The sequence below is a fragment of the Colletotrichum chrysophilum genome (assembly GCF_026319265.1).
Source record: "Colletotrichum chrysophilum strain AFK26 chromosome Unknown scaffold_27, whole genome shotgun sequence".
In the NCBI taxonomy this organism is placed as follows: Eukaryota; Fungi; Ascomycota; class Sordariomycetes; order Glomerellales; family Glomerellaceae; genus Colletotrichum; species Colletotrichum chrysophilum.
Window position 1 is genome coordinate 302,114 of NW_026517314.1, and position 67,262 is coordinate 369,375.

At 52.9% G+C, this 67,262-nt stretch overlaps 18 protein-coding genes across 18 annotated transcripts in view; 10 read left to right on the forward strand and 8 right to left on the reverse strand.

Moving 5' to 3' along the window:
- Nucleotides 1-1,565: 1,565 nt before the first annotated feature.
- COL26b_004488 (uncharacterized protein) lies at nucleotides 1,566-2,903 on the reverse strand (the record flags this gene model as incomplete). Its single annotated transcript, XM_053177363.1, has 2 exons — nucleotides 1,566-1,818; nucleotides 1,876-2,903. 2 exons carry the CDS (start codon nucleotides 2,901-2,903, stop codon nucleotides 1,566-1,568), a joined length of 1,281 nt encoding a protein of 426 aa, XP_053038722.1.
- Nucleotides 2,904-9,561: 6,658 nt separating this feature from the next.
- COL26b_004489 (uncharacterized protein) lies at nucleotides 9,562-11,363 on the reverse strand (the record flags this gene model as incomplete). Its single annotated transcript, XM_053177364.1, has 3 exons — nucleotides 9,562-9,686; nucleotides 9,738-11,093; nucleotides 11,183-11,363. 3 exons carry the CDS (start codon nucleotides 11,361-11,363, stop codon nucleotides 9,562-9,564), a joined length of 1,662 nt encoding a protein of 553 aa, XP_053038723.1.
- Nucleotides 11,364-12,169: 806 nt separating this feature from the next.
- On the forward strand, nucleotides 12,170-13,439 carry COL26b_004490 (uncharacterized protein; the record flags this gene model as incomplete). The annotated part of the gene is made up of 2 exons (XM_053177365.1): nucleotides 12,170-12,784; nucleotides 12,840-13,439. The coding sequence occupies 2 exons, from the start codon at nucleotides 12,170-12,172 to the stop codon at nucleotides 13,437-13,439; spliced, it is 1,215 nt and encodes a 404-aa protein (XP_053038724.1).
- Nucleotides 13,440-14,372: 933 nt separating this feature from the next.
- Nucleotides 14,373-17,416, forward strand: COL26b_004491 (uncharacterized protein; the record flags this gene model as incomplete). The annotated part of the gene is made up of 2 exons (XM_053177366.1): nucleotides 14,373-14,685; nucleotides 14,745-17,416. The coding sequence occupies 2 exons, from the start codon at nucleotides 14,373-14,375 to the stop codon at nucleotides 17,414-17,416; spliced, it is 2,985 nt and encodes a 994-aa protein (XP_053038725.1).
- A 1,016-nt stretch (nucleotides 17,417-18,432) lies between these two features.
- COL26b_004492 (uncharacterized protein) lies at nucleotides 18,433-19,585 on the forward strand (the record flags this gene model as incomplete). The annotated part of the gene is made up of 3 exons (XM_053177367.1): nucleotides 18,433-18,697; nucleotides 18,767-19,334; nucleotides 19,390-19,585. The coding sequence occupies 3 exons, from the start codon at nucleotides 18,433-18,435 to the stop codon at nucleotides 19,583-19,585; spliced, it is 1,029 nt and encodes a 342-aa protein (XP_053038726.1).
- Nucleotides 19,586-20,007: 422 nt separating this feature from the next.
- Nucleotides 20,008-20,619, forward strand: COL26b_004493 (uncharacterized protein; the record flags this gene model as incomplete). Its single annotated transcript, XM_053177368.1, has 1 exon — nucleotides 20,008-20,619. One exon carries the CDS (start codon nucleotides 20,008-20,010, stop codon nucleotides 20,617-20,619), a length of 612 nt encoding a protein of 203 aa, XP_053038727.1.
- A 798-nt stretch (nucleotides 20,620-21,417) lies between these two features.
- On the reverse strand, nucleotides 21,418-22,129 carry COL26b_004494 (uncharacterized protein; the record flags this gene model as incomplete). Its single annotated transcript, XM_053177369.1, has 2 exons — nucleotides 21,418-21,599; nucleotides 21,661-22,129. The coding sequence occupies 2 exons, from the start codon at nucleotides 22,127-22,129 to the stop codon at nucleotides 21,418-21,420; spliced, it is 651 nt and encodes a 216-aa protein (XP_053038728.1).
- Nucleotides 22,130-26,087: 3,958 nt separating this feature from the next.
- On the forward strand, nucleotides 26,088-27,609 carry COL26b_004495 (uncharacterized protein; the record flags this gene model as incomplete). The annotated part of the gene is made up of 8 exons (XM_053177370.1): nucleotides 26,088-26,138; nucleotides 26,185-26,211; nucleotides 26,274-26,364; nucleotides 26,420-26,461; nucleotides 26,527-26,685; nucleotides 26,812-26,983; nucleotides 27,076-27,495; nucleotides 27,552-27,609. 8 exons carry the CDS (start codon nucleotides 26,088-26,090, stop codon nucleotides 27,607-27,609), a joined length of 1,020 nt encoding a protein of 339 aa, XP_053038729.1.
- Nucleotides 27,610-31,378: 3,769 nt separating this feature from the next.
- On the forward strand, nucleotides 31,379-31,740 carry COL26b_004496 (uncharacterized protein; the record flags this gene model as incomplete). The annotated part of the gene is made up of 2 exons (XM_053177371.1): nucleotides 31,379-31,626; nucleotides 31,686-31,740. 2 exons carry the CDS (start codon nucleotides 31,379-31,381, stop codon nucleotides 31,738-31,740), a joined length of 303 nt encoding a protein of 100 aa, XP_053038730.1.
- A 2,202-nt stretch (nucleotides 31,741-33,942) lies between these two features.
- Nucleotides 33,943-34,868, forward strand: COL26b_004497 (uncharacterized protein; the record flags this gene model as incomplete). The annotated part of the gene is made up of 2 exons (XM_053177372.1): nucleotides 33,943-34,482; nucleotides 34,530-34,868. The coding sequence occupies 2 exons, from the start codon at nucleotides 33,943-33,945 to the stop codon at nucleotides 34,866-34,868; spliced, it is 879 nt and encodes a 292-aa protein (XP_053038731.1).
- A 319-nt stretch (nucleotides 34,869-35,187) lies between these two features.
- Nucleotides 35,188-36,731, reverse strand: ARG8 (acetylornithine aminotransferase; the record flags this gene model as incomplete). The annotated part of the gene is made up of 3 exons (XM_053177373.1): nucleotides 35,188-36,231; nucleotides 36,288-36,527; nucleotides 36,600-36,731. The coding sequence occupies 3 exons, from the start codon at nucleotides 36,729-36,731 to the stop codon at nucleotides 35,188-35,190; spliced, it is 1,416 nt and encodes a 471-aa protein (XP_053038732.1).
- A 422-nt stretch (nucleotides 36,732-37,153) lies between these two features.
- COL26b_004499 (uncharacterized protein) lies at nucleotides 37,154-39,167 on the reverse strand (the record flags this gene model as incomplete). Its single annotated transcript, XM_053177374.1, has 4 exons — nucleotides 37,154-38,263; nucleotides 38,391-38,885; nucleotides 38,955-38,981; nucleotides 39,048-39,167. The coding sequence occupies 4 exons, from the start codon at nucleotides 39,165-39,167 to the stop codon at nucleotides 37,154-37,156; spliced, it is 1,752 nt and encodes a 583-aa protein (XP_053038733.1).
- A 1,024-nt stretch (nucleotides 39,168-40,191) lies between these two features.
- COL26b_004500 (uncharacterized protein) lies at nucleotides 40,192-41,739 on the reverse strand (the record flags this gene model as incomplete). Its single annotated transcript, XM_053177375.1, has 4 exons — nucleotides 40,192-40,612; nucleotides 40,664-40,805; nucleotides 41,041-41,170; nucleotides 41,545-41,739. 4 exons carry the CDS (start codon nucleotides 41,737-41,739, stop codon nucleotides 40,192-40,194), a joined length of 888 nt encoding a protein of 295 aa, XP_053038734.1.
- Nucleotides 41,740-43,595: 1,856 nt separating this feature from the next.
- COL26b_004501 (uncharacterized protein) lies at nucleotides 43,596-44,507 on the reverse strand (the record flags this gene model as incomplete). Its single annotated transcript, XM_053177376.1, has 1 exon — nucleotides 43,596-44,507. The coding sequence occupies one exon, from the start codon at nucleotides 44,505-44,507 to the stop codon at nucleotides 43,596-43,598; it is 912 nt and encodes a 303-aa protein (XP_053038735.1).
- A 2,658-nt stretch (nucleotides 44,508-47,165) lies between these two features.
- Nucleotides 47,166-48,709, reverse strand: COL26b_004502 (uncharacterized protein; the record flags this gene model as incomplete). The annotated part of the gene is made up of 6 exons (XM_053177377.1): nucleotides 47,166-47,639; nucleotides 47,692-47,900; nucleotides 47,955-48,096; nucleotides 48,154-48,253; nucleotides 48,308-48,435; nucleotides 48,506-48,709. The coding sequence occupies 6 exons, from the start codon at nucleotides 48,707-48,709 to the stop codon at nucleotides 47,166-47,168; spliced, it is 1,257 nt and encodes a 418-aa protein (XP_053038736.1).
- Nucleotides 48,710-51,387: 2,678 nt separating this feature from the next.
- COL26b_004503 (uncharacterized protein) lies at nucleotides 51,388-53,086 on the forward strand (the record flags this gene model as incomplete). Its single annotated transcript, XM_053177378.1, has 4 exons — nucleotides 51,388-51,657; nucleotides 51,730-51,946; nucleotides 52,002-52,396; nucleotides 52,451-53,086. The coding sequence occupies 4 exons, from the start codon at nucleotides 51,388-51,390 to the stop codon at nucleotides 53,084-53,086; spliced, it is 1,518 nt and encodes a 505-aa protein (XP_053038737.1).
- A 2,515-nt stretch (nucleotides 53,087-55,601) lies between these two features.
- Nucleotides 55,602-58,079, forward strand: COL26b_004504 (uncharacterized protein; the record flags this gene model as incomplete). Its single annotated transcript, XM_053177379.1, has 6 exons — nucleotides 55,602-55,633; nucleotides 55,724-56,378; nucleotides 56,447-56,519; nucleotides 56,571-56,994; nucleotides 57,106-57,211; nucleotides 57,279-58,079. 6 exons carry the CDS (start codon nucleotides 55,602-55,604, stop codon nucleotides 58,077-58,079), a joined length of 2,091 nt encoding a protein of 696 aa, XP_053038738.1.
- An 8,527-nt stretch (nucleotides 58,080-66,606) lies between these two features.
- COL26b_004505 (uncharacterized protein) overlaps nucleotides 66,607-67,262 on the forward strand; it is a gene marked incomplete at both ends in the record, with an annotated part of 714 nt that continues 58 nt past the window's right edge. Inside the window, 3 exons of the mRNA XM_053177380.1 lie at nucleotides 66,607-66,758; nucleotides 66,814-66,861; nucleotides 66,912-67,262. The exon at nucleotides 66,912-67,262 is cut by the window's right edge and continues 58 nt beyond it. Of these exons, the coding sequence (XP_053038739.1) occupies nucleotides 66,607-66,758; nucleotides 66,814-66,861; nucleotides 66,912-67,262 (551 nt within the window). The remainder of the gene's footprint in view (nucleotides 66,759-66,813; nucleotides 66,862-66,911) is intronic.

The window sequence follows — 67,262 nt, forward strand, 5'->3', positions numbered from 1 at the left end:
CTCATATACAGGGACGTTCCATGACAGTCGTCCCTCGCGGCGTCTTCGCCGAATCTGAGACAGGCATGTCAACCGAACCAGCTTTTCCCCCATCCACCTTACGCGCGTGAGTGGAGCAGCCAGCACCCTAAACTCGCACGCTCGGTCGGGATCAGCACAGGGACCTGCCGAGATGAGCCTCGAGAGGAGGTTTCACCTCAGCCTAGTGCACGTCGATAGGGCCCTCCAAGAATGCTACCGCGCAAGGAACGATGGGAAGGGGGCAGAGAGAATTGATTGATGCTAGTGATGCTACCTTGCAAAGGCAAAAGAAGGCCCAGATCGGGAACGCCTCGGTACTTGCGCCAATCATGGCCCCACTGCGATTTCCCAAACGGCCGAAGAGGGCATGCACGATGCAAGCTGAACCAAGATTGCGTCTGCGACCTGCGCGGCGTTGCTGCGAACCTGCGTCTGTCTGCTTTTCCTCAACAAGCTGCAGACGGGACTAACGCACGAGAGAAATGACCAAACATTTGATGTTTTTTTTCTGCTCTTTGCTTCCAAATAACGTGCATTGAAACTTTTTGTGACTGCGATAGCGGAAGACCCACTCATGCATGTGTCCTGTTTTGATTTCGGTTCTCAACTCTCTCTTCTTGCTGTCTCTTCATGGTGTAGCAATTTGTCTAATCTTCCACTCGTGCTTGCAAAAAAAATGATCTTCGTATCCTCGCCAGTACAGAGTAGTACAGTGTATCAAAAGAAATCTCAGATGGGCAACATCATCATTCAGCCGTCATCTGCCGCCCCCCTCCCGAACCATTTTTTCGCCGTTGACTTTCAGAATCTCGCCGCCACGGTAGACTAAGACAAACAAGTTGGCCTCTCCTCCCAGGAATTCGCGCCTTTGCACCACCCAATCCGCTATCCTCCTCTCCCACCTTGGTCTTTCTCACAACTTCTTTTTTGTCTCCTATTCCGAACAAAAATTTTTGTGTCTGATGATAAAAATATATGTGTCTCGTCTTTTGTGTGTGTGATTTTGTCGAGTAAATCGTAGAAAAGAATGCATGTAACGTCGTTGCGTAGTAGTAAAAAAGAACCGATGCCACCATAAAACCTCTGATAAAGCAAAAGCATCCTCCCTTCCAACTGACCCCCCCTTTCCAACTTTGAAACAGTGTAAAAATGCAGACAAATTTCCTTGACGAACGCCTCCCGCGGGAATCAAAAACTTGGGTTTTGGTTGGTGCAACGGAACATGAAAAGTTATTACAGGTTAAGAATTTTTTGTGTGAGTTTGTTGTTTAACAGTTTGTTGGTTGGTTGGTTGGTGCGGTCAAAGGCACCCCGGGGGCCCCCAACTCCCCCCATGTCATGTCGTTGCAAGGATGGGGAGGAAGCAAGCAGCGTGGCGTGCCAGGCGCAGCAGCCCTGTCTCGCAGGAGGTAGCGAGGTTGAACGGCCGTAATTTTGCTGCCATCCCGCGTCTTGGCAGGTCCCCTCTCCTCTTTCTCGGCCGCAGCGCAACCCCCCCCCCCCGGGGCCTGCGTGTCTCACAGCCGCGCCAGGCGCACTCGACCTCAGTTCTTGCTGCTGGGGCTGGGGCTGGGGCTGCCGCTGCTGGCGCTGCCGGTCTTGACGCGCTTGCGGCTCTTGCTCTGCAGGCACATCTCGTCGTAGAGCTTGGCGGCCTTCTCGTTGTACGGCGTCCTGCTGGACTTGCCCTGCTTGTGGAGGAGCAGGTGCGAGACGAAGTTGTCCCGGCGCTCCTTGAACACATGGTTGCAATTTGTTGCGGGGCATGTGTAGAGCTCGACCTCTTTCTCGTGTGTACTGGTGAGATTGTTAGTGGCTGTTATGAAGCTTGATGTTGCACGTGTGACTACTCACGCCTTGAAGTGACGCTTGAGATGCTCCTTGCGCTTAAAGGTCTTGGTGCAGTCGGGGTAGGTGCACCGTTCCCTCCTGGGCGCGACATGGCGCACTTTCACCGAGCCGCAGTCGAGGACCGAGCCGTCCTGGTTGACCTGGATGGAGCGCAGCTGCCTCAGCGCCTCCATGTCGTTCTGGTTCTTCTGCAGGGCCAGGGTCTTGCGCTGAACCTCGGCGAAGATCTGGCGGCGGGAGCCGTGGCTGTGGGCGCTGCGGTAGGCAGAGGTGGCGACGCTGGTGGGGGAGGAGCGGAGGGGTGACGGGGAGTGGGTGGTCTCGCGCTTGACGGCGCCCATGGCCTGGAGGGGGGAGGTGGAGGGCGTGGCATCGCTGCCGAACATCATGATGGGGCTCTCGCTGCTGCAGCTCCAGATGCTCTGGTGGACGTTACTCGGCGTCGAGCTGGTGAGCTGGCGGTGCGGCGTGGGCATCACGAACGGGGAGGAGTGGAGGTCTTGCGCGAGGGCGTACTGCGGCTCCTGGTGGTGGTGCTGCTGGTGGTTGTGGTGGTGCGGCGAGGACATGCCCGGTACGCAGTGGGAGTTGAGCGTGACGTGGAGCATGGTGTTGTAGTCGAGATGGTCCATGCTGCCGTAGCCGGCGCTCTGCCTCCTCGACGGGGTGAGGGGGATGGCGGACTGCGCATACTGCATGGGCATGCCCATCTCGACCTTGTCGGGCTTGGGGAAGTAGCTCTTGTCTGGTGTTGAGGCATGGTCGAAGCTGAAGGAGCTGTGGGTGGAGAAGGAGGAGTCGAAGTCGATGGTGGACTGCGATGATGAGCTCTGGTCGTGAGGTGTAGAGCGGCCGGAGCGGGGGGTGAAGGGCCCGTTGGGATCGTAGACGGACGAGGCGGCGGAGAAGCTTGGTGTTGTAGTGCCGACGGACATGGCACCGTCGAAGCCGAAGCTGGCCTCGGGGTGGAAGGAGTCCATGATACCATCCATGGAGTGGTCCTGCTCGTGCTGCCACATTTGCGACATCATTGTGCCTGTGATGTTGTAGAGTATGTGGTTGCTGGGCGGTTGTTGTTATTGCGCTCCGTTTGTGAAATTTGGTCGAGGGCGTGGTCGACTGAAGAGAGAGCGAGTTGGCGGGTGGAATAGATGATGAAGAATGATGGGATCATAGAAACGTTCCACAGACGAGCGGCTCGACCAAAGTTATATCGTGGAACGGAGGGCGACGGAGATGAAGATGACGCCCCTAAAGAGTGATGGGTAGGGCAATCCTCACAGAATGGGGAAATAGTGTCATCAATACACACCAGACTTCAGAGACAGTGAGCCCCAGATAGGAATGTATCGAGGTCTGAGTACGTGATAGTGGGGATGGGAGGTGTGGAGTGTGAATTAAGGGCAGCAGCAGCAGCAGCAGCAGTAGCAGAGGCGTCGGCGGCGGCGCGGGAGGGGGGCGTGTAGACAGGAACGAAGATTGGGATGCAGGAGGGAGGCAAAAGAGGCTCCTCAAAGTCATATGGAGGGGATCCACCGATCTAATGGGCGCAGATGGACGAGGGCCCAGAGCCTTAGCAGCGTGCGAGTGTTTCTTGAGCGGGATGGTCGAGTTCGGCCTGTCTGTTTCGTCGTCCCTGAGAAACAATGAGACGATCGCCCGGTCCATGAACGCGACCCAGTACATATATGTGTCAGTTTGAGAGGATAAGCTGAACCAGCACCAGGTACGGTGCCCTGGACGTTGGACGGGCTTTTTAGCTGGTGATCCAACACTCGGGCCAGCTTTGTTGGTCTTCTTCTCTTGTCCAGAAAACATGGCTATGCAGAGGAACCTGGGCAGCGATCAAGAGGCGAGAGAGAGAGTGAGAGAGACTCCGAATTAGGAGCCGACATGGGGACACAGCCAGGCCCCAAGTTTGGATGCTGGGAAAGGCTGGTGGTCCTTGTGTGGTATACTGTATCCATTCGTAAAGGGCCCCCAAGCGGCCAGGCCAACCCGGTCTACTCTATCTTGGTTTGCATTTTGGGTGAGCAAACCCCTGGTCTGGGGGAGTAAGAGTGATCGAGTCGACATTGAGCCAGAGCAGGGGAGGGGGTTCGAACCCACGGCCGAGGGACTGCCAGGCAACTGGAGATTTTCTCACGGCCGCCCCCAGGGGAGAGGAGGTGAAAGAAGAAAGAGGACCTGCATGAACCGCTTTGGCTTGCACCTTGCTCGTGGATCTTGGGTTGGTGAAGGGTGAGGGTGATGGGCGACAGGGGTCTGAACAATCCACTTCCTTGCGCTCGTCTTCTCCATCTCTCTTCCATCTCCAGATTTGGACGCCCGAACAGGCGAGACAGGCAGTAGACTCCTACTGGTGAGCACCCAACGAGCAGCAGGGAGGCAGGATGGCTCCATCGTCATATGTGAGAGTGAGAAGGGGGCACGAGAAACGCGTGCTCATAGTTCAAAACTACGTAGTGGATGACAGGTCGCGGTAAAACAGACGTGTAGCGGGACAGACCAGCCAACTGCAGTGGCAATGGTGGTGGTGGTGGTGGTGGGGTCGGAGACATTGGGCTTGACAGGCCAAAGGGGACCAGACGGCATGACAGCCGAGCGAGTGAGTGAGAAGGTGGGGAGACACATACACACACACACACATAGACGATAGAGAGAGAGAGAGAGAAAGAGAAAGGCGCCCGGTGATACGTACCGGGGCTCTTGCTGCCGTGCGTGCGTGTGTCTCGTCTGCCACAGCGTCTGTCTCTGTCCTCTCTGCGTGTAAGAGTGCAGCTTGAATGTGTGTAACCTTGCGGAATGGAGACACGCCATGCCTGGAATGGAGGATTGATAACTTGATACGTACGGCGCTCAATGGACCGATAGAGTCTTGTGCCAGCTGTGCTGTTGGTGTGAGACACGGGCACAGGCCGCCGGTGCAAGCTTCGACACTTAGGCAGGCACAATCTGCCAGTGTGTGTGTGTGTGCCTCTTTTCTTTCCAGTTGCCTTCATTACCCAACGCGCGGATGAAATGTATGATGCATATGAGACACAGTGCAAAATGTGAGAAATGATGATGGCCGTGAAGAGCTCGCCAAAAGCCTGGCAAGGGAAAAGCAAGAAACAGCAGGCCGGCGCTGGCACCCCGGTCGCCAGCTCTCCGCTAGCCAGGGAAAAAGAGCCCACACAGTGAGAATGAGCAGCGAGCCAGCGACTGACGTAAGTTAGGTATGCACATCTCGCTTGGATGGCATAGCCAAGTGGCTAATCCTCTCATCATAAAAAAGAGGCGCTGAGACAGGACGATGCAGACGAGAGATGTGCAAAAAGCAAATGTTGAGCAGTTCTGAGGAGACGGACTCGAAGCCAGAGGGGACTAGAACTGCGGGAGGACTGAACGAGTAAGAGCGTCCGGAATGTGTGAGCAGGCCAAGAGCCATTGGCAGTCATACAGAGGGAGGGGAGGGGGAGGGGAATCAGGAGAGACGGATTGATAGTGTGGACTGTAGTGAGAGCTGGAAGTGACAGAGAGGCTGAGAAAAGGCCAGGGACTTGAGTCAGGGCCAACCGTTGCAACGCTCGTCCGAGTGAGTCTAGAGCGTTGCGTTGGGTTGGGTGAAGGAGCGGAAACTTTGTTGCGTGATTGAAAGAAAGAGTAGAAAGAGGGTGAGAATTCAATTGGGGGGAGGATTAAACGGCCAAACGGGCAAAACTGCAAGCGGACGAAACCCACACACCATCCAATTGGTAGGATCTGCGAATGATGCTTGCTGCTCATCACTCAATCTCATTGGCCTCGAACCCATGTGCAGCTCAGGCTTAGGTCATCGGGTCGCCCATTCAGAGCCTCGACAATGCGAGAGAGACTCGAGCTTGAGAGAGCAGATCCCGGCAGAGTGCGATGAACAAGGGTTGAAGGGCTCAAAAGGATGCTTGAAAGGAAAAGCGGGGACCGTTCGGGTCACCAAGTTTAGACACAGCTTCCCAGTCCCAGTCCCAGTCCCAGTCCCGGTCCTGGTCCCGATCATGAATGATCACTGACAGGGGACCAACCCACCACCACCACACCCTTCCGCACATCGCCCTCCTCGACCTCTGTCCTGCTCTCTTGCTCTTGCTCTGTCTCCTTCTCTGTGTTTCTGACGCAGAGAGAGCCAAGGCCAACAGCATGGTGACCACACACACCACGCCCACGGATGTTGGCCCCCGGCCGAGACTGCTGCAGGTCGGATGCAGGTCAACAACCACTTGGGACGACCCATACGTCGGCGGCCTTCGCCCTCAGCCTCCGATATGACGGGCTGCATCTCCGGGACCACTCCCAAAGACTAGACACACAGGACACGATAACTCGTAGGAGCCAGCTCCGACACCAAGGGGCCGTGACGGTGGCTAGCGTCACCCCAAGCGTCCGCAATTCGCGTCTATCGGCGCGCTACTTGGCGCGCCCGCCTGGGGGGTCCGCCGCCAACTCTGTGTCTCTTTCTCTCTCTCACTTCTCTTTCGTCCGCTTGCTCCTCCTCTGCCTCTTGTCCCCTCCTCTCCACCACCATCACCACCCCAGGCCTGCAGTCAACTCACTCAGGCACACCAACATCCGTGCATTGCATCCAAGACTCGTCTAATCTTTCTGTATCACACCTGCAGCGTAGCATTCGGAGATTCACTTGAATCTCATCCCATGTCGGTGCAGCTGTGATTTTCCAAATAATTCTGGGCAAAATACTCAAACTGTGCAGCCTGCAGCGTCGTCATCGAGAAAGAGAGAAGGAAAGTGGTCGCTCGTTATCCACTCTTGTTCCTCGCTCCCCTGGTCGAGCTGCAGCATGTTCTCAGCCCATCCATGATCGACGACAAGCTGCCGAAGCCGAGACTCAGGCGGACAGGGGTCGACAAATCCCATCCCACTCCATCACCCCGTGAATGCATCGTCACGGCTCGCGAACAGGGCCGAGCTTCTCTCTCCCAGACTGATGAGAATGGCGGCATCCGGGATCCGCCCTCTCTCTAATCCATGCCCTCCTCGCTCGCTTGTCGAGTGACACGGGCCCGTGGAGAAAGGGGCATAATCGCTCCTAGGAAACAGACGCCATTGTGAATAACCCCAGAATAGACTTCGCTCGTCGCCGGCTGAAGGGCGGGGCCACCACGGCTTTTCCCCTCCTCTCCCCACTGCCCCTCCTCCTCCATCAATGGGAGCCCGCACCGGCCTTCGTGCCTGGTGCTGGCTTATGCTCCTTGACCTCTTGTCCAAGATTCCCCGGTCGAATGATAGCCGGGCCTTTCTTGGTAGATCCGATCAACGCCCGAAGTGGCATTTGACAGGACGTCCGTTTTGGGACGAACTCGCTCACGGCCTTTGTTCATCCCGCAATATCCCCGGAGAAAAATCCAACGGTCGACGATCATCGCCTCTTGCTTCATAGCCAAGGCTGTGGCACTGACAGAGCTCAGCCGTTGCTCCCGCGTCCTGGACTAGATTGTGCGGCAGCCCAGGCACATCCATCAAAAGCGTGTGTCCCTGGAATCTGAACGTTGTCCAAACCCCGAACCAAGGTGCCACAACACGCATTTCTCAAATTCATGATTCAACCCCATCGCGCCTCAATCTTAGTGCCATTTCCTGCCCTGTCCCTGGGAAAGAGGCACATCGAACGCCGTAGCAGCAGGCGGAAAAAGCAGGCCACACACAACCTTCGGCCGTTAGGCCACCACCGAGAACTGACACAGCACTACCTCCGCAACTCCATATTACCATGAACACACTCAAGATTGAGTCTGCGGCCTCGGCTTTTGCCGCCAATGGTGCCTCCCCGGGCCAGACGCCAGTTCGCTCCACAGACCTCCGGGTGCCTGGGGACGAACCGGCGCGGAAATTCTCCTTTTCTCGCGCACACCTTCCGTCCAGCATCATATTCTTACTTTTTCCTGTAAACTTGGCGCACACGCGAGAGGAATGCTGGGCGTCGTCCACGTCTGTTGATCCAACACCCTCAAACACGCGCGTGGGAGAACCTCTCTCTCTTGCTTTTCCCCTCCTCTCTCTGCACTTCCAGGTTTTTCGTGCTTTGCCACAACGGCCACGAGGAACGCACAACTCTCGCGCGAACGACTCACTTCCGTGGTCTCACCATCCATGGTCCCGCGTAACCGCGTTCCTCGAGGTACCTGGGAGCACGCCTGTCTCTCGTCCAGACGCCTAGCCTTTTTCCATGTAGTGTACCTCTTTTTCTGGTCCTCTTTCTCCGCCGTACGGCTGCTAGTCCGTCTCTTCCTTCGCTCGCCTGCCAAAAGCCTCCACCGGCCATTGTCGCTAGATTTGATTCAATCAGATCTCTGTACGACCGCGCATACGATTCAGATTCAAAACTAGAGCTCATCATCGCCTCCCCTCCCAAGGCCCCTGTGAACATCCTCCCGAAAGGGGGAACAGTAAATCGTCCGCCGTCTGTTCGCTAGCCCGTAACTCACCAGCATCTGTCACGCAACCCGCCAACCTGGGACGGTGGGCGGACAATGCGTACTTTCCTTTCCACCTCAATAAAGGATTGTGATAGCTCACATCTGTCATGTAAGCAAATGCCCGATGTCGACTGCTCGGCACTGACACCGCTTGGACCGTAGCCTCGATTCGGCTGGGATTGTCTCTAATCGGGCCTCTGAGTGGCCCAATATTGATTGCATCCTTGCAGCAGACCAAGTCTTGCCCCCTGGCAGGATGTGTGGGTGAAAGGGCTGTTTCTGCAGAGCGCCGCCGCCGCCCCGGCTGGTTTCTCCTACCCCTGGTCCAATGATGATGATGTACTGTAGATGTCGGAGACAGCAAATAGTTCGTCCACGATTCTCCGGGTCGGGCAGATCAAGGGGTTTTCTCGATTCCCATTCTGCAGCCTTGGAGAAACTCCGCAATTGCCATGATGGGAAAGTCGCGATTGAGGGGTTTTCAGACCTACCCTCGTCAGCGGTCTCTCAGCGCCATGTTCGGTGCAACGGCCCAATAAAGTCGGATGATTTTGGGACCTCCTCCATCTTGTGGCTTGAAAGCTTGCGCCGGGAATAGATGCTCGAGATGTTGTCTTGCTGATGAAGCCACCACAAGTCCCTGAAAGAGGGGTTCTAGGGGTTCTCGTCGAGCCAGCACGGCAAGAACGACCCCTTTGCTGGTACCTGGGCTCTGGCGAGCATCAGGAATGTTATCGGCCGCGTTTCTCCACTGATGGGAGGCCGTCGTTTGAGTGCTGTTTATCCCGCGGACACCAGCCTGCCGCCGCGATTCTGGCACATTTCTACCGGTTCTCCACCCGTGGCCGGAAGGTCTGGTGAAGGCGTCTCGAGAAGCTAGGAGTAAGTCAATTATCACAATGGGCCGAATGCCCTTTCTTGGCGCCTGAGTCGGTTCAAAGACTCTGTGTTCGTGTCTCCATGTCTTGCTGCCCCTTTGCACATGTTCACTCGCGAAAGCCGACCCCATAAGTTCGGTCTAGTGAACCTTGGGCCGTCCTCGACGGTGGCTAGGTCGAGCATGTCGTTCCACCCTCATTCAATATTGCTTTTGTCTGGGACTAGACGGCGCTCACGATATTCTAGAAGGGAACCAGGTTAGCACGAGAGAAGAGATCGCCGATGAAGGGCACCGCCGGCGAGGCCTGGCTGAGATGGAGAGTAAGGCTTTTTTTCTTTCTTGAATCGATGCTGCATCTTACTCGACTGCCTCCTCATTCTGAGCCATAACCTCATTGTCCATGTCGTCCAAGACTTCCTGCATCTCCTCCTCCGTAGCATCCAGTCCGTCAGAGCTCATGAGCTTGTTGTCCTTGTCCTCGGCTATAGTCGAGTTAGCAATCGGCGGCCTCTCTTCGGGGCCTGTAAACTTACTCTTGGCTTCCACAATGAGGTTCTCCTGAACCTCAACATCTGTAAGGGTTGTTCCATCTCCGATGACACATCTCTTGCCCAAAATGCATCTTGTGAGCTTGCAGTTCTTGCCGACTTGGGCTCCTTCCATCAGCAGACACTGAAGGAGCTTCGCGCCCTCGTTCAACTGGCAGCCGGCGCCAATCACAGACTCCTTGATAGAGACCTTCTCCTCAACGGTGACGTTCTCGGCGATGAGACAGTCGGCTTTGGTAATAGTCGTGCGACCCTTGACTCCCTCTGGATAGGCCACCTTCTTGGCGTGAGCGAAAGGTGATGCGGCGTCAACACCTGTCTCTTCCACTGAGGGCAGCTTTGCAAGATGCAGTGAGAGGTTCAGGAGAAGCTTGGAGGTGTCGACACGTCGGACCAGCGGTGCATCCGCTTGAGAAGGGTGAATGTAAGCGAGGATCGGGGGCACTGTGAGGTCGCTGTGAGTGTTTCCAGAAGCGTGGTCATTGCTGTCCATCTTCTTGCCGTCGTCTCCACCGGGGATGGTGCGAAGCTCCTCCGGGTCGTCGTCCTGGGGTGATGTCGTACTCTCCTGGACGGAGTCCTCATCGTCGTCCTCTTCGTCTTTGCGAAGCACCTCGTCCAGTTGCAACTTCTCAGCGAGACCAGTCTGCCAGCCAGCCTTTGCCCACCATCCGATGACATCCTCGCCAAAGTTCTCCAACCGCTCATTCTTCTCCACGAAGTCCATGACCCATCTCGGGAGGATGTAAAGGTGAGCGTCTCTGTGTGTGGTGAGCATACGTATCCTGGGATGACTTCTCATCAGGCCGTGGCGAATAGGAAGTCCCTTCTTCTCCTCGGTTAAGTCCTTCAAGGTGTCTGTGGGCATAGAGTAGACGAGGTTCGAGAGATGCGGCAGCAACGATCCCTTTGGCGGTGCAACAGCGGAGGGCGCAGATGGCGTAACAGCGACAAAGTCGGTCTCCTCCTTCTTGACGGCCAGGGCTGTCTTTGTCTCGTACCATACTCCGAGGCCGCCGCTGAAGGCACTGGAGCTGTTGCCAGAGAACTTGGGTGCGCCGAGGAGGTCGGACATGCTAGCTCCCTTGACCATCCATGCTTGCAGCAGCTTCTCACCAGCAACTTCGCAAATGAGATCGCATGGAAGAATGACAAAGTCGGACGTGACAAGCTGCTTCACCTCAGGCAAACGGAGGATCTCGGCAGTACCAGTGGTCTGGTCGAGGTCCTTGGGCGCGAGGATGTCTGGCCTAGGCAGGGGCAGTGCAGTCAAGTGAGGGTTTGTGTTCAAGGCGGTAGTGATCGCCTTCTCTGCTGAGGCGGGGCAGATGAGTGTGATATCTGGAAGAGGTCAGCCTCGTGCGGGTAGGAGCGGATGGCGGGGTAAGGCTGAGATCATGCTCAGGCGACGACCAGCCGAGACAACTCACTTGTAATTCCCATGCGGTAGCAAAAGTCAATGGGATACCAGACCATGGGGCGGTTGGCAATGGGCAGCAGCGCCTTGGGGTTTTCATCGGGGTTGGAAGTGAACGTCGGGAACGAAGACCCTGGGCCGCAAAGCACCAAGGCTTGGAGCCCTGGTGAGGGCATCGACACAGCGTGGGGCATCTTGAGATGCGATGGTGGGGTGTTTGCGTCTGCTTCGAGGGGTCCTCGGAGATCCTGCCGAGCTCTGAAATGGGTACAAGAGGGATTGCCGAGTTCGCGCTAGCAATTGCAGACTCGGATGGTGTTGTTATGGGCTGTATGCGCCGTGTTTGCGACGTCAATGCCAGGGCCGACTCAGTGACTATTTTTTGATAATCGGCCGCTGGAAGGAGTCATCGACCAAAACTCCGACTGTGACTGTGAGTGGGAGGCACGGGCTCTGTGGACCCACTTTCACGTCCTGATCCGGCGCGTCATGGTGGGGAGGCTGCACGTGACGAACTTGATAGCGAAAAACGGCTCATCCTCGGCCCGGCAGATGTCGCGCTGTCAGCTGCCCAGGACCTGTCAGCTTGTTTTGGCCCGGCAACCAATGGCAGCCAGAATCAACCTCGGGATCCCCCTGGGGCCTTAGCTCCTCGTCATCCAGTGTGTCCCCATCCATATCCCCATTCATACATCCCATGTTGATGCGCACCCCAAGCCCAGCCACCCGAGCTCGCGAACAAGTGGGCGATTTCCAGCCCACCTCCTCGTTGCGATTTTCTGTCGTGTGACACCATCCGTTTGCCATTACGATCACGGGCGGCTCATTGAAGCATTGATCTTTGGCGATTCACCTGCGGCAACCTCCAAATCCACACCGTCTGTTCGAAGCACCCAATTGCCGCCAGTAGCTCCCGAAAGCTCGAAATCCACTACCGATCTCTAAAGAATATACGTCAACTTGGGCCCCGCGTCCTGGTGCAATGGTCACGCCAATCTAAATGTCGTGGAACGATCAACACTCTCGGCGTCGCGGGGTATGGAGCCATTGGGTGCCGCTCGCAGTCACTGTGACTGTCGCGACCGTTGGTCTCGCAGCCTGGGTCTGGAGCCAGCGCAAGGATGAGGACGAGAATCCCGAGACCGACCACGTCAGAGACCTCGACTACGATGCCGCCGACTTTGGCGGCAATACTGCCTACGATTCCTCCAGAGGACCGAAGCCGCCATCAAGCAATGTTGGGGCCGAGACCTACGGCACCACTGGCGATGCGTCCCGGGATGCCGATGTCAGCGCAGAGACGTGGGGTGCGCGCATGTCGGGCGCTTTGAGACGAACTCCCAGCCCGCAGCAATTCTTCGAGTCCGCCGGCAAGACTGTGACGGCGGGTGTTGCTGCAGCAGGTGCTGTCGCCGGACGCGCGCTTGCAGCTATCCGCGAGGAAGATAAAAACGCCTACGCCGACCACGAGACGTGGTCTGAGGAAGCTGATGCCCGCAAGGAGCGATCCTCCGCTCCGAGGGAGCCAGGGAAGCGAAGGAGGACTGTCGCCATTGTGGTGTCTGCAGACAGCCATGGTGATGACTTTGATGACGATGGATTCCATGAGCATGCCGTAAGGGACTCCTTCTGAACCGAGACCTCATTCTTTGTTGCTGACCTTGCTTTAGTCAATCCTGTCGCATATTCCACGCTACACTGACTTCTCCAGCATTAAGCTCTTCGTCTTGATCTACGCCCCTGGTCTTAAGGAGACCGCAGGTGAACCTTCGAGTAACCGCCCGCCACCTTCGCTGAGCTCGTCCTTCTCTAACATTTCCCACCACCAAGCCCAAACTCCTGGAGATGAGCCAGCAAAGAGCCCTCTGATGAACGCCTCTGCCACAAGCCCTGCTTTCAACGCTGTCTACTCTCAGGCCTTGGCTCTGGTTGAGAAGGAGACAATGGTGCTACCCTTTACTACTGCCAATGGACATACCCATATTTTACGCCACTTGCAGCCCGAGATCGTGTATCTCCAGGAGTCTTTGGCGGGCGAGAACGGCCAAATGGTGTCCAGCCTCCAGACTTGGCTGCGTCACGACATCGTTCTGGTTGTGGGTGCCGACAACGGGCACGGTGGTCTTGCCGACAGCGAGTCGGAAGCGGAGAAGCCAGAAGAAAAGTGGTGGCAGCGTCCGGACCGGGTCGGCCGGGGCCGCGGCGTTGTGGTCGTTGATGGGATGCGGGTCCACGATGACTGGGCACGCCGCGTCCAGGGACGGGAGTAAATATTGCCTCCGCTGTACAAAAAAAGCTTTCACGTGGAACGAAGGCCGTATGATGGGAGGCTACAAAGGGCAGGAAGGGTTTGGAAATGTGTGTTTTTATTTGGATTGGTATATACCACGATATCATGTGACGTTTATCATGAGAGCAGAGAGTCATCGTAATCGACCGTTCAGATTGCGACTCGCCGGGATTTCCTTTCTTGAGAGTGGTTGCTTCAGCATAGAAGGGCCTTGGGCTTATCCTGAAATCAAACCCAGGTCTCTCCTTCTACTTTCTAGCGTCTGGATTGTGCCAGTCAGTTCGTCGTCTGCTTTACTTCTAGATATGGCTCTGCAGGTTCCACGCCCCCAGAAAGTCGGTTCTACCGTGCACGCACTGTGCTCTTACGGTGAGTCCGCATCCGGGGTTTTGCCTGAGGCCTTGGCCAGCCTGCGGCTTGGGGCCTGCCTCCAGCGTCCAGCAGCGTCCAGTCGAGTTCCACGTCCTGTCCTCCACGCTTTGCACCCCCCGTCTCGGAGATGCGGCGGTTCCTCCTTTGGAGATAGAGCCTCTTTCGCGGAAGCCTGACTACATCCCAACCCCACACGCATCGAACCCATCAACCTGAACGAGAGTGCATCTCTTTTTGGCCTCATTTCTCAATCCTTAACTTTTATTATTCACTTACGAGCAGGTTTTGCGACCCTTGCGACCCTCTCGCGACCCGGATTACGCTTCTCCACGCCGACGTCACCCGATTTGTCCAACGCGACCACGAACCACGATCGCCCATCCATCAACCTCTGACCCCCATCCATCGCGATCGACGAACCCCATCCCAGCTTCAAATGAGTACTTCTTGATACGACCTGTGCATCATAGAATAGCAACATATCGACAGTCGCGACACTTCTCAGCCTCGTTGCGGTCCGGTAGCCGCCCCATCCGGCAACATGGCGCCGGTCGTGACGGCAATCCAGCCGCCGGCTGTCGCGTCCAAAATCAAACGTCCAGTGCCCCCTGGCATCCAGACCAACGGAGCAAGCTCCATCAAGTCATCGCCCTCTCCATCGATGTCTACCAAGAAACCACCAAATTCCGCGACGATGAATGGTGCGAATCCACAATCTGCGCGACCCGCCAACCGCGTGCGCCGCGAACAGTCGGCCCAGGGCGGTCGCAACTCTAGGAACAGTGCAGGGCTGCGCTCAGCCTCGCTCGCCGCCGACATGGCTGCGGCCCAAGCCGTTGAGCCACCACCTTATGGTATGTACACTCGAGGTGGGCATCATGACGCGTTGCTCGTGCTAACATCATCGACACAGTGGTCACGCCCGAGTACATCCTGAAGAAATACGCCGGCAACCCTCCATCCCTTGTCGTACACATGCACCAGAACCACTTCCGGTTCGACCAACAAGACGGTATCTTCCAGTACAAGTCGCCCATGCAGATTTTCCTACAACACCTGCGGCTGCGCACAGTTCCTCACGACCTCCTCGAATACTTCACACAGTGGGGTGTGCCCTTCTACGAGGGGTGCCTCATCGTCCAGGTACATGATCACAAGTCGGTAGCCCAGTCCAAGGATGTTGCGCGACCGACTTCTGCCTCGAGCAACAAAGTAGTTCCCTCATCTATTCACAACCATAACCCATACATTGTACCATCGCCGTACGTCCCGTACCCCAAGGAGTCTCTCGGAGCTCAGCCTGAGCTCGCCCACCAAGAGCATGAGGATACGAAGCACAAGACTGCGGAGGAAAAGGACAAGGAGAGCATGCCAGCGCCCAGTCTGCCGGGGGAAGGCCAAAAGAGCAAGGTTCCTCCAAAGGCCAAGATCTTCACTGTTGTCCTGCATCCAACGGCAGAGAGCCTCCAGGCTGATCTTCTGATCAAGGCTGCGACTCCTCGCGGAGCGGCCGATGGACGTGGAAGCATCGATGCTAACGGCGCTCCCCCTGCAACACCCATCACCATGGTTCCTCCCACTCCCACGGCGGGAGCCATGCCGCCTCCGGCCAAGAAGCAGAAACGTGAGAGGATGGAGTTGGACTCCAGCAACATCTACCTAGCTGAATCTCAGATCCTGCTAGCGACCAATGCTCCTCTCTTTTTGGAGCCGACAAGGGATGTGGAAGAAACGATTGCTCTGCTCGATGCTCTGACCCACCCCAAGCACTCAGATTCTCCTCCCCAGCCAAAGACGAGGAAGCGGACCGTGGCCGAGATGGCTGCCGACGAGGCAGCCGCGGCAGACCAAGAGAAGTACATGCTTACTTTGGACGAGCGCACGTTTACTGCCGCCGGCGGAGCACAGAGTGGGTCGAACGGCGCCGACAAAGAAGGCCCTGCCGTCGTCACCACCTTCGAGCCCAGATTCGAGCGATTCAAGGTCATCGCCGAGATTAAGAGGGAGCACGATGAGAGGAAAGAACAAGAGAAGGCCAAGGCCGCAGAGAACGAGCGCAAGCTCGCTCAAGAGAAACAGAAGCAGATGCAGGAGCAACAGGCTGCTATCACTGCTCAACGCCAAGCCGAGGCCGAAAAGCTGCGGCGCGAGCATATCATGGCTCAGGAGCTCAAAGCTCGTCAAGAGCAGCAGCAAAGAGAACAGCAGCGACGAACCTTGGCGGCTCAGGCTGCTGCGCAGAATCAGGCTCAGAGCCAGAATGCTGCACCGCCCCAACCCCAGCCAACACCTACAACCATGCCAAATGGCACTACGGGAGCTGTTCCCAGCGGTATTCCAGCGCAGACCCATGCCCGTTTTACTCAAGCATCTCAGCCTCCAGTTTCTTCACCAGTCATCCGTCAAGGCACACCTCACAGCATGTCGTCGCCCATGCCTGGCGGTGTACCGATGCAGCAGTCCAATTCGAATATGGCCAACAGCCCTCCTCGGCCGCCTTCGGCAGTTCAAGGCCACCCCCCGAACGTCGGAGGTGTTCCTATGTCTCACAGCATGTCTGCCCGCGCCAGCCAGCAAAGCCATCCCAACGGTACGCCCCGCATGCCACAAGGAACTCCGAGTATGCAGGCAACGCCAGTGCCGCGACCTGCCGTTGCTGCCACGCCTCGCATGGGACAAGCCAGTCCTCCTCCGAATATGATGCAATCAAACTCTCAAATGGGCCAGCCTATGATGAACGTCGGCACACCTGGATCCATGTCGAACCAAATGCATAACCCCAACCTGATCGCAGCTCAAGTAGCCCAACAGCAACGTGCTATTCAGCAACAACAATTGCAAGCAGCTATGCAGAGTGGCATGGGTAACATGATGAATGGCATGAACCCGCAACAGATGACGCCCCAGCAGCAGCAATTTATGCAGCAGCAGATGCACCAGCGCATGCTTTTGCAGCAGCAACAGCAACAGCAGCAACAGCAGCAACAACAACACCAGCAGCAGCAACATCAACAACGCGGTAACATGGGTAATATGATGACGCAACAGCTGGCGGCCCAGTATGCTCAACAACTTAACCGCATGGGAGGCAACCACATGGGCGGCGGTCAGATGACGCCACAAATGCAGGCACAGCTCCAGGTTCAGCTCCAGGCGCAGATGGGCAATCCCATGCAGCGGCAGATGGGTGGCCAGGGTATGATGAATGTGAATGGGCAGAATATCAGCATGCAGCAAGCACAAGCGATGATGCAGTTGCAGCAGCAGCAGCAAGCGATGGGCGGGAATAGCGCTCTCACGAACCAAGTGAAGATGCAGGGAATGGCCATCTACAACAAGCAAATCGCTAACCTTGCTGCCAAGTATGGCGGGAGCGTGGAAAACATCCCACCTGCCGAGATGGAGAACTTTAAGCGGCAATGCATGTTGGAGGCCAAGAACCAGATAAGTAACGTTCTTGCACAGCGTAGGGCGCAGCAGGTGATGATGCAGCAACAGCAGCAGCAACACCAGCAACAGCAACAGCACCAGCAAATGCAGCAAATGCAGGGGATGGGCGGGATGATGGGACCTCACGGAATGTAGATTCTGTGATGAGAGCCATGACGCAAGTGTCCTGACGATTCAGAGTCAATTGCGGAGGGAGAGAACAGCGGATATGCCATGTTAAGAGCGTCTTTTTATTTCGGCGTCTAAGGGACTAGGGGAGGGTTTGGCTGGTTTCGATCTTGCATGATCTTATATACCCCTACGAAGGCGCATCTACCTTATCCTTCAAGGTGCGGTCAGGGACGGACGTCTATTGAATTGGGGGGCTGACGCAAACAAACGGCATATGCATACGCCAGAGCGATTCGGGACTCTGAGAGCGAGTTAATATGTTACTGTGTATATCAGTTCAGTCATCAGTGAATTGGAGTCTCTAATTCAGAGAAGAAAAATTCAGTTAACGACTTGAGATGAGCTTGGTGTGTGGAGACGATTCAATCCAACATTGCGTTCCATGTATGTGGTTGTGTCTTATGTTGATGGGATTCTGGATCCAACTTCCGGCCAGGACTCTTCCACACAATGAAGGTGAAGCCGCCCAGGATGAGAGGGTCCGTGCATACACTCCATCAGCAGCATCACGTGCATTGCATCGCTTAATCTTCGGCATGACGCGGGAGAGACCCGATGATGCAACCCGCTAATGCCGCTAAGGTGCAGGAAACGGTCAGGTTCCACGGCCCACGGCCCAGGTCCAGCAGCAGCATCCAAAGGGGAAGGTGCCGCGTTGGGTCATTCATCCACTGTCACTGACTGACTGCTCTGGCCTTTAAGCCACATGAACCATTCCGTGACCTCGAGCTTCCACCACCGCTGTGCTGCCTGTTAAGCTCAACACCACATTCATTAGCAGCAGTAACATCTTCTTGTTCTCTTGTTTGGGTCTGTCCGGTACTTTCTGCAACCTTGTCGAGCTCCAACGTTGCCTGCGTCCTTCCCCCTTCCATCCGCCGTCGTCCCGATCCACCCGCACGCAACCCCCAGACCATTCCGCCGAACTTCATCGAAGCTCAGACATCGACAACAGCGACCCTTCGGCCGGCCCTCCCGTTATGCATTTCCCTCGACCGCAAGCAGCTCTTCTGCTAGCCTTCCTCTTCTCCTCGCCGGCATTGGCGGCCACCATCGACTGCGAACACATCCGCGTAGACGATGTCTCCTTCAACCTCAAGGCCCTGGGAGGCCCACACAGCGTCGTGACTAGCCGCTGGCACCCCCCGACCTTCACGAACACGTCCTACACCGTCGACATCTGCAAGCCTCTGAAGCGGAAAGGCGACGTCAAGAAGGAGGAGCAATGCCCCAACGGCACGCGAGGTACGCTGCCTGCCTGCTCCTATACAAAGCCAGGACATTTGATCGATTACTAACACCGCGGAAAAATAGTCTGTGCCATTGAGCGCACCGTCCACCCGGGCAACGACAAGGACAAGGACGAGGTCGAGAAGGTGATTCCGATCGCCGGCGAGCTGCAAGACGTGGGCGGCAAACCCCTCGATGCCAAGGTCGAGCGTCTCAAGTCCAGCGACTCCAACTCGGACGCGAAGAAGGAAGGCCTCCGTCTCATCCTGAACGGCGGCTCCTACCCCTTGACCAGAAGCGGCAGGAAACAGAAGGCCATCATCGAGTTCATCTGCGACCGCGAGAAGACGGGTCTTGAGGGAGAGGTCACCTCGGAAGACCAGTACGATACTGCCACGAAACTGCGCGCACGTGACGACAATGACGACAAGGACAAGGATAAGGACGGTGATGGGCCATCGCCCGACGAGAAGCAGATTATGGGAAATGGCACTGCCTTGATCTGGAATAGCTACAGTCCTGCCGAGGGAGATTTTGATGTCTTGAGAATGACTTGGCATACAAAGTACGCCTGCGAAGACGCGCGGGACAAGCCGGACGAGAACGGTGACGCGAGCAGCCACTGGGGCTTCTTTACTTGGTTTGTCGTCTTGTGAGTCCATCCCTTTCTCCAGGTTTACCTTCGCCAGCTAACAGTTTCTGTGTAGGGCTTTCCTCGGTACCGCCGCATACCTCATCTTCGGCTCCTGGCTGAACTACAACCGATACGGTGCTAGAGGCTGGGATCTTCTGCCCCACGGAGACACGATCAGAGATATCCCGTACTTGGTGAAGGACTGGACACGCAGTGTCCTCAATACGGTGAACGGCAGCGGCAGCCGAGGCGGCTACAGTGCCGTCTAAATGCGCTCTTTTCACGGGTAGTTGGCATAAGCATGGAAGTGTACATTTACAGTGTAAACGAGGTTAGTGACTGAGGTTTCCTAGGTGCATGGTTTCGCGGGTCTGGTTGCGACTTGGAGTTGGGCTGGTTTGGTCCCTGGGGCTCGTCGCATTAGCTGGTTCGTCCAAGAGAGTACTCTTTGATCCAAGTTTTGTTGTCCCAGTCTGTGATGCTTTTCGGCATGTGGGCTTTGCTATATGCTCGCACAGCGGCTGGCTACGCGAAAGCATGATCGGTGGTAGATCGACGCACCAAGTACTGTGGGGCGTGTCTTTTGAATTTCTCCAGAAATCCCCCGCGCCTAGCCACAACCTACCTTCCAAGCAACAAGTAAACAGTTAAAAGCCCCCAGATACCCATCGCGAACTGACAACTTCCCAGAATGAAATCCTCGCGCAGATTTGACGATGTACCGCTTCCGAGCGATGAGGACTTGACCTCGTCGCCACCACCATTCACTCCCCCTCCTCTCCCTCAACTCACAAACTCCCCACAAACAATCCCAGACTCCTGCCTCTCGCTCTCCATCCCTCTCCTCCGCGCCCTACACGCCCTCCTACCCCCAGCACCGTCCCTCACTCTCTCCATAGGCAGCGGCACCGGCCTCGTCGAGGCTCTTCTCCAGTCCCTCCCGGACGCCCCGCCTCTCAACCTCGTGAGCGTCGAAGTCGCGCCCAGCCCGAACAAGTATCACCGCCCGCACCACACCGTGCCGGGTACCTGGGCCGTTGAGGGCCTGGCGAGGGAGGCGGCGGCGTGGATGTTTGTGTACCCGAAGCAGGTGGCGCTGGTGAGGGAGTATATGCGGCTGTTTGTGGAGGGGCCTGGGCCGGAGGTTGTGGTTTATGTCGGGCCGCGGATGGACTGGGGAGATTTTGGGGGCGCGCTGGAAGGTGGTGGGAGGGAGGTTGAGGTTTGGGGGGAGGAGAGGATGGAGGAGGTTGGGGGGCGCGGGTGGGAGGTTGTTGCGGTCAAGAGGAGGACGGAGAGGTGAGTTGCAATGTTTGGAGATGCTGCGGCAGGCCTCAAGGCGAGGACGCCTCAGCAAGCGGTCTCGGGGAAGCTTGCGAAGGGCTCGCGTGTCGGGCATAAGTCGGAAGGATCGCAAGTCATGGCAAGTCTTGCCGGCCTCTTTCGGGCCTGATGCAACACTTGGCGAGAACGCCTCAGACGATGAGTACGCCAGACTGTGCATGTCTCACGGCAGGAAGTGGGTATTGCCAGACGTCGTCGTATTCGGGTTCTTCATTTACTGATCATCTCAATAGGGTCATCACCGCGAATGCCACGGGCGCGATGAACGATATGCCAGATGCCTTCCGCATTGTGGATCTGTTCGAATCCGAACACCAGGAAAACCAACAATGGTCCAGTGCGTCTGGTGGGAGCATTACGATCTTGCGCAATTTCGCTCCATGCTTAAGCAGCGGGCCTGCTGGGCCTCCAGATGAGATTCATCATATCATGTGGTCTAGATTTTATGTACTAGTATGGCTACGCAAATGCTAAGCTATGCCAATGTGTTAGAAACGCAGCCACCCCACTAAACTCCCTTTCTCCCGTCCATCGCCAACCTCACCAGCCAACTTAAGCCTCTCCTTCCTTCACCCTGACGAATCCATGCCCACCGAACGGACAGGAGAGATTTGCTGGATTCACCATCTCCATTACGAACACACTACGATGCAACCTCGGCACATATGCACAAAAGTCACGGCAGGTATTTATATATACATGGTCGAAACAGAAACGCAAGCCTCCGAGGTCAACTCTGAGAAGGCTCGTGGCCAGCTTACGCGCCGGCAGCCGGGGCGGCCATCATGGAGGCGGCGAACGTCGCGGCCTCGTCGGCATCGTTGCCGTAGGTCAGATGGGCGCGGCGGATCTGGTTGCCGCCCTCGCAGATGTTGTCGCCGTTGTGGCAGATGACCTTGGTTCTGGAGGCGTCGACACCCTGAACGGCCTGGCCGTTAACTGTATCATTCGTTAGTATCGACTGTGCAAACCATTTCCATCGCCTAAAGGAGTGACTTACGTGGGTCGCCAAAGATGACCACACCAGCAACCTTGGCCGTCATCTCTGCTGGCATCATCGCCGCGCCGTTGTGCACGAGCTGACCGCCCTGCGAGTACCCGGACATGATGACGGCCGAGTTGGGGCAGTTGGTGATGGCCTGCTGCGTCAGGGTGGCCATCTCCTGGGAGCCGTTGGCGTCGCCGCCGGCAAGGAAGCCGGGCACGTCGGCCGGGTACTCGATGCCCTGGACCTCGAGGTTGCCGCCGACCTGGGCGGAGAGCGCCTGGAAGAAGGGCGGGCCGGCGATGGTGCCGACGTTGCCGCGCTCCGTGGTGCCGCGGGCGAAGACGACGATCATGTTGGCGCACGCGCCGCCCTGCAGGCCGTTTTGCGTGTTGCCCGAGAAGTCGGCCTGGCGCTTGGTGATGGGGATGGAGGTCGCCGTGCCCAGCAAGGCGAGGAGGGCTGCTGATGTCGTGAGATGCATCGTGAAATGAGTGTGTTGTTGGCGGTGGTTGGAGAGATTAAATGACTAGGCGATGGAAGGAGAGGCTTAACTTTGAGATATCACTGGTCAGGCACGGGAAGATGAGATGGGCGGCGGTGTTGGATTCTTATACCGGAGATGCGGAAGACAAGCTTGGCCTTGGCATTTTCACTTTCAACGTTTGTACGCAAGCCGCACCGATATGGATACCTCCGGATGGACAGGCCACCGTGACGGGCGGCGAGGGAGGGAAGAATAAGCTTCTTTCGTTCGCTTATTGCGGTGTGTGTGATGTCGTCTGCTCCAGGGCAGCTTCAGGTACCGCAACCTCATCCCAATAGGGCAAGGAGGGCGGATCAGAGGCAGGGACCTCACGTGGGATCAGCCTGATGGCGACACTAGACGGGAACAGGGGAACAGGGTTGCCTCATGTTCAAGACGACAGGACTCGGGGAGCGTTCTCAGTCGTGAGCCTTCTGTTTGGCTGGAAGAAAGATAGGGCCGCGACATGTGGACCCTTGGAAGCTTGATCTGCCCTGCTGGGCGGGCTCGAGGCTGATCGGTGAAGCGGAATAAGAGTGAGGATGAGCTGCATCGGGGCCGGAAGAACAGACGGGGCTGGATGCGATTGGGCGTGGCCGTTTCATGGGTGTGGCCGGCCTGGTGTGTGTTTAGCCATGGGGTTTGAGCAACTCGAAACATCGGGCGGGCTGTGCGTCGAGGCCACCGGGGACGAGGGGCGGATAGGAGGCGCACCGAGTGCTTCCAAGCTTTTCAAGAGTGTACCAGCCTTGTTTTGGTGGGCTGAAGAGTAGGGAAGGTCTTGCTGCCCACAACATGGGACGGCGTGCAGATTTCGCGCTGGTGAACCAATGTGGAAGTCCTCCGCCGCAGTGGATTGGCAGGTTGCTATTCCTCTGACAGCGCTTTGTTCCCTCGTCGGTCTGATGTTTTCCATAACACTGGCACGATGTCGGCATGTCGTCTCGAGTCCGACCCAAGGTTGGTGTTAATTGCGCTTACTTCGCAACGTTCGGAATTCCCGACGGTGCGAAGGTTGACGTGCATCATGCTCTTGGCTCTCGACAGCTGGGCGCGGGAGGCCATGTACGTATGGTGTGCGCCGTCGGATTTTTGGAGGCCCGTTGAGTGTGCTTAACATCATCTCGAGTTTTCTTCGGGCGGTGTGACGGATCTTGTAGGGATGGACTTGTCCGGAGTCTAGTGAGGGGGAGATGCGTGCGGCGATGACTAAAGGGGTAGATTGTGATCTTACGTCGGTACCGAGACGCTGGCTCGGCATGTTGTCAGGGAGGAAGTGCGATTAGGTTGGAGGCGATTGGGAAGGGAGTTGACTCGCGATGACAGCCAGATGACACCGGGGAGTCGCCGAGGGAGTTTGAGTTAGGAGAGTCATTAGCTTGCTTTCTGTGCGAGCTAGTCGAGACACAACGTTGGGGTTATCCTCAAGAGAAACACTGCCATTCTTTGAGCAAGTTGTTGACAAAGAAACCGTTGTACAACGATTCTGAGGTGCAGCAATTCTGGAATGTGTCGTCACCCCAATGACGGCTGCAAACGGGATTGCGTTGAAAGAAGCTTGCGGGATTCGCGCTGCCAAGGGAAACATCCGGAAGATCGGCCCCCGCATCGACGCCACGGGGCACGGGAGCTTAAGTTTGGCCCACCTTTCGGTTGATATCACGTTAACTTTTCTGCCCATGTTTCCAACGGTCTCTTTGTGCCTGGATCCTCTTGACGTACGTTTTAGCCCTGAGCGTTGGACACCTGTTTTCCTAAGCCGATCGACGCGGCTTACCGATGATTATCAAGACACAATTCTGATATGAGAGATATCGCGGGCCTCGAAGTGGCCCAAGCTAGATCACGAGCTCGGCGTAAGGAGATTTGCCGGTTGTTGCTGCCGTGAATGTGAATAAAGAAATCTTCTGCTGTGCCTGAAGCTGTTCTCTGGCCTCGGCTGGTCATACATCCGCCGAGTATCAAACATTTAAAAATTGATGAATAGACAATGACAACCGAGAAAGCATCCTTGGCTAGCTCTCAACACCAGATCCTCAAACAAAACCTTCCAGATAACGATTCTAGACACTCTCACCTGTGTAACTGACTGTCCGGTTTCGACGGTCCTCCACTGCCCTCTAACCTGACTTTGAAGCCCTCAGACAGTCGTATTGGTTCCGCGCACAATATTAACCGGTCCTAATGCCTCGGGACCAATCTTGTCATTGACATGTTTGAGCTCAGCTCTGGTGATCATACCATTGCGATCGAAGTCCAAAATCACAATTATCTCCTCAACATGTCCATCGGTCCATTCATGATGGATATCTGTGATATCCACGTTGCAGAACACGCGGCCCCGGTCGTATGTGATGTTTGTATACCGAGTCTTTTGTCTGAATTCCGAGAAGAAGCCGGCAATCTCCAAGAGGTTGTGAAATCTTCGACTGGTGCCATTCTAATTGACGATGATCCGCATTCTTTCGTGATCACAGAGGTGGAAAAAGCCCTCTGTGTCGTGGTCGTGAATGACACGAATTACAAAGAGCCTGGCGAGAAGAACATAAAGGGGGCCCACGTGATGCCCAACGTAGTCTTGGGCATCAGGATCATTGCTCCATGAGGGGACCAAGTTCTTCAACCTGATCATCTGCTGTATCTGCGTTGGAGAAGGATTTGGCGTGGATGTGGCTGATCCTCCGAAGATAAGAGCTAGTCGACGCATCTGTTCTGCTGCAGCATCAAGACCTATGGGCCTTGGCGTTGCCGAAGAAACAAAAAATCCATTACGGATTTCGAAGTCCATCGGCTCAGGGAAAGGATTGTCCCAAGTGGACTCAGGTGTTTGTGCTCGGTGGACTGGCGAGGACATTGTGCGATTGTTGGTCTCTGAGTAGGCTTGCGGTATTGATCTATCAGTTGAGCAAATGTTGCAACCGAAATCGGAACTTCGTGATGGAAAGCTGGATGCTATAAAGTATCGGGATACGCAGTTGACGTTTTGGTATGCTGTTCGAAATTGGAGGACATTGGAAAATTAGCTGCCGACAGCATGCTTTATTTCAAGTAGCAAATGATTGTGACAACGTCAAATGCCGCTATCGAGCTGGCGGTGACAAGGTTTCGTTCTTTGATCAAAAGCCTGTCGATGAAATTTCTCCTTGCAGCTTGAATGAACAGCATCCTAAGATTACAACTCCAACGAATAACGGATTCGGCTTGTGATCAACCAAGTCTAACATGAAGACGCCCGACCTCTACCATCTAGCGCATAATACACCCCTTAATGGGATTTTTCATCTGCTTCCGGCGATTGTGCTTTGTGAAAAATCCCTTTGCAGCAATAAATGCGCTGTAAGGCCAGGGTCCCGGTCTAAGAATGTTTCCCGATTTGTAGCCACCTATTGCGCTGCCAGTAGATGTTTTTTGATGTCCGACACTCCCTGGCCGCGTAATATTAGGGTTGAATCGGTATCGGGCCTAATGAAGATAATTCCAGCATCTTTCTAGCGGTATCGAAACTGTGTGGTGAAGACCTGCGTTTTGCAGGTCAAAAATACAACCCTTGCGCTTGATTGGAGGTGCATTTCCTATCCTCGGTAAGATTGTGACCACAACAGCACATTCTGCACCAACGTGCATGCGCATCCGGCTTCCGCGGCTACATTGTGGAGATGAGAACTGTGCGCTTGCGAATAGAAGTGACAGCATGGGGCTGTTGGGATGCCTGCATGTTCATCACAGCCTGAATTGTCCGCGATGGATACCGGCCAAGACGAGGGGGCCGGACGATGCAACCGGCTCCGACATGCAAGTGACAATCACAAATACCCCTCAAGTTTCTTTCTTTGTCCTTCGACTTTTCTTTTTTTCTTTCTTCTTGTCGGGTTTCTTCTAGTCCAAGTAACGCATTCGCATTGAAGGGCTAATCACCATGTCTCAATCTCAAGACAACCACGAAGTTAAGCTCGCTGCTGATGACGGGGTAAGCTTAACCTGTAACTTTGTCTTTTAATCTCTAAGAATTGCAGAATGATCCCCGCTCAGAAATCGGAAGTGTAAGCTTTGTCCCGAGGGCCAAGCGCAACTACCGACGTGTTGCTAACTATCAACCACCCAGAGTATTGCCTCCTCGAGAACCAGTCTTCGTGACTCCATAATCGATTATCGCATTGAGAACGGCCGATCCTACCATCGTTACAAAGAAGGCAGTAAGTGGCTCCTCGTGCATGAACAATCAGCATGGGTTCTGACGAGATCCTCCAGAATACAATCTCCCAAACGACGAACAAGAAAACGACAGACTTGGTGAGCTTAAACACCATAACTCACGATGTGGACCTAATTTGATGCTGACTCCAAATTCCAACCAGATTCAAACCATCAGCTGTGGCTGATTACTCTTGACGACAAACTCGGCGTCGCCCCGCCCTGCGAAAAGAATGCGACTCTTGGTCGAGTACTTGATGTCGGCACTGGCACAGGTATCTGGGCTATTGACTTTGGAGACGAACATCCGGAAGCCGACGTCAGTACCTATTCAACGGCACATCTTAATGAGCCTCGAAGACTTATGGATACAGGACTAACTTTGCATCGCAGGTTTATGGGAACGACCTATCCGCCGTACAGCCAACCCTGTGAGGAAACATTCATAGTCAAGATTGAGAGAGTGTTGACCATTCTTCACAGAGTACCACCGAACGTCAAGTTTGAAGTTGACGACATTGAAGACGAGTGGACATACTCTCGTCCATTTGAGTATATCCACAGCCGGCTCATGACTTCCAGTCTCAGCGACTGGCCCGTGTTCTTGAGACGTTGTTTCGAGTAAGTCATTCTACGTTCGCCTTGATCAATATCGAGATCATATTTTCCCGATTTGATCATGTACAGGAGCTAACGAAGGGGTGGCCATGAAGTAATCTGGAGCCTGGCGGTTACCTCGAATTGAAAGAAACCGACATCATTCCTCGTTCCGACGACGACACCCTCAATCCCGCGCATGCCCTCATGAAGTGGGCTAACCTCCTTCTGGAGGCGTCAATCAAGCTTGGGCGGCCGTATATGGAGATCCCAAATTTGAAGCAGCTCATGATTGAAGCAGGATTTGAGGATGTCACAATGCACGTCTATAAGTGGCCAACTAATGGGTGGCCTAAGGACCCGAGATACAGGGAGATTGGTTTGTGGAACTACGAAAATACAATGATGGGCCTGGAAGGCTACACGATGGCTCCCTTGACGCGCGCTCTGGATTGGATGCCAGCAGAGGTCGACGTCTTCCTCATTGATGTGCGCAAGGACCTTAAGGATCGAAGCATTCATGCCTACTGGCCTCAGTAAGTCTTACATCTACATGTTACCAGAAGGAGCTGTATTTTAAACTTTCGAACAGGTACGCTATCACCGGTCGCAAGCCGCACAAGATGGAGGAGACGCCAGCATTGACCTGAAATCGGGTTCGTTTGTACTAGATAGATTTGAATCCACGTTGTAAACATCACATTGATGACAACCTAACATGTGTCGCTATCAATTTACAGCTCAATGTTGTAAATCAACTTTACGCCGTTGCCTTGTCGAAACCGACAGCCGGGATCATGGCACCAGCGCTTGCTTGGCTGTAGGTTCCATCTGCGCATGTTGGAATGGTGACCCAGCAGATTTGTTTATGACAAACGCTGCATTTGCCCCGGTTCCCCGTTTTGCTATTCGTGCGCAGCTCTTCATGTCCACAAAATCGACCACCCAGCATGGGTGTTTATGCACGTTGGTGCAAGAAGACGGTCAGCCAACAAGGGATGGGGATTGGTCGTACAAAAGCCAATGACATGCCCATGATTGCCGTTGTCTGCTGTCTTTTCCTGCCTTCCCTCTTTATCTCCCAGAACCGGTCTCTCCGCGTTTGCCGATTGAAACCGAATCGATGACCATGGACTATCGCCAGAACGACTTTGAAATCCAAGTCGCTGCCGACGAGCAGGTAAATTCATTTTGTGCATTTGCCGCATTTACTTTCCCGCCTTCGATCTGACGCAGGATCACAGCCGGATACTTTTCGCAGTGATATTGGAAGCGTAAGCGCTCGTTGCGAATAAGATGAACTAGCCGAGCTTCTAGCTTACTCGGTTCACTAGACCATCGCCTCATCAACGATCAGCCTTCGGGCATCATTGAGGGACTTCCTTAGGGAGAATGGACGAATCTACCATCGATATAAGGAAGGCAGTATGTTAATGATTTCTGCCTGTGTACATCTTCTAACGTTCTCAGAATATCATCTGCCCAATGATGAGAGAGAGAATGACAGAACAGGTAAACGCTGGCGCGCGACCTCCTCTGACCAGCCGACTGACTATAACGTCAGATATGGTGCATGCCATGTGGCTTCTCACTCTCAACGACAGACTTGGCCTCGCTCCGCCATGCAATAGTGATGCGAAGGTCGGTCGAGTTCTTGACGTTGGCACAGGCACGGGAATATGGGCGATTGACTTCGCAGAGGAGCATCCTGAGTCCGAGGTAGGTTCTTTGCCTTGCTACATGCGCACCTAAACTCACTGTCAACCTATCCATTATGAAATCTAACAGTTATAAGGTTTATGGGAATGATCTTTCCCCGATTCAATCAGAGAGGCAAGTGGTTTGCACCCCGACTTGAAGCGTTCAAGCCTGAAACAGGACTAACCTCGAGCATGCAGTGTCCCCTTCAACGTGAGATTCGAGGTCGATGATATAGAGGATGAATGGACGTTTTCACAACCATTCGACTACATCCATAGCCGGGTGATGACTGCGAGTGTTGCTGACTGGCCTCAATATCTGAAGAAATGCTACGAGTAGGCTCATGTTTACCCCTCTTATAACCCTTTATTTCCTCACAACACTTAATCTAAGAGACCGCAGTAATCTCGAACCCGGCGGCTATCTTGAGCTTCAGGAAACGGATCTTTTTCCTACGTCAGACGATGGAAGCCTCGCTCAGGACAGTCCATTAATGGAGTGGGCTGGCCTGATGTATGACGCTTCGGTCAAATTCGGCCGTCCCTACTTGCAACTCTCTACTCTGAGAGAAAGCATGATTGAGGCTGGCTTTGAAAACGTCATCATTAGCACTTACAAGTGGCCATCAAATGATTGGCTCAGAGATGTCAGATTCAAAGAGCTAGGGCTGTGGCAGAGAGAAAATATGGTCACTGGGCTCGATGGGTTTAGCCTAGCCCCCCTAACGCGCGCTCACAACTGGAAACCCGCGCAAGTAACAGTCTTTCTGGTCGACGTTCGGAAAGATGTTATGAACAGATACATTCACGCATACTGGCTAGTGTAAGATATTTCATTGCACCTTGGTCAAAAGATGATCTCAGCTAACAAACTCAGATACTTCGTCGTTGGCCGGAAGCCATTGAGTGGCTAGAACAAGGTTACTTCAGATGTAGAATCTTCAGCCGCATCTAGTTTTTTTTTTTTTTATCAACCACAGTATCTCAGAAGAGACTTGTGTCTTCCCACGAGTGCACGCTTCGGAACCATGGCGCAACGATTTGGTTACCCTCTGCGTCTAGGTGACCGGGAATGATCCGAAGTGTCCGCGGTGCTCGGCCCATCAGGGGCTCGTCAGCGCGGGCAGCGTGACAACGTGGGTAAAGAATCGTCGGGCTACCAACCGAGGGCTAGATCCTATATCCGCGCCCCTCGGCTTCTTATCCCAATGCAGGGGGACATGTCACCAATATGCGAGCTAGGGCCGGTGGTACATATCCGAGATGTTTGCTTGCCTGTTTTCTGTATTTTTATTCGCGTAGGATGCAGTTGATCCACAAAATGTGGCCTTGTTGTGAACGAGTTATGCAGGTTGGTGCAGGCTACAGAACGCACGCAGTTGCCAGCCAAGAAAAGGGGACCGGACATGAAGGCCGGTCCCGTGTGACCCCCGGGCTATTTCAATTGTGCTGTATCTCTCCTCGACCCTGGTTGTTGGAACTGTTTCCTCTTTCTTAGCAATCTTTTTCAACAGCCAACTGCACCGTTTCGGGGATCCACAGCCACACATCGCTGTCATGTATCAAGCTCCTGAGAGCAACGAAGTCCAGGTCGCCATCGACGAAGCGGTACGGGTGAATCCACCCAAGATATTTTGAATGAATCTAATATTGGCCGTAGCCTGGAGACGATGATTCTCGGTCGGAAATCGGAAGTGTAAGCCGCCATCTCACCAATGTTTTCGACTCATCCTCCGTGAAATGCTTTCAAATATCGAAGAGCGTCGTAATTGATACAGTGAATCACAGAGCGTCGCTCCTTCAATCACCAGTCTTCGCCCGTCACTCCGGGATTATCGCGAGGAGAACGGCCGGTCCTACCACCAATACAAGGATGGGAGTGCGTGATCTACCCCCGTCTAGCAGTATAGTTCTCTAATTGCTATATCAGAATACAATCTTCCAAATGACGACAGAGAGCTAGATAGGCAGGGTGCGTAATTTTGATTGCGTTCTTTACGGGTCACTGATCGAAAATGTAGATCTGGAGCACCAGTTATGGCTGCTTAGCCTTGACGACAGGCTCGGTCTCGCCCCGCCGTGCCAGCCGAACGCTAAGGTCGGCCGAGTCCTCGATGTTGGGACGGGAACGGGAATTTGGGCTTTGAATTACGGTGATGAACACCCGGAAGCTGAAGTAATGTTGCTCGCTATCTATTTGATAATGACATGTGAGGCTCTAACATTGCTATCGGCTGTAGGTTTACGGAAATGATCTTTCTCCGGTTCAGCCGGGCCAGTAAGAACCGCTATTGAAATTTGTATGAAATGCCCTCGCTCAATTCAGAGCTGACATTCTTTGTGTAGTGTGCCGCCCAACGTTCGGTTTGAGGTCGACGACGTCGAAGACGAGTGGACTTTCTCTCGTCCATTCAGCTACATCCATAGCAGAGTGATGACCTCCAGCATCGGCGACTGGCGCCTTTACCTACGCAGATGCTTCGAGTAAGGGCAATCTCAAGGTTCCATTTTGAAGCTTCGCGGCAAAGCTAATCACTCATGGCCTAGTAACCTCGAGCCCGGTGGATGGCTCGAACTCCAGGAGCTCGATTGTGTGCCGCGCTCCGATGACGGAACCCTTACTCCGGAAAGCCCCCTTAACAAATGGGCTGATCTTCTCGTTGATGCATCTGAAAAATTTGGGCGCCCATATGTCCGAATTCCTCCTCTCAAGGATATGATGATCGAGATCGGCTTCGAAGACGTGAGCATCTATATGCATAAGTGGCCCACGAACAGCTGGCCCAAGGATTTGAAGTTCAAAGAGCTGGGAATGTGGCAAAACCAAAGCATGATGGAAGGACTCGAGGGTTTTACAATGGCCCCTCTCACGCGTGCGCTAGACTGGAAGAAGGATGAGGTCAACGTTTTCCTCATCGATGTGCGCAAGGAGATCAACAACAGAGACGTTCACGCGTACTGGCCAATGTAAGTGTTGAATTGCTGGGATTAACAGAGCAAACCTCGTGCTGACTTGCGTGTTCTAGTTATTTTATCATGGGTCGCAAGCCTTTTAAGGCGGAGACGCCAGCCCCAGCTTAGGCAAATGTTGAATGTCTGACAACACATGCCAGCAGCGATCGTTCAATGAGAAACAACAGGAACCGATACAGATAAAGTGTATATTTTACATAGAGCTCAATATCATGAGTTAATGTCGAAAAAGTCATCATCAAAGTACAAACGTTGAGGGCATGCTAACTCGCCAACGATGGTCGCAACTCTCGGCAGCAATCGGTTACCCGAGATAGCCAGTTGGGTTCGCGTTTTGTTTCAAAGACGAATTGCTGTGAGAAAGCGTCTGGAACGCAAATGAGGTTAATTAATAGTTAAAATGACATCAGACGGCGGCTGCAGCAGGCGTATCGCTACAGGAAGCTGCCATTGCGGATCCTGGGACCGTCGTGCCCAGCGTCGCTGAAAGCAGACTCATTTCCCGTCTAATGTCGTGATCGATATGCCTCAAGCGAGTCCGCTTGAGCCTGAGTGTCGCTATCCAATTGTTCATAAATAAACAAACAAACACCACGACAACACCTGCAGCAATAATCAGAGGTCCGAGAATGGAGAAGACAGTAAACCCATACGATGCCCTTTGAAAAGCGTGGTTTTCCTTGAGCCTATTTGTGCCAAGGTCAACATGCATAGCCGTCAGAACAACGACTAAGTAAATGGTCGAGCTGGCCATCCATGTAAGGTTGCCTCGAAAAATGAGCCGTAATGATTCCAGTAAGACCTGTAGGCGCGTAATGGCGTCCTCCGTAGATAGTAAAGCTCATTGAGGCGGTTCAAGCGCAGCTCGCCATAGTGAAAACGCGAATCAATATCGCGGTAGATGCTTTCATTGTCTAGCAGCTCTTTGACGAATTTCTTCCATGCCGGCCAGTCAACCTCTTGGGGGAGCAGGTGCTTCTCGTGAGCGATGATGAAATCGCTCTGATGAGAAACAAGCGCTGCATAAGAAAAGAGAAAGCCGATAGCTGGCCGTCTTCGAAGGCTGCAGCTACATGACTCTTGATCGACGTGACCAATGCTCCCAGAAGGGTCTGATTTGCAAGACATAGTCCTGCGAGAACCGAGGCTCCATGAGGAATTGTGGTGTAGGTGTGATCCAGATTCTAGGCTTGCTCGAAACGAGATGCATATCCATCTGCTCAGTGACTTGTCTTTGACGCCCAGCCAAGTTCTGGTAGTGCAATGGTCGCGGGATCATTGGTCTGCCAGCAAGCCAAAGCCAGTCATGAAAATCGGCTAGACGCTTGAGGTGGAGCTCCTTATCGATACATTCGAGCATAATTGTTTCGGAAGCACTTGGATCAATCAGGTTCTCGTGTGCGTCCCGGTAAACTGCTGGTAGCAATGAAGCATAAATATCGTCAAGGTCTAGTTTATCGACCCCAGTCTTTATTGCTTAGTATAGAAGTGTGGAATGGGCTCGGCTGTTGATATTCAGTTAGACTTCTGCTTTCCACGGCATCTAAAGGGTTCGTCTACCTGAGCCCGGCGCGTCATCTCGATTTCTCCATTTTGATCGCTCATAATGATAGGGCGAATCTCGTTGGGTTTCCTGACATTCGACTTAAAGGCTGAAAACGGTAGAAACATGGAATAAGTTCTATCAAAGCTTGAAGGAATGACGCGTTCACCTCACTTGATTGATTTAGCGGCTAGAATGTTACAATTGTTACATAAATTATCTGGATCAGGTGGTCTGGAACACACAACCAAAAAGATCAAAAATGTCACTTTCTGCATTTTATAAAATGTCTGCCTAGGGAAGTCCTGCCTGATTGCGGCGAAGCCTCTTTTTCTGCACCTATTGTTGAACGCCTGGCTAAAGCCTTGCTTACTAAAAGGGAACTACACACCATCATTCAAAATGGATTAACGTGTCATTTAGTCAGGTCGAATGCCAATTCAGTGCGGTTTTCACGAATTTTCGGACTCTGGCACGTCTGGCCTGTCTCAAAAGGATAGACTTATAAAAGCCAGAGATGGGTCAAGAACGTCTTCCATTTGAATTCTAGACTTTCCTAATGGGCTCATCGAGCGGCAATATTTTCTGCTAGATGAGGCTCCTCCAAGGTACCCCAAACGACGTCATAGTTCAGCATAATGAACAATGATGAGAAAAGAACGGCAATCTTGGTGCTTAGCATCATCACCGGTTGGCTAGGTTTCTTTGCCTACTTGTTCAAAATCCATCGCTCGCGAAAATCCAGAAAAGTGGTCGAGGAACTTGACATGACCGACCTCACCCGATACGACATCCCGTCTGCCTCGGACCCTAAGAAGACCTTCGAGACGATCAACAAGACGTGGGAAGAACATCTCAAGAAGAAGGCAGAAGAGCGACTGGCGGAAGAGAATAACACTGCGCATGGCGAACCCGTGTGGCTGTCACTCTGGGCCTTCAAGGGCGAGCTGCGGCACTGGCTGCTTCTTGCGCATCGATACAAGTATGAATTGAGGAGGAAGCGACGGCCCAATCCGACCTCTGAAGAAGGAGTTGGTAACGGTAGACCTTCTGCCATGGAAGAGACAACAGAGACCGAAGGCCTCGTTGAACCTATCGAAGATGTAACCAATACATCGGGCTTCGGCAAGTTCTACGAAGCCGCCACCCGCCAGTACTCAAACTACGCATCAGATATGGAGCAGCGAGATAAGTCAATTGGGACTCGGGCAAAACCTGAAGTCCAAACCAAAGGCGGCCTCGTCATCATGGTGCTCATTGGATGGACGAACAAGACAAAAGACCAAGTTGACGAGGCATTCCGGAAAGTTGAAAGGGAATTGGAGATTACCATCTAACACGCAACAACTGCCAGCACTTTGTGCGGAACCTAGCCGACCTCATCGTCACTAAGCCATCGCAGGATTGGGATTGGTTTCGAAAGATGTCCTTCAAACGTTACGAGGAGTACGTCGGCCCGCAAACTTTGGGAACCCCTGGAGGGCTTTCTCGGTTGTTATTGGATAAGCTGGAAGCTTTGAGGGACAGCGGGACCATGACTGACCCTGTTGCCTTGAGGGTACTGGACGGTCACATAGAAGCACTCAAGCTGTACCTGATGACTTTGCGGCTGGAAGTCAGTAATGTTTGCATTGCCAATGCATGGAGAGGAGGACAGATTGTTGCTGCGGACCAAGCTTTGCTCATGACCTAACTTGAATCTCTTTGAATTGATACTATTCGCGCGGAGGAATTAGGCAAAGGCGGTCCACGTTAGTTTCTTTGTATTTCATATTCCTGGACGGAGGCTTGGTTCATGGACATTTTATCTATTCGGGCACAACACACTAACATGCCTTGTTGTGCCGCCTAATTGCCAGCTCTCTCCTCATTCCCCCCTTCTTGAAAACGAACGCTTCGCTGCTTGCGTACGTGGAATCTACGTCTAATGTTCATAAAGTTTTGAACGCCGGCATAAAGTGATTTTTAATTACATGGGAATCAAAGACTCGTCGCAAAAAAAAGAGCCTCTTTCATGAGCGGGTAACAGCAATAGCCTCCTCCAAAATGTCAAGACCCTGCTGGATCTCCTTCTCGGTGATGGTCAGAGGGGGCACGAAGCGGAGGGTGTTGGTGCCGGCGGTGATGATGAGCAGACCGCGCTCGCGGGCGGCCTTGACGATGGGTGTGGGGTCCTGGGTGAGCTGCAGACCGAGGATGAGGCCGCGGCCGCGGACCTCCTGGATGAGGTCGGGGAAGCGCTCGCGGAGGGCGTCGAAGCGGGTCTTGAAGATGGCGGCCTTGGCGGTGACGCCCTTCTGCAGGGCGGGGTCGGCGAGGCGGGAGACGATGTTGTGGGCCAGGCGGCAGGCGAGGGGGTTGCCGCCGAAGGTGGTGCCGTGGTCGCCGACCTTGATCTTGTCGGCGACGTTCTTGTTGACAACGGTGGCGCCGATGGGGAAGCCGTTGCCGAGGGCCTTGGCGGTGGTGATGATGTCCGGGTGGGCCTCCTTGGGCAGGTGGGTGTGCGCCCAGAAGGTGCCGGTGCGAGAGAGGCCGCACTGGATCTCGTCGTAGATGAGGACGGCGCCGACCTCGCGGCAGCGCTTGGCCAGGGCAATGAGGAAGTCGTCGGAGGCGGGGGTGACGCCACCCTCGCCCTGGATCGGCTCGACGATAACTCCGCAGGTCTTCTCGGTGACGGTGGCGTTGATGGCCGAGACGTCGTTGAACTTGCCGAGCTTGAAGCCGGGCAGCATCGGGGCGAAGGGCTCCTGGTACTTGGGGTTGTGGGTGGCGGACAGGCTGCCCATGGTGCGGCCGTGGAAGGCGTTGCTGAAGGAGACGACCTCGAACTTGTCGCTGCCGGGGTTGGAGACCTTGGCGGCCTTGCGGGCGAACTTGATGGCGGCCTCGTTGGCCTCGGAGCCGGAGTTGCAGACGAAGACGGAGTTGGCGTCGTGCATGGCGCCGGCCTCGAGGGTCTTCTCAACGAGGAGCTTGGAGAGGGCACCGGTCCAGGGGTTGTAGTAGAGGTTGGAGGCGTGCATGAGAGTGCTACCCTGGTTCGTGACGGGCTGTGTCAGTGACTTTGCGCAAAATGACTCAACTATGGCTCGGAGTTACCACCTACCTGCTCGGTCATGAGCTTTGTGATCTCGGGATCGCAGTGGCCCAGGGCGTTGACGGCGATACCAGCGGTGAAGTCGAGGTATTGCCTGTTCTCGACGTCCCAGAGGACAGAGCCCTGGCCCTTCACGAACACCGGGGGCGGGCGGGCGTAGGTGGCCACCATGTAAGGCGCATGTTCGCGGACGAGAGCGGCGCTGGGGGAGTCTTCGGTGGGATCGGGGTTCGGGACGGAGGCTTCCTTCTGTGAGGTCTTGTCAGTCCAAAAACCCCAAGAACAAACATCATGACTCCATCTCCGCGTACAACGACTTACGCTGATGCTCTCGGGGATGCTGGAGGCGGCGGCGGTCGCAGAAGAGAGCGCACGGGCGTTGAAACGCGAAGAGACGGCCAGGAGCGGCTGGCACTTGGCCAATTGAAGTCGCAGAGGGGCACGGAACGCCATTATGGTGAGTTGGAGGGCAGACTCGACTCCGTGGGAAAACAAAGGTGGTGTTGAAGGAGGAGGGCAGAGGTAAAATTTGGGCCGGTTCGCGCATGGATCGACGGGATTAACAGAAAAGCACCAGCAGCAGCGAGTGACTCGACAATCGGCTTATCGATAACGCCCTTGCGCCTCCGACGTTTGGCACGTTTTGGAGGGGCAGCGCTCCACTTCGGTCCGGCGGGTACCTCGTTTTTAGCGCTTCCCGGGAACGCCCCCTCCGATCTCGGGCCCAAGCGCTCAATCTTTCGGATGAACCCCACGTTCGTTCTTCTTGTCAAACATGTGCCTACGGCGCCCTACTACGCATGTTTCGGTGTTTGAAAAGTTTCAGTTACGTCAACTAAACGTGGAACTATCTACATAACTTCCATAACTCCTGCTCAATTGGCCTCGAGCAGAGTCTCGTCAATGATGCGCTTCGCCAACCAGTCACATCTACCCCGGGCGAGCGTCGGATCAGTGCCCCTCGCAACATGCGTCGAGTTGTTAGCTTCACCCAGAATAAGGAGGTTGCCCTCATTACCGTATGGCTCGAACCCAATTACGTTCGGTGCCGTCGGGGCTCCGCTCGTGACAAAGCTGGCAATCCAAGACTGAAGAACCCTTGAAACCGCAACGTCAACGTCTGTGGTAGGTGGAAAAGGGGCTCCAGCTGGGTCAATCGCTTCCCCACGATAGAAAGTGAACCCAAGATCTTGACCGTGGACACCGGGTGGGGCTGCAAACTGGTAGTTGTACGTGGCGTTCCCCAGACCACGCGATGTGAAGGGTTGGTTGCATGTGAAGCAGAACTCCCCAAAGCTCTGGTAGGCCCGCTCGAAGTTGTTGGTGTAGCCTTGAGAACCATCGAAAATGGGAGGATACACCTCGTCCTCCAGGGCAGTAGCACTGTCGTTGCTGATGCCGGCAACAAGGGTGCGCACGTACTCGGAGTAGGCCTTGGTGGTGTTGATTCTGGGGTCACCGAAAAGGATGCCTTCGTTGGCGTTGGTGCCAATCAGTGCACGAACGTGGTCGAAGTCGCCGCTAAGCAACATCCGCGCAGGCTCCTCGGGAACAAAAACACCATCGACAGCTGGGTGGAAAGCGCCTTGGTACAGCTGGCGGGTGACGATGTTGTTAACGGCGACGAGGACGTCCGATGGCAACTTGCGCAGGGCATCGAATGAAGAGACATTTGCGACGCTCAACACGGTTTCGACAACATCCTCGAGTGCTTGGCTTGACCGCGCAGGCACGAAACCGGTGGACTGGGTGATGATCTGCTGGAAAGGGGCCGGTCCTTGTTCACCACCAAAAGCTGTCAACTGGTGGATGATAGAGCCGCCGCCAGCACTCTCCCCCATCACCGTCACGCGGTCTGGAGACCCTCCAAACAATTGGATGTTCTCCTTGACGAATTCAAGGGCCAACCTTTGGTCATACAGGCCAGCGTTAGGCGTCCCTTGAGCCTCTACGGTAGGGCCACCCAAGAAGCCAAATGCCCCGAGCTGGTTACAGATGTCAGCAAAAGGTGGATTTGGGAGAGCGAAGTGGGCCGAGAAAGATGCCAACAGTGGAATGGCCATGTCAAAGAGAGCACGCCATTGCAATAGAACGGAAGGCAAATGCACTGACCCTGTAGTTCATGGCAACGAAGATGAAGCCATCCTCGCCAAGATCATCATTGGCTTGCAGTAAGCCAGTTGGATCATGCAGTCCCAACCCAGTCTTTTCTCCAATCAGGTACCCTCCGCCATAGATCCAGACCAACACCGGTGCCCCGGCGCCAGATCCGCGGTTGTCATAGATCTTCTTCGGCACGATAACATCAAGAAACAAGCAGTCCTCTGAGATGCGAGGGTCGGCGGGCGGTTCAGTCTGATTGGCAGCCTGCTGTTGCAACTCTGCGAGGTCAAGCACCGTGCCGCTGATGTAGGATAGGATCCACTGTGTTACCGCCGTATCGTTGAAAAGAGTGAAGGGCTGAGGGCAAATGGCGCCGACCGAGCCATTGTTAACAACGTGACTAGTGTTGGAAACTTTGACGGGCACAGGAGCTCGGAATCGGAGATCGCCCACAGGGGGTTCGGCGAAGCGGATGTTCGAGAAGTTGTAGGTGCCTGCGTCCTCCTGTGAGGTCCACCCGAGTTAGCATCGTTGTAATGCAAGACCAAGTTTGGAAAGTGCAGGAAGGCTTACATCATAGCTGATAGCTTGGTGGCGTTCCTAGAACGAAAGGCTAATATCAGTAGCTGCGATTTAAACAGCCCATCACCACATGCTCTAACTTACATGAGGCAAGTCGACAATCGGTAAGTCTGGTGTCTGAGTGGCGTTACTGCCATCATTGCACACGGCTCTCGATTGAACTCCTCGAAGAAGAAGTGCGAGAACTACTGGGGAGAATTTCATAATGAGTGAGCGTGTGATTGAAGGAAAGTACGTTAGAAGTGATCTGCTTGTAGGCTCTGCAGCGTCGACTAACACAGCCCATCGGCCAATATTTATAAGATATCCGCCTCCCTATACTGATCGCCATCGAAATTCTCAACGCCTGCCTGCCAAGCAACTCTGACATCTTTCCCGGATTTTGCTGCCGATGTACGTAGTCTGCTTCCCGTGCCCTATTGCCGACCAACGGGCCTGGCCAATCTGACGTCCCGGTGTGGCCGGCATCACGATTCACAAAAGCCTGCATGGGCCCGACGGGATGGTTCCTCACTCTTAAATGGCTTGGCAGGAACCACAACCACGGGAATAAGAGGTAAATGAGAAAACCGATGCTTGGAAGCGTGGAGCTACAATATCGCCATATTAATGCTCTAGCAAGATCTGGCTAGCGTCCCGGACTCGAAAACAATTCCTAGTCATGACGGCTGCAGCTTGCTGACAAAAGCTCGAGCCAACGGCGGGGATTACCCATCGGCGCGGCCAAGGGACGGTCCGTGGAGGTGACTTTTGACAGAGAGAGACCCCTGAAGTTTTCTATTTCTAAGCTTAAGCATCACTTCGGGATCGGTGTTTCCTTATGACGAATGTCGGGCCCATTGAGCGATAGTTCCGTTTTCGCCAAGACGACAAGCCTTCGATATTGAGCCTTTGCCCCAGGCGTCTGAGATGCTCATGCCCAGTCAACTATCCACTTCGGCCGAATGACGGCCCAACCACCTCGGAATTCATTTGATGTCTTGTTGTAAGGAGCGTGCTCGCCATGATGCTTGTACAATAGTCGTAGAGTCAAGAAATAATTCATCCAGTTCGTGTGTGTCATTTCGGCTGCTATAAGCCACCTTAGGATGCGAGAAAAGGGACAAATTTCACCATACGTGCAGCCGAGTTTTCCTTCCATTATTTCTTCGACTCAGGTACCTGCCCATAAACCACATGACTGTGTACAAAATAAGTCAACATTCTCTGTAATGAGAAGACAAACTCACTAAACCATGTAAGCATGGAAGGCATTATTGCGTATCTCGTCGCGCACGTGCGCGAACAAAACCTGCGCCTCCGCCACAGTCCACCCTAACACGCCGGTATACAACCTTAGGTTATAGGCCTCCAGCCCATCGAGAGCCTGAATCATGTTCATGTGCCCGAGGTCCCTGAGATACGGGTCCTTTGGCCACATGCCGAGGGGGCACTTGATCTGCTTGTGGTGGATGTTCACGAACCCAGCCCCTCGCATCAACGGTTCCAGCAGGGGCCCGGGCTGCGGCTCGCGGCCTACCTTCCTGGAGCCCTCCATGAACATCTTGATCATTTTCATGGAGTAATGGTCGTCGGTGATGGATCCATCGTCGGATTTAAAGAGAAGATCCCAGTCCTGGAACTCGACCCAGCCGCCGGGGTGGGTATTTCTATATCAAGCTTAGTGTTGTCCATGCAGATGTCACGATACAGTTACCTACTTGAAAGTGTTCTTCACGAGCCTGGGCCAGTCCGCGATTGCCCCTGCCATGAATCGGCAGTAGATGAAGTCGTACTTAGGCGCCACCCAGGGGCTCTCCACGTCATCGACCTCGAATTTGACGTTCGGCGGGACCCTGGCAACTGTCAACACAGTGCAATGATGTCATAGAGTCAATATCATGATCAGGGCGCACCATTCACTTTGAACAGGACTCAGGTCGTTTCCGATAACCTGCATGGTATTTAGATTCGTTCCACTTGCCGTTAGAGACTTGTCTGCAGCTAACCTCGGCGTCCGGAAACAGATCCGCAATCTCTATAGCCCCTTCAGCAGGTTAGCTGACGACGATGGTAACGTCAGAAGAGTTTTACTAACAGATACCAGTTCCGGTCCCAATGTCCAGAATTCGATGCACCTTGCCTTGTTCAAGAGGAGCGTGGTGCAACTGGTTCTGGGTCAACTTGGTCAGGAAGCTAGCATTAAAGTCTAAGCGGTCGAGTTCGTCCTGTCCGCTGTTAGTCTTCAATGCTTGAAATCCTTGAAAAACGTGAGCAAGTTGTTACCGCATCGTTGGGCCCATAGTATGCTTGATTCGTGTTAGCATTAGTCCTTGTTCAACCGGACATTGGATTTCGAATGGACACTGACTGCCATGTCGGAACGCGTGGTAGCGCCGGCCATTCTCGGTCGGGTAGTCGTAGACGCTTGACGTGACGGATGTGGTATATCCGGAAATTGACCTGCGGAGTCAGCAGAGTTAATGGTTGAAGACACTCTTCTTACAGCTGTTCATCCGTAACGGAATCACGGTCGGCGATCTAGGTACGTAGTCAGAAAGATCGATCGGCTCTCTAGACGAGCCAAGACATCATCACTTACACCTTCGTCGACTTCAATCTCGGCTTGCTGGGTCGCAGTTCCGGTCGTTTGCCCTGGGATTTCGGCCTCAGGTGAGCCTGCCGATCTTGGTGAAGCAGTCTTGGACTTCGGAGGAGTGGCTTCTGCCCTTGGCGAGGGGGCTATCGCCGTTGGAGGTGCCTCTGGAGACCTTGGGGCATGTGACGAGTCCGCCATCCTGTATGTAATTAGTCCGCAACCTCGGTCGGCAGAGACCCAAAACTGTAGGTGCGAGGTTTGGCGGGATAAAATGTAACCTGCGTCAGAATTATCAGGAGAAAAGAAAGAAACCCGAGTTTGAAAAGAGGGGATTGTCGCAGGGGCCGATGGGTTCAAATCAGGAAGGCCGTTACAAATGACAGACGACGGATACTGTGGGTTCAACGTGCTCTTTGCAGACCGGTGACCAGCTGTTGGTGCAAGATGCGCGTTGTGCATGCCCAGCACGCGGATATGCAAGTGCGTTTTCTCATGTCAACGTATCGCCCTCGTAACGTCCAGGATCAAGCACTAATCAGGCGTTGCCAGTCTCCCGATGGTGGGTCCGTTGCTGATGTTCAGCCGCCCGACGCCAATAGGGTTCGACCCGTGCCGCTACCCCAGCCTTCTTCGAAGAACACCACCTGCATACATCAGGCCAGTTTCCGGGCCTAGTGCCTCTTCAGATCCATTGGCAGCGGCGAAGGGGGCAACAGTGCGAAGACTTTCACAAAATGTTTGCATTAATGTGCATTTCTTGCAGTTCTTGGAAATATGACAAAATATAATGGGGCCAATTCGCACGAGCAAAAAAGAAAAAATCATGGCGTCTAGTAATAGACTCGGCCACAGGAACTAAGATAGACCTAGCCAAATGTCAGTCGCAGTCAGGTTCCATTACAGCAAACTCCTCTTTCTATCGGTTTCAAATTGCAGGAGTTACTTCCCATAATTCTTGACAGCACTTGGCCGTGTGTGTCAGCTTACCGCAGCCAGTATTGACAGTTTACGCTTTTGATTGGACCCAGATAATCATCAAGCGGCACCTAGAAAACTCCATGGACGTCTGGCGAGTCTTCCGTAAGCCTGTATACTGCCGTCGATATCATAAAAGACACCCACGGCTTCACGAGGGCGTAGAACGGTCAAACTGGCAAATTAGTAGAAAGTTACATCCTCTGATACTTAGCTGTGCATACATGCTTGTCGCACCAGACGAGTGTGCACTTGGCTGCTACTGCATACAAATTGTTGTAGTTCCGCTACTATATGCGTGCTGTGTCTTCTGTCAAGTCAAGCCTCAGCAGATGAATGCCTGAATGTGGCTCCCAGTGGAACTCTGAAAGAACGATAATCATCAATGCTATAGATTAGAGTTTACCGCGTATTACTAGAAGAAATATCTGAACGATGTAAATCGAGCTTGTTATTCCCTTGATCTTTTACTGATCCGCCTGTCTCACTACCATTACTAGAAGACCTATCCAGGCAGAATCGTAATATGTAAAGCTTATACAACGTGGATCCTGTGCAACCCCAGCTAGCGGAGTCTTGAATATTGTGTATTGAAATTGACATATGGAAAGGTCGAGTTCCTAGACTAATCCTGCTCCCTTTCTCAGAACCTGCAAGGTCAACGACTTGGCATTCGACATATCGCCCACCGGTGCTATGGGGGTTAGGTCATGTCTGCGTCCCGCGGCCATCACAAAGCAGGGCTTAGCAATGCACTTGATGTCCTCCAACGGATTCCCTACGAATGCAGCTAGATCTGCAGCGAAGCCTGGTTCAATCTTACCACATTCAGTATCTAAATTGCACTCTTTTGCCGCAACCGTTGTTGCTGCAGCGATGATCTCCCGCGGAGTATACCCTGCGTCTGCTAAGACGGTAAGCCCATCTGCGTAACGTTCAAAAGGGCAAAATCCGATACCAGCATCCGTCCCAACTATTATCCTGATGCCTGATTCCCGCAGTAACGAAAGATTGGATACAACAACATTTCGACTGTCCCAAGGGCAAAAGTAGTCCGTCTCGACACATGCCGTGTTCATCTATAGCAAAGTAAGTCCTATTGCCGTGCGTCTAGTACAAGAGAGATTATGATTTACCGTGGGGCAAACAGCAACGTCGTACTCCACTAGCTTTCGAGCGACCGCCATGGCGAATACAGCCTTGCCGTCTGATGATATCCATGCGCAATGCTCTATTGAATTGAAGCGAGCGTTGGCAGCTCTCTCGATACCCTCTGTACCAGTCGCATGCGTTGTCACAGGCAGTCCGGCCTTTTTGGCTTCGTCGGCAATAGCATCCATCTCAGCCTGGGAGAAACGAGCCTTCGACGGATGTGAACCTGCCGTCATGAACCCACCAGTCGCCATGACCTTTATCACGTCTGCCCCTTCAGCGACTCGCTTGCGGACCTCCGCGCGGACGCCTGCTATACCCTCACAAACACCTCCCATGCTGTGAGCATGGCCTCCCGCCACTGTCAAGGGAGCATTGGCGCACTGTAGTCTTGGGCCTGGCGTTGTGCCATCCTTGATCATCTCGCGGATTGCGATTGCCGTCATTCCTCGGGCGCCCAAGTCGCGAGCCGTTGTCACTCCAGCATCAAGGAGTTTCGCAGCGTTTCTCTGCATCAAAGGCAAAAGCTCCTCGTCAGGCAGATCAACATCGGTACTGGTGTTAATCCCACTAGGATCCATTTGAAGATGTACCTTGGTCATTGACTTAGCCAAATTGCAAACCCGGATGTGGCAGGTACATACATGACAGTCGAAAATACCAGGCATCAATGTGGCATCGCCCAGGTTGGTGACCGGCAGATCTTGCCATTTTGCCTTGATGCTATCCCATGAACCGACATCTTCGATTTGGTTGCCATTGATGACGACAGCCCCATCGTCTATCAGCTCTGCGAAGCTTTGGCGGAGAAGACGAGAAGACCGTATGATTGAGGGCATGACTGCGCTGATCGGGCACGATAAGCGATGGCAACAGTACCAGTCTTCCACAACCTCCCAACATAACTTTGAACCTTCTTATGCGCCCAATACTCACTCGAATTCTTGTCCTCGGCGCTTGGAATTTCTGGCTCGGGGTTGCGCAAATCTACGTCATGCGAATTAGTCAGCGCTCCTGCGGCACAATAGGTCAAGGTCGGGGCGGATCTCATCCGTTATCGTTGCACTTTTCTCAATTATCCGGCACGATACAAATTGCCGATCTCTATGATAGCGAAGGGCTAAGTCTCGGCCGGGTCTCCTCCGACATCGTTGCTTACTACGTGCGTCACTCCAGCTGGAACGGCACATGAACAGACTGGCTTTTAAATTTGGGTGTTCAAGCTTTCCATAACTCGTCAGCGGAAATCTTGGGATCTATTCTGGGTGGCTTTTAACAAACATTGGGATGGCACGTTGTACAAGCGGGCCGAGATCCGTGCCGTTATTAACTTGTTTGTCGGACGGCTAGGGTAGATGGCTGTGGCCAATACCATAGCAGTCCTAACAAGGCTCATCAAATAGTGGCATGGTCATCATCACCTGTACGGCATTGGAAGTCATGCACAATCTAACCCCAACAGTTTCGGTCCTTGGATATTTATTAGCGTTTTCCTTGGATCCTGGACAATAGTCATGTCCGTCCTCTCTCTGCGTGTCTTGGGAGCCCCAAATGAAGTCCGTTGATTCACAAAAGAGGCAAAACACAGGGCCGCTGCTCGAGTCGTCAGCAACCGAATGAGTTCGGAAAGAAGACAGCAAAATTGGCTATGAGACCAAGTTTGCACTAATTTCATGGACCCTCAGACATACTTCTTCTTCTTTATAGTTATCGTTAATTTTCTTTTGGACGGAGAAATCACGTCTTTTTGGTAACATGGTTTATGTTTCCATTGGATTCACTCCTCTGGAGACGTATGTTGTCCAATCTGCCTTAGCAAGTGTCATGACTTGTGCCCTTATGCTATCAAACAGTTATGCTTATGGTTGTGTCAACGATTCCTGCCTTCGTGGGTATGCTGGCTCTAGGCTTATTGCCTAACGACGGACTGCTTTGGACACGACAGGGTCTCTATCTTATGACTGTAACCGGGCGTCTATCGGGACTTTTGATTTGGACTCTTCTTCCATCCAACTTCGCTGAAAGAGCTAAGACGTCGGTCACCGGGACCGTCATGTCCATTGCCTCCTGGATCGGAAACGCCACAGGGTCACAAAAATTTCGAGTCTCATGGACAGCCGCATACGTCCCAGCTATAATTATTTGTGACATAATGTATGCTTTGGCGTGTGTCTTGTCTATCGCTTGGAGGTTTTGCTGCAAGTTGATCGCGTTTACGGATTGCGGTAACTACCTTACTCAACTTTATTGATATGTATTCGAGACTCAGCGCAAGGACCCTGTTATCCCGGAAATGGGACTATTACTGCAGGAGTCTTCTCGACAAGGTCAAATTCGAAACGAATCAGATGTCACTGGCCGGGAGAATGTGGTTTCCAGACATCCATTAGCATATAGCCTGACACGGCACACTTGTCAGACACAGGAACTCTCGTCAGAGCAATATTGGCTGTCTTATATTAGAATCCGACGACCGCAATCCTTCTCCGTGCGCGCGCAACACTTCCATGTTGGATCTATTCTTCATGTCTCAAAGACCTTAATCTTCGTTTCTAACTCAAATGCCATCATTTGGCATGGGGCCCAAGACCTGCATTAGACGATGTCATCTGCGTTGTCTCACCGCGCAAACGAAGGCCGAGGACCAGCATCTGCGGTTGTGACATTGGGTCTAGAACGTTTCTCAATCGTCGTGTTGAAGGAGGATCTTATCATTTCATTATCAGGAGTTCAAGACATCGGCCGTTTCAACCTTAAGAAAGGCAGATGGGGCCCAATGTGACGTGGACCCGGCGCAGCTCATGTCATCGTGCCCACTGCCCCCTCGCCAAGCCAACCGGCTTGTGCTCTTCCATAGAACATCAGACCATCCGCAGACTTGAATTGGAGCCGTTGCCACAAGTCTCTGTCTGGAAACTTTCCCCTGATGTTTGCATTTCTCCATGACGCTGGCAAATCCCGGGTTCTTCACTCAATACCCCGTTTGCGCTTGATACCGCATATTTCAAAGGATCCATCCTCAGGAAATTGTCACTGGGTCCGCTGGTGTTGTGCTCGCCGCACAGATGCTCGGAATGTGGGAGCGTAGTATCCCACTCAACATCTAGCGTACCAAAGTCGATTTCCGCCCGATGTTGAACTAGAAGCGGGCAATAGCGGAAGGAGGCAGGATCATCAAGGGTCTTTGCCGATGGTGATGTGACGTGGACACGCGGCTGTTGACGGCGGCAGAATTACATGAGTGCGCGTCTGTTCAGTGTGATTTCTCCGACTCGGGGGATTTTCAACATCCCTGCATCCGAACCCCATTTGCACCCTGTGGCTCTTCATTGTCGGGTAGCACCTCACTGCCTTTCAGGGGCAATTGTGGACGGACGCAAGTGCCCATTGACGTGGCTGAACAGTTTGCGCAAACAATGCAATGCGCTGGCAGTCTTTTTGACAGAAGAAATTGGTATCATATAGCTATTTAATGTGTTATTTTCTCAGACAGGTCTCTACCAAGCCTCGCGAGGATGTTGCGGGCGTTGCTCCACAAATTGACTAGTCCTATCATCAATGGTGACCTGGATCTCGTTCGAAACCACAATGCCATTCGGTGGCTTGCTTCCAGGTATCGGCGAGACTGAGCTGGTCGACGTCTTGATGTCCTGCATTTTGACATCATTCATAATTCGTTCCTCGCTTTCGGTAAATGAGACGTTGGCGGTGATGGGGTTCGCACTTGATGGACCAGTGCGGCGATCGCGACTTCGTTGAGAGTTGCCGTATTGTCCATTCCCGCCACCAATGGTTTGGAATCCACTCGGTGTTTTATAGGCCTTCTTGGATGAGCGCAACATGCTGGGCCAGAGGGGCTTGAGCCAGGTCCGGATGAGAGGGAAGATCATAGGGAGGTTAGTCGTGACGACGGCGACGAATGTCTCTCGCGTTCCCCATGTTCCTGCAAGTTGGGCTCCGTTGACGGGATCCTGCCCAAATATGTCAATAGCTATTAGATATAGGCGTGTGATATCAACTCACTACCAGGACAAAGATGCTCTTCAATGTCGCACAGACCAAGACGAAGATACCGGCGCCAAGGACGATGGTCGAAGCAATCTTCTTGATAACTCTGAGGGTAGACTCCCAAAGTAGCGGGATGGGAATAAGAATAAGGTATATGTCGGTCGAAACGTTTGCCGCGAACGACGTCCAGATGATCGGCAAGGAAATGGCAGCCTGGCAAGAGTCTAGGGATACCGTTAGCATAGAATACACCAACAGATGGGATCTAGGAGACTTACTGCCGGGATCCGGGCTGATCTGCCAGTACTTATCGAACGGTATGCATGCGAGGAAGACGGCAAGAATAGATGCCATAAAGGTTCCGATGACCAGTCCAAAGCCTATCCAGATGCGCATCCTGTAGCGGCGACCAAGACCTTCCTAAGCTATTGTCAACTGACAATTCGCAATGTTATACGCGAAGGGACGGCGACTCACAGTCAGTCTCAGATAAAAGAATAGCATCGACAGCTTCAATAGCAGAAGCAGGGCGGAGTAGGTCGTCCATCCCGCGACCTGGATCTTAGACCCGATGACCCTGTGGCACACGAACTTAGCGCCCAGTATCATGATCCAGTTAGATGAGACAAACCTTAGCGTGAATTCGGGATCAGTGGTAGACAATGCCGTCCGTTCATCATCCGTCATGCCATTGTTGGCCAGACCATGCGCGATATTGCCCACCTCGTACGCCAAGGTCGACTGGATGGTGTAGAAGATCTGGATAGATTGGGATCAGCGATAAGCTTTTCGCGTAGTGGGATCGTCGGGAAACACGTTGTTGACATACAGCGGCAGCGAATGCAAGGTAGTCATCGGCTCGGAAATTTCGGAAGCCAACGGCCTTCGCTCGGGCGAACATTCGGAGGAACGTCACAACCATACCAACGCCGTAGAGCGTCCAAGCCTCGATCGTCATCCGGCGAGCTGCTTCGGCAGCAGCTTGTGCGGCGGCCAGCGCCGCCGGGTCGAGGGTAGCATCACTCGATGACATTTCGGCTTGATGGTTGGTGTCAATGTCCGTCGAGCGAGCAAACGGGGTGGGGAAGTCGGCGAAGATTGCGGAAACAGTCAAGAAGAACTGCACGAGGTCCTCGGGAAACCCATTGTACAAATATTCAAGGCGGTTCACACCGGGTGAGGGCAGAAACGGGACAAAACATCTCAATGTTTGACTCAGGGCCCTTGATCCGGCACTACTGCACCGGATGTGCGAGAGGATCGATCATTGGAAACCGAGGAACAGGCTTCAACGCGAAACTTGGGAACGCAGAGTTACAGCAGCTGCGACGTTCGACGATAGAGGTAAACTTCTTCACTATGTGCAAGGCGACCTGTGGTATGGGCTCAGTGTTTGCCAGGGCCCTGGCAGCCTTGGTTTCCTGCATGGTCCCATCTCCGAGTTACGACCCTGTGAACCAGAATTTGTGTCAGGGGTATTGGAACACTAGCAGAACAAACGCAAGTGACAGACGTGACGGATTATGCAGCTAAGCTAGAAGGTTCCCTGAAGCCCATGAACATGTTCGTTCCCATCGGACAATGGCCGATTCCGGTGAGCAGTACGTGCTTTGCTACCTCAACGGTGAGTGCGTGCAAAGACGTTGCAATCCTTCCTCTAGCTTCGTTCGGCGACGAGCCGATAAACCTCGAAACACGATTTCCATCTGATGTCCTCGTTGTGACAACCATATGACCGGCCAAGCAACGAAAAATAACTTGAAGTGCCCAGCACTAGAAAAATGGATGTTACTCCACCTCTTCCAATATCTCTCTCTGGTAACAAGCTCTTCAGTGGGGATGTGGTCACATATCTAACTTGCATATCACATTCAAGTCTGAGGCCTCAACTTACCTCCACTACTTTCACCATAGGGCACGCTGGACAAGCCAATTTTGACGGTCGAAGGGGGAATTTCTCCACCATGCCAAGCTGCTAGATCAGGATGATGAGAACTGAGCCCTGTTGACCCCTGACTCGCCTGGCGTACGACGCGCACAGAATCCCCTGACCCCTGGTGGGGGTCCGAGCAGCAACGGCTGTGCTTCCCCGGCGTCGAGCATCTCCACTACAATACTTTTCTTTACGATAAGGTAATACGGATACTTCGGGGGATGTGCTGAGGGGGCGGAGACAAAAGGGGGTCTTCGCCAGTCGTGAGAGTGATCAGGGTCGGCAACTCGAGCGAACCGATGTTCGGCTCCCCTGAGATTCACCATTCAAATCCTCTCGGCAAAGAGACCTGAGAAAAGCATTATACCGGAGGTTTTTGAAAGAGTTCCACGGAACACAAGAGTTACACGGAAGACAATAATGCGCAAGGGTTCGAGGCTATGTTTGACAGGTCTATGCGGCCCGAAAGGTAAAAAATGGTCCGGCACTTGGGCGGCGCAGACTGGAAAACAGCGTCGTCTGGTCTGGTGTGTTTCCTTTCACTCCGCGTCTAGACCGAACGTCTGAAGCTTTTCTCATCGATCCCCTGCCTTACGAATCGCTAGCTTCCAACGTCGAGTCCAACATGAGACCACGAGACCATGCGCCCAAAACATTCCACAACTGAAGAAACCCTTTATCCTTTGATACCGAGAAGCGCCGCGGCTGTGGCGTCCGTCATTTGCCAGGTGCCGCATTGCCGAGACTTTTAGCAACCGTTGAGGCGTCGGAAGTAGGACTTTGAGAGGGAGGAAGAAGAGGAGGGGCAAGAAGTGGAGCACGCAGTCTTCATCTCTCCGAGTTGCGTAGCATTGCATAGTGGCACAATCGCCCTTAGTAGCATCCGGAAATTTTGGTCATGGCCGAAGAACTTGGCATCAGCACTCTGCAAGCTTTTGGGTTTTGAGAGCCACACTAACTGCACAGGTCTCCCATGGTACGGGCCGCAGGATTTGCGAGGAGGCATCCGAGGCTTTTACAACACTGGGAGTTGATGGAACGATGTCCCGCTTCTCGAGGTAACGTCAGCATTGGGGTCCGCCGCGGTGCTGGTGCTGATTGGAAGGGTTCCAAATGAGTGCAACCGACTTACAAATCGATGCAAGGGAGGGACACGTGGAACAGGACTAGGTCAATCGAGGCCTTTCAGGTTGCCAGTGTCTCGCAACTTTCAACAAGTCAAGACGACGAGCCTGACCAGCTGGTGTTGAACGCCGACGGATTATCGCTTCATCAGGATCGCGCATAAACTTGGATTCTAAGCCCTAGGATCGACCCACTAGACCTGCAGATATCGACGTGGGTTCACAGGGCCTTTTCCCTCTTTTGCCCCGAAATCTGTGCTGGCCGGGCGGCGCAGAAGCAAGGCCGTATGCATGCCAATGCAGGGTAGGGGAGCCACTTTTTACATGGGACCGAAATTAAGAATGCAAGCAGCGTTGCGACGGAGGAACTTGGCTTACCCGCGACTGCGACCGCATCATGACATGGATGGCGAAATAAATACTAATCGCGGCGCTGTGTCTTCACAGGTTCTTGCTTGCGCGGTACGCTCAACCACCGGAAGGGCCTGTCACTGTCAGTCGCTACAGATACCACCACACTCTCTTTGTCTCAAATCCTGCGATCGGGTTACACTTGGGCCGACACCTCGGGACCAGTTGCATCCTTGGTGAACAAGAGTTTTTATCTTTGACCAATATCCCTCGTTTCTGACCTCTCTCCCCCCTGCCGTCATCATGTATCGATTCAAGATGGAGGTGCTCACAGCCGTGGCTGCATGGGCGATCGCCTCATCCTGCGCGAATATCCCCGTCGCCCGTCAGTTTCTCGGAGGCATCTGCGCGAGAGACACTGCGGAGCTGGGTAACAAGCTCTCGGACACCGCCAAGATCTATGAGCCGGGCTCGGCCGACTTCACCAACGCGACTATCCGGTGGTCTAACCTTAACGCACCGACCGTCAGCCTGGTCGTCGTCCCCGGAACGGAGAACGATGTTGCTGAGACAGTAAGTTCCGATATTCCACGTGCCTTAATGGGACCGACAGAGCTTGAGCTAGTGGCTAATCATCCCATCTAGATCAAATTCGCCAATGAGAAGAGCTTGCCCTTCCTTGCATACAACGGCGTGCATGGTGCTATCACCACCCTCGGCAAAATGCAGAATGGTATTGAGATTTATCTCAACCAGCTGAGCGGCGTTGAGGTCTCTGAGGATGGCCAGTCCGCAAAGATTGCCGGCGGTACCCGCTCCAAGCTTGTCACTGACACTCTCTGGGAAGCCGGAAAGCAGACCGGTAGGTCAAATACCGGAGGTTAACTCAATCTCTACGTTACTGACATCCTTATCAGTCACTGGCACTTGCGAGTGTGTCAGTACGCTCGGACCTGCCCTTGGAGGTGGTCATGGCTGGCTGCAGGGTCATCACGGTCTTGTTGCTGATCAGTTCCTCTCCATGAACATTGTCCTGGCTAACGGAACTCTTGTCACCATCGATGAGAGCTCTGACATCTGGTGGGCTGTCAAGGGCGCCGGCCACAACTTTGGCATTGTCACCTCAGTCAACGTCAAGGTCTATGACATCGAACACAGCAACTGGGCCGTTGAAACCCTCATCTTCAGTGGAGATAAGGTCGAGAAGGTCTACCAAGCTGCCAACGACCACCTCCTGAAGAATGGAACACAGTCTGCTGATGTCGTCAACTGGTCCTACTGGTTGAACAACCCCGACGCCGATGCTGAGAACGTGAGTCACATGAAATCTATGGAGACTGGTAACCTAGACTGACTGATGTTACAGCCCATCATCTTGTTCTGGATCATCCAGGAGGGTGTTGATGTTGTCGACTCCACCTACACCCAGCCCTTCCTCGACATCGGTCCCATCTCCGCCACCCCTACCGCCGGAACCTACCTCGATCTCGCTACCTGGACCGGAATTGACCTTGATGCCATCCCTTGCCAGAAGGCCGGCCTCAACAACCCCCGTTTCCCTATCTACGTCGAGTCCTACAACGTGACCGCTCAGCGCCAGGCCTACGAACTGTTCGCGGCTAACGTCAAGACCGACTCTCCCTTCTACAACTCCCTCTTCATGTTCGAGGGTTACTCTAACGAGGGCGTCAAGGCCGTCGACAGCGACTCAACTGCCTTTGCCTTCCGCGAGGACAACCTTCTCTTCGCCCCTCTCATCACCTACACCCCCAACGGCACTGCCCTGGACCAGCAGGCTGCTGACCTCGGCAACCAGCTGCGCCAGATCATCCACGAGGGTAGCGGTCGTGAGCAGATTCACGTCTACCTCAACTATGCTTTCGGTGACGAGACGACCTCTGAATGGTACGGTGCCGACCAGTGGCGCCAGGATCGTCTCAAGTCTCTGAAGTCCAAGTATGACCCTGAGGGCAAGTTTAGCTTCTATGGCCCTATTGCCTGAGCGCACTAGGCCTCAGAGTTAGTCAAAGGGGAATATTCGAAGAGAAAGATAGCGTTGTAGAATGATACATCTTGAACATGAATAGACAGCATGTGTCCATGATAATCCGTTTCCCCAAAGCAATGCGTGTCTTCACATTAGTGCACCTCTAAGATAATGGCTAGGATTACGAGGTGGCCTCGCGCTCACGGCTCTTTTGGATCCCTATGGGTTTCAATCTCAAGACTTTTAGAGGCATTTAATCACCAGATGGGCTAGTCCCTAAGTCTAGTCGTTATGTTGGGGATGTGGCCCCCGCAGGTTCAAGGACCCGAATCCTTCGGGCGGAACGCCAGTCAGCATACCGGCGCCGGCGTCTGACAAATGCGCCCGCTTTTTAATTGACTCGGCGCCGAAACCTATGATCTTTCTAATGTCGTTCTCTGCTCGACGCAAAAAAATGCATACATAAAAGCTTCGACATGGTGGCGTTTATTGACCTGAATCGTCTCTCAACATTTTCTAAGCATCGCTTCCCACAACGAAAGTTGATTCTTTTCTGAATAAATCGAAGCCAAATTCTACTCTCAATCCTCATTTTACAATGGCTGATCATTTTCCCCGTCGACGCATCGTCCTGTCCAACCTGCCACTCGAGCCTAGTGGATCAGCCATCCAGACCGAACCCGCAGTTGAAGTTTTGACAGAGCAGTTGCAGACTGAGGAGATGTTTGGAGGCCTGCTTCGCAGAACGCCTGTGGGGACTGTCTCTGCTGTTCCCACTTATTTTGATGGATCGTAAGCTAGAAAGACCTCAAGAAACTGGATTGAGCTATTCTAACTTGGAGAAGAGGACTTCCCAAGATTCAAGGTGCTCCCGGAAGCGGCGTCGTATTTCCCGGTGGCCTTAACGTTTACTTCTTGGATCTTGCGCCTGGATGCACAACTCCCATGGTGAGTTAGATTCTGAGTTACACTCCTAGACCACAACCTAACGAGTCGGTAGCATCGCACTCCCTCGGTCGACTACGTCGTTGTCAATGAAGGAACCCCGACCCTCATTACTCCTAAGACGGCTTTCAGTGTGCAAAACGACAAGGGGGCCTGGAATGAAGTTGTTGAGACTACCCTCCGCCCTGGAGATGTTGCCGTCCAGCGAGGAGCCATGCATGTGTAAGTGGGACAGCCCCTTTTCGCAGACTATTTCTCGCAAAGCCTTGCATAGGCTTTAACAGATTATCATCTAGGTGGGCCAATCGCTCTGACACCTGGGTTCGTATGCTCGGTGTTATCGTCGACGCTAAACCATCTCAGATTGAGGTTGGCGGAAATGTGGTGCAATTGGGTGAGAGATGGCTTCAATGAGCTTTAAGCACCTACGCAAGGGTGTGGTGTGATCAACATTGATTGAACCCGGCGAATGACTTCGGTCTTAACCAACCTACCGTACAGGTGGCACAGGCACTGGTAGTGATAGCCTTTAGGCGCTGGTTTTGAAGTCTTTCTCTATAAACGTACTATCTGTAGAAGCTGTGGTTAGTGTTTTAGTAAATAATTTCCCGCGGGTGTCTTATCTACTAAGATTTTTGCTTTGATAAAATCTGAAGTGATATTGTTACGCTGAGGGTTATGTTAGTTTATCATGTCTACTGCAGGTCTATTGAGGGTGAGTGATCAGTCCATTCTCACATGTACGAAGGACTATATTATGACCTAAGCGGTATGATTGCCGAGTAACCATTGGTGCCCGAGAATCTCAACCTGTATTATTACAAATGAATTATCCCGCGTTGAAAACATACTTATATCGCGACAGCTTTCCTTCTTTTCAGATTCTCAGACCTCTATACCTTTTGAAACGAAATCACCATTTCAGTATCAATCGTAGCTTATAACCTAATGGAGTAATATTAGATATCGATGCACATGACAGTTCTAAAAATAGACGGGTATAGAAACAAATAGAAAGTTTCTGGCAAACTTGCGCATCTTACAACCTGGGAAATACCCACCCCAGCATGGTCTGTTCTAGGATTGTCTCGGAAAGCAATTTCTTATGCCCTTTGTGCTTTGAGCTTTTAATTCTATTTTAATACTTTTTGCAACGCGCGGGCCCCAAGTGTAGCCTCTCAGCCCATTATTATTGGCTGAGCTCGTTTGCATCTTACCAACGTCCTTTCAACGGGCTCTTCACACAACGCATGCACGGCTAAATGCATTTGTTTGCGACTCCAAAACGTGATTACGTGATTGCCAGGCAGATATGATGTTGTACGTATAAATAAAAGCCGTGTGGTGTCTCCTTGGGCTCACCCTTCAGCTCAGTGCCACCAACAACCATTATCCAGGCCATTTACTGCGCCATACGAAAGGTTCTGGCTGGTGACAAGGAGTTCACCATAAGCAAGTATCTTCTTGCTAAGGGCTATAGCAAGAATTCTACCGTTTTGACGACCACAAGTAGCGGCACGCTGCGTTTGCTACTCTGCATGGACTTTTGAACAAACCCTCATCTCAGCCCGCAGCGAAATTCAACATGGCTAGATCGAGCAAAGCCCCCGACGATGCGTTAGTGCCCTGATCTTCAGCATGAAATCGGAGACTTTGTGCGCTCATAACGGACATACCCAAGTGGCTGCTAACTGATTGTATTACTAGTAAGGCTGGCTTTGACATAGGAAGTACCAGCACGCGAGCTTGCGTCGAGTGTCCATCGAGAGAACTTTGCATCGAGGTCGAGAACAAGGACATATCCAAGGCATCATCCCATAAGCACGACCCGGGATACTACACGTCGACAGGATACCCGTTTGATGACGATAACGAGGAAGTCTACTTGGGCGAAAAGACTGACCCCGACCGATTGGCGATATCTCTCAAGTATGCCTTCTACGTCTTATCGGATGCCTCTGACGATGTTATGAGCCAATATGCTTTGATCAAGCCACTGCGGAAGCGTATGAATGAGGAGGGCTTTCGCAAGAGACTCCGCCGAGGTCTCGTCGACCTGTTCTCGAAGATCTGGAAGCAGATCGAGAAGCTTTGCAAACTAGAGCGGCTCAGGATCACGACGATTAGTCTTTCCATCCCGGCCCAATGGACGGATAGCAGTGGAAAGTTCACCGAAGTCTATGAAGACATCATGCGTGAAGTCATTGGGGCGGGTTCCCGTGACATGGAGTTCTGCTTCGTTACCGAGACCGAGGCATTGGCTCATTACCTGCTGAAGGATCACCTCGAAGAGCTTCGCCGCCATGGACACCGCGGTGAACATAGTGCCTTTTTGTTCCTTGACTTTGGCGGTCACAATATGGTAAGCTGCATGCCCCATCTAGCATATCGCCAACCACGTTGAGCCTGAGACTTACTTCGAATTACAAGAACGGCTGCATTTTCAATGTTGTCTATGGCGAAGATCATGAAGCAAGCTTCTACAGGGTTGGCGAGGCTTTCGGTGAGCTCCCGGCGCACATTCAAGCAGCTTGCAAGGATTGACCAAGTCTAGGCGCGGGAGGTAGAAGCGAGCAGTGGTCTTACGACGTCAGCGAATTGTGCATCGAGCGGACCGAAAGTCTAACGGGCCGGCGCATGACAGCTGAGAAGAAACAAGAGCTTGTCGACAAGTTCGACAGATTCAAGGATAGTCTGGGCCCTGGTTTTGAGGACGAAAAGCCTTTTGAATTCGAAGGAACGATCGTTTCGCCCGAGGAGTTAAGACTCCTTTTTGAGAAGGCGCACGACAAGATCCTCAAGCTGGCAAAACGTCACATCGCAAAACTCTCCAAGTTCAAGATAACCGACAACACCGTGGTCGTTGCTGGTGGAACAGCAAAGCATGCCGGCATCAAGCAACGCCTCCGAGAGATGTGTCTGAAGAAAGGGGTGTCAGAGCCAGTATTTGTCAACGTTGATCTCTGCGCGCGTTACGAGTAAGTATTACATGAGGTCTTAAAATCCATGAAATCGGTCAGCGCTGATGTGGTTCAAAGCTCAGTCAAAATAGCTAAAGGGGCTGCCTATTCGGCCTCGACAAAGATCAGCATTGACGATTTCTTGCGACAGGGCGCTGCGTTTGGCATACAGCGGAAGGCTGTAGGGACCGGACCAGGCTCTGGCAAGAACAAATACTGGGAAGACACTGCAGAGGTGCTTTTTAGCAAGGTATACAGAGCTATCCTTGCCCTCCACTATGTGTCGTCTAACCCGTTTTCAGGACAAGAAGGATGCTCTCGACCTTAACTTTGCGACCGGCTGCGACGAGTTCAAGATCATCTGCGACCCATTCTTTGGGCGCACTGGCTCATCTCGACTGTTTTATGACAGATGCTACGACGTCCTGTACATTGGCAAGCTGAAGAGGGGTGGCTCTAGAATTGCGATGTCCTTGGAGAAGAGAGACGGCAAAGACTTTGATGTACTCAAATCTGAGTGGGCGCACGTCAGAACTAAGGGCATGAAGGAGTGGGTTAGCCCAGGCTTCACATCCCGCCCACTACCTCTGAGCTTTGACTGTGGGCCCATCTGCTTCTTTCTGGATGATGAGGAGCTCGACTTCGAACGACTATTGGCGGGAGGCACCAAGATCGGCATAGCCGCCAGAACGCGTGCCAGCTTGGCGCGGCAAGATGGCAGCATCAAGACATCACCTCGTTCAACCCCAAATGTGGAGGCCTCTCAGCATACGGCACCTATCGACGATGGAGTCTTGAGTTCAGCAGAGATACGTAACATGGGCGATGATTCTGCCGCACCCAACCTGTCGCAACAAAATACTCGACCGGAGTACTCAGCTGCCTCTTTCGAGTTACATCCTGCCCGGCAGTCTCCCAATGGTTCGGCGACCCCACAGCCAGCACCAGTGACTGAAATGGTGATTGATACTCAGAGCGACAATCCGTATCAACAGGAAGTGACGACCTCACAACCGGCACCGGTGGCTCAAATGATGATCGATGTCCAGGGTAACACTCCCCGTGTCAGCAGGAACACAGAGCATCAAGACCAGTTGACATAGCCTTCCCTGAGCCCACCGGCGAAGCGACCCTCTTCGGAGTCAGGCGTGACCCTCCGTTCTGGTCGACAATTTACGAGTGCAAGAGATGCTAAGAGGCAGAGAAGGTATGAACAAGACAAGAAGAGAGGCGTCTCTGACACGGAATCCTCTGATGCAGAATCCTCCGGGGCGGAATCTTCCGACTATTATTCTGCAACTTCGGACGAGGAGTAAAATGTTTGAGCTCGACGATGTGTAGAGAGGATAGGATGTAAAGTGAAATCATTTGGTCATCTGTAGAATCAGGGCCGTCCATAGAACGTGACATGAAGCAGACTGAATGCATCTTGTACTTCATTAGGTAGTGATATTTGATTTTCGCTGTAGATGAAACCTATGCAAGGCAGTATGACGTGAAAATGTTTGTTCCATCTGTCAGTGGCAGTTGGGTCTTGACCTCCTATAGTCTAAACCAACCTAAACGCATGATTAGCAGCATGTTTGCTGACACCACAGCCTGCGGTGTCGCTATCGCCTGCGCACAAAGAGATATTGGCCCTCAAATGATTGGAAGTATCAAAGATGATCACATAACATATATCCCTAAGTTGAGCGTAAGAAAAAAGGATGTCTCAGCACAACGGAAACCTGAAGGAGATGGCTGAGATGGCTGAGCTGGGCTGACTGAGCTGAACGGGGTGGCTGCGCCAGCTGACCTGCCTAAGCTTTGATGTTGAAGGACAAACTTCACGACTGCTCGGGAATGAGTGAAATATTCGCAGCGATTCACGGCGACTTCATGTCGCATGCCATAGTATCAATTACTGTACATTGAGAGATTGTGTTTTCATGTCATTAAGTGGATACGCATTTGCTCTTATGCGTCTTCTATCTGAAGTTCTCCTGGTAAACATCTTCCTCGAGCTCCCCAAACAGGGCATGGTTGTGCTTTCTTGCCCATTCCAGTTTAACGTATCTGCCTTTTCGATCCCTCACAACTGTTTTCATTTCCAACACGACGCAGTCAGATATGATAATAAACCAAAACGCTAGACTGACGTACCTTGTTGAGCGTATCTGCGGACCATGTCTTCCTCGTCATTGAAGGGAACTTGGCACTCTCTCAGATGTTCGACAGCCCGCGATTGACCCAAGGGGTGCCGGACAAAGACCGGGCTTGGGCAGTTGGCGGGGCATCGGATGATATAGAGAGCTGTCCTTTTATTCAACGTGTAGGAGAAAACCCATCCCCTCTTCTCTTTCATAACATTCTCCCGTTTGATATGTGGCTGGGACGTAAGGTGCAAGGGTTTGGACCATTTCAGCTCTATAGCCGGCGCAAGTAGCCTGACGTTGGTATCTTTGCAACCCGTGGTATCGAAGTGAGATACTTTTTGAGTTTTCAAAGAAGGTATCACTGGCTCTGGGGTTGATAACAGCGCCGGTATTCGTTTGGAGTATGTTTGGATTATTATTCTCTTTCTCCGTTGACATTCCGGTGGATTCGACTCTGTCTCTGTTTCTGTTTCCTGTTCATAATGTCAGTTGTCACTGCAAGCAGTAGCAGGTGTTGAACAGAGCTCTCCGTACCACTGCTGGCGCTTCTCTCGTAAATGGGGTCTTTGGTGTATGTGGTGCACTTTCCATGGTATACTTGCCGGGAGGAGAGTCTTCCAGCGTGCCGATGCCAAATTCTTTAGGCGATGGATCGCGGGCCAAATTCGACTTCGGAATATACGAGACGACTGAATCCCCAATATGAGCCATGAAATTACTCCCATCCGAGATTTCGTATTGCTTCAGAGGTCCGAGTATGTCGCACGTTGGGCTCCCCTTCTGGTAAGCCTGGTCCAAAAGTTCGGACTGTGCAGCCTCTAGTTCAAAGCAAGCTTCCTTGAAAGTCTCCATCAAACTGAGGATGTTGCTTTTGAATTCTTCATGCACATTGTTCGAGCTGTTGACGTTATGCCTAAGCTGGTCTCTAAGCCTTTCGAGGAGACGTCTGTCTACCTCAGTGCGTGGAGGAAGTGTTTCGTTGGGGCCGACTGGATGCATTGCGACGAGATTATTGAAAATGAAAGAGAAGTGAACGGAACGCCTGCAGCCCAACACATGCGGGCGACTGAAAGCTGAAGACCAGGTTAACGTGTTGGAGGGCGTGGCTGTGGGTGATGCCACCTTCTTGTGATGGTTTCAAGGGGGTGGCGGTTTTGACCTTGGTGTAGGTGGACCAATGCATATCGACTTAAACCGGCAAAAGCTCCTATGCTGACCGCCAGTCTTTCGGCTAGGGTCATCAATCGTGACGGATGCCTTCCTATATTTAGGCTGGTTGCGGCAGGTGGCGAGTGTGATCTATCGCCTCGGATTGAGCAGAAGCTCATACCCTCATTGGTAGGTCCGGAAGAAGCGTCTTTCAGGAGCCATAGACAAGGTTTTGTGTGGAAGACATGATGGTGGATTTGGGGAATTTCCCTGGGCTGCAGGGCCTACGCCTCAATGATCCTTGTCTTGCTGCGCTTTAGTCACAGGTCTTGTTGGTGCTGGGTTTGTTGGTGGTGTTACTCCCCCTGCCGACGAAACAGCGCTTCTGCCATCCAATCATGTCCCAGACAAGTTTTACACTGTACTCAGAGGCGATGCGATGTACTCGAGACTTCACACGTGGTCTTCATATAGATTTGCCTTATGCTGTTGTTAGTTACTCTTCTCTTGGACAGTTGAGGCACCACATTACAGCATCACAGCAACCAGTCTCCCGTCCCTCCATATCCACATTCCTGCTGCCTTAAATGTTGCCCACCGCCACTCGCCATCTTTAGCCGTGTGAATTGCGCTTTCATCATGCTTCATCAAATGATATCATCCTTTTTGGTTTGAACTGTTCCATCTCCAAGCCCATCCACTCAGAGCACACAATATCATTTTGCTTGCAAACCTGTGCATTAATGGAGATCTTCAGCGATATGAACGACCTTTCTGAACTAGACGACGCGTAAGTCAAGTTCTGATATTGTCTTTGAGTCCCAATGTTTCCACTAACACTGGCTATGTGAAGCATCCTCGGCCTGGACTTGGGTAGCACAAGCACGCGAGCTACTGTGCGATGCCCGAAGACAAACTTCGAATTTGACGTGCGAAACACAAGATCAAAAATCAATCGGCTTTACAAATATAGCATAGGCGAATTTTCTTCCGCTGGATACCCCTTTGAACCAGGCAAACCGGTGTATTTGGGCGAGGATGGTGATCCCGACCGTCACGAGATCTCCCTGAAATACGCCTTTTACATTCTGGTAGATGAGGCAGATCATGGGAAAGATAGCTTCTTTGAGCAGTACGCGCTCGTCAACCCCCTGAGGAAGTACAGGAATGATGTCGACTTTCGTCAAAGACTTCGGAGAGGCCTTGTCGAACTATTTTCAGCTGTTCGAGATATGGCTCGGGAACAGTGCGAATCCGAAGGTCTGAGGATCACCTCCATCGGCCTGTCCGTTCCTTCGCAGTGGACTATCGAGTTTGAAGACGTCTATCGAGACATTATTGCAGAGGTCTTTGACGAATTGACCAGGCCCGAGGAGCAAATATGCTTTCACACGGAAACCGAAGCCCTTGCCCACTTCCTCCTTCGAAATCACATCAAGCAACTTTTAGGTGTACACACATTTCGTGAGCTGAAACGAAATAGTTCCGCTCACAAGCCGCTCCTATTCCTCGATTTTGGCGGACACAACATGGTGAGTGCCTTCCTCTCCGAAGTGTCTATGATACACAAGTAGAAGCTAACCATAACCCTGCAGAATGGATGTATGTTCAATGCTGTATGCGCTGGAGAAGAAACAGCTAGCTTTTACAGCATGTCCGATCCATTTGGTAAGACAATCGCCTCACATGGTACTAATGGCACAACGAAGGTTGCCCAGTGACTAACTCAAGTTAGGTGCTGGAGGTGGAAGCGAGCATTGGGCATACTATATGTGTGAGTTGTTCATACGCCAGTTGAGACGCCTTCATGGACGAGACCTCAAGCGGTCGGCGATCGCAGAATACCTCGAATGTTTCCATTCAAACAAAGACGGCCTGGGTCCTCTTCAATCAGACAAAACCCCTGATCTTCCCGGAAAACTCCGTTACATTCAGCTTCTGCCTGAAGATATCAATCGTTCCTTTGAAAAGGGGACTAAAAAGATGTTTGAAGAAGCCGAGATACAGATCAGGAGCCTTGCACTGATCAAAAACGCATCGCCGCAAGTCATTGTGTCGGGGGGCACTTCTATGCATGGAGCTGTTGTAAAGGAACTCAACGAAATTTGCGCGAGGCATGGCGTCCGAGAGCCCACATACGTCTGGAAACTAGTAGGAGGGATATCCAATTACGCGTAAGGGAACCAGACGCCAGATGACGAAGTTTTCACGCTGACAGTTTCCAGCTCCGGCAATATTGCAAAGGGAGTTGCATACGCAATATGCAATCACTTGACCATTCATGAATTCATCCAACAAGGTGCAGGGTTTGGTTTGCAACGGAAGCAAGTTCCTAATCGGGGGGAGCCGGAGTCGGACGAGGGGTGGGAAGATGAAGCGCCGCCTATCTTCAGCGTCGTAAGTATCTGTCTGCACTTAGGGACTTGTAATTTGAATAACATCGATTGACCAATGCGCAAGACCAGCCCAGACCCTCTCGAAGTCCGTGCCACTGGCAAAGATGAGTTCCGAATCATCTGTGATCCCCATTTCGACATGAAAGGGGTAAAGAAGCAGGAGAAAATGCAATTCGACCGATGCTACGACATCAAGGATTTGGGGAAGCTGATGAATGGCATATGGTGGTTTGAGATGTTACTGACAACGAGCCACAATGAACCAGCTATCGCCCTCAGAATAAGACGGGAGAAGTATTCCGGCCAGAGATACCCGGGCGGAGGTCAATCCCGAAAGGGACCAAAGAATCTAAACGCGCCTGGAGGAGACAAGAAGAAGGAAATTATTCTCCCACTATACTTTGATGGTGGCAAGAATTGTTTCCTCTTGGAAGAGACCTTCGACGTTTCCTCTTTGAATTTGGGTTCTAATCTCAAGCCCACAAGGAATTCAAGAAAAGCCTTGCAACGGCTGGCTGGCGACGAAGAATTCATGGGGACGCGGCGTTCGGCGAGACAGGCCGAGAAAGTCGAACAGGCAGCCACATCGCAATCGAGCAGTGCGAGCGACCAGATCACTTCGACGGAAGTCGACGAAATTCCCAACCCTGTCCTTGCGGACGTGTCATTTACGGATGCAGGTCGGTATCTGCCAACTTCTAGCTCGCGATTTGCTCCGCTGCAGGGGCCACTGGCTCCAGAAGCTGTGATGGCACACGCAGCTGCACCAACATCCATCCCGACTCCACCGTTGGCCCAAGGCGACTTCACCTTCAAGCAACTTCATGTCCAGGACAACATACCTCATAGACGCGGAACATCCAAACATTGTCGAGCGGTATCAGATGACGCATCTGAATCGTCCAGGAGGGTCTACAATTCGACGCACAAAGATGTTCACTCGACAAGGTTCAAGCCGACGATCGAGCCAGCTCGTCGAAAGGTGATTATTGTCGATGATTCCAGCAGCATGGAATCTGACACAGAGGATGATTGCAGCCCTTGACATTTTGCATGTGGTTATTGTGTATCCGTAGCTTTGCCCCTCAACAAGGTTAGGCACTTCGAACTCAATTTGATACACTCCGATGCGAGGTTACATATTTCAGGCTTGATAAATTGCCCTTGGTCGTGAAGCAGGTGACAAAGAATCATAACGCTATCAACCACGCTATCAGCTTGGGGGCTGCGAGTCTCTCAAGTTCCGAAACCTAGGGTAGGTACCTTGTCGCTGAAACGAAGCTAGACATACATACGAACATGGCTTTCATCTCCGGGGTCACATTCAAGAATATCTGGGGAAAAAAAAAGAAAAGACTTGTAGTTAGTACGTTGAAGATGCTGTACAGTGCAGAAACTGGCATTTGACACGGGGGTAGCAAGGCAGCCTTCACAGGATGGTTCGCCTACGCGCCGCCTTGCCAACGGCGTTCATAACCAATTTGGTTGCGGCCAAATATGCGACCCGTCCAACAGCTAAGCTCAGCTCATCAAACCCCGGCAAGATGTCGTTATGTTCCTCTCATCATTGGCCATCAGCCGTCGCGAATGCACGGTACGTTTGAGACCAGGGAGATGTACACAGCCAACAGCTATTATTGCATGGTCCATGACTCGAGCTGGCAGTGCTCCAGGGATCACACGTTGACACCATCATCAATCCGTTCCCAATGCGGTCTCTGGCGTGATGTGAACAAGTAGATCTACTTTGGTAGGGAGATAGACTTTAGATCTGAAGTTAATATCTGTACCGTGACGATCTTCATGAATGTATCAATGACTATGGCCTGAACGACCTTCCTTGGAAGCATCACGCTCGATGTTCTCGTGATCCTTCAAGCGAGAGTTGAAGGGGCAAATACACCTTATCATTTGGACATGGTTTGCCAGACCGGACCACATCCGCGAATGCAACTATGCCTACCTGGAAGGCAGCCGCTGGAAGATTCCAGCCGTAAAGCATCGAGTTATCGTCTTGCAAGATCATGTATCAATGTGCAGTTATCTTGTGCCTATCCTTAGTGTGCTCAGCTTGATCTCCTCCCTCCTCCCGCTTCTGGAGTTAGGCGCCAGAAGACTCTGCTCACGCCTTTTCACAGAGGTACAAGACACAGCAGACGCCATGAAATCGAATCAATTTTGTGACTCATTTCTGCAAAGTGACTGTTTTAAAAGTGGCAAGTTAGAAAGTTGAAAGATTCAGTAGGGCCATAGTCCGATCCGTGAAGGATGCGGTGGCTGCTTGAGCGGGGAAAATCAATTCGCATGTTGAAGGGCCACCCAGTGTAACTCTGCTGGTGATTGGTTTCTGTGAGGATGATCTGGGGCGCGCTCGACATGCGACACAGTGGCTGCTTCCTATTCTGTGGGGTGATTGAGCGCCAGAGATAGGCCGTGGACAACCTCTGCGCCTGACATTCTAATAAGAAACGAATGACATCTGGATCTCAACGCCATGAGAAGACTCTGGTGGCTTCTGATGTTCATCCTGAAGGTTTAGGTAGTCACAAAGATGCCACCTCCGGCAGGTGACTGTCGTGTTGACGAGAGCTTTCTTACTCGCCAACGAGGGTATTTTCGTTCAAATGAAGAAAAGCACACTTGCAAAGGACAGTAAATGTAGCTCTGGGAGCCACTATAGTCTGATGCACGGGGTCTTTCTCCAGCTTGTGCTAAGTGAGAGCTTGGCATATCAGCGAATCTCATCGATGTTTAGCGAGGCGCGCATCCAATTGCCTATATAAAGTCTTAAACAACCAGCCTGTACAATGGAACGGAGATCAGGGCCGCCGGCTGACCACCAGACCCCATCTTCAGGGCTAGACTCATTCCACGTCTGACACCCAGGTCACGCTCTGATATCACTAGGAATATCGATGGACTTGATTCCGATTATGCGTATGAAATCTTTTCAATCCTGCGGAGAATATAAGATGTTTCGCATCCTTGGCTGCGACAGATTATTGATCAAAGCCCGAGCCAGGGCGGGCATGGTTTGAGTGAACTGGAGATGTAATAATGGCAGCCCATGAGGATCTTTTGGAGTATATGTAAATGAAGTGACGAGATTGAAAGCAGTTTTAAAGCGAAATATCACTTTATTGCAATTGGCTGGTGCTGTATAGTTGTTTCCTATGGTACTTCGTAGGCTGAGAGAGCTTTCGGAGTTGGCCCGCGAGAACATCGAGTCACCGAGGCCGACCGATGATTGTCTCGGTGTGCAGTCAGCAGACCGACGGCTTCGGTCTAAAACGGTGTCACGGTCTGAGACGGTCTAGACCTACCAAAGCGCCCGGCTACTGCCGCGTTATCAAGCTATCTGCGGCATGACGTCAATGTTCCCTGTCAACCTGCCAAATTCAAGGCATCAGAAAGGCTGGATTGCGCGCTGTTTCGGCGCCAGTCCCAACAGATTGGAGGTTGCTGGTAGGCACGGCACGGAGTCCTGTTAGCGTCGCGCCATTTCCATGTTCCAGGAGCTTTCTGCGGCTTTTGTGTCGCAGATACGCATGTGCTTCTCACCTGAACCGCCATCGCGCGAGGGCCGGAATGCCAGCCCGGGGCGATTTGATTTGCTCGTTCTTTGCTTGTCACCACGTCATCCTGCCGTGTGAAAGAACATGGGGAAACAGCCACGACGCGACGCCTCGTAAGACTTTGTAGCTCACCAGGAGGAAAGGACGTGCGTTTCGTTTCTAGCGGTCGTCAATGCCCTTTCCCTGCAGCGGTGAAAGAAGCTTTATCTAGAGGAAAGCGCCTCCTTCTCGCAAGCGCCATGTTCCAACCTGCTCTCTCCTCCTTCAACCCCTCTGGACCTCTTGTGTGATCGACACGGTTTACCCCTCACCACCAAAGCGACCCCTCATCAGCTCTCAACACCGTCGCCCACGACGCCAAACATCGCCAAGATGGGAGAACAAGAACCTACCCCCGAGAATCACACGATGATGCAGGGCTTTGAGTGGTATGTCCCTGCTGACCAGAAGCACTGGGTGCGACTGGAGAAGCACGTACCGCAGCTCAAAGCCTGGGGCGTCGACAACATCTGGATCCCGCCAGCGTAAGCGTCCAATTGATTGCGCGATTGAGCGATCATTAGCTTACATTCAACGCAGGTGCAAGGGCTCATCGAAGACCGGAAATGGTTACGATATCTACGATCTGTACGTCGCGCTCAGTTGGGGCAATTGGACCGCAACGCTGACCAGCAAAGGTACGACCTGGGCGAGTTCGACCAGAAGGGATCCGTCGCAACGAAATGGGGTACCAAGGAGGAGCTCCTGAAGCTCGCGCATACTGCCAAGGACAACGGCGTCGGTATCTACTGGGACGCTGTCCTGAACCACAAGTTCGCAGCCGACCGCAAGGAGAAGTGCCTCGCCCAGGAGGTGGACCAGGAGGACCGCACCAAGTTCGTCAGTGACAAGTACGAGATCGACGCCTGGGTCGGCTACGACTTCCCCGGTCGCAAGGGCAAGTACAGTGATATGAAGTATCACTGGTACCACTTCAGCGGCGTCGACTACAACGCGAGGAATGAGAAGACGGCCATCTACAAGATTAT